The sequence below is a fragment of the Protomyctophum parallelum genome, assembly GCF_964188405.1.
Source record: "Protomyctophum parallelum genome assembly, chromosome: 5".
Lineage (NCBI taxonomy): Eukaryota > Metazoa > Chordata > Actinopteri > Myctophiformes > Myctophidae > Protomyctophum > Protomyctophum parallelum.
This window is the reverse complement of record NC_139702.1, coordinates 39,130,890-39,200,513: the sequence shown is the minus strand read 5'-3', so window position 1 is coordinate 39,200,513 and position 69,624 is coordinate 39,130,890. Positions and strand designations below refer to the sequence as shown.

General features: G+C 39.9%; 6 protein-coding genes across 7 annotated transcripts; 2 read left to right on the top strand and 4 right to left on the bottom strand.

The window, feature by feature from the left end:
• Nucleotides 1-17,609: 17,609 nt before the first annotated feature.
• On the bottom strand, nucleotides 17,610-29,480 carry rfc1 (replication factor C (activator 1) 1). Its single transcript, XM_083765448.1, has 23 exons — nucleotides 29,366-29,480; nucleotides 28,366-28,518; nucleotides 28,136-28,211; nucleotides 27,347-27,460; nucleotides 26,905-27,212; nucleotides 26,647-26,721; nucleotides 26,347-26,424; nucleotides 25,877-26,242; nucleotides 25,640-25,753; nucleotides 25,000-25,179; nucleotides 24,607-24,711; nucleotides 24,024-24,426; nucleotides 23,761-23,876; nucleotides 23,508-23,622; nucleotides 23,320-23,408; nucleotides 22,896-23,033; nucleotides 22,655-22,750; nucleotides 22,125-22,378; nucleotides 21,703-21,820; nucleotides 21,111-21,256; nucleotides 19,827-20,040; nucleotides 19,071-19,265; nucleotides 17,610-18,609 (listed from the first exon to the last, which is right to left on the bottom strand). Exons 1-23 carry the CDS (start codon nucleotides 29,366-29,368, stop codon nucleotides 18,505-18,507), a joined length of 3,561 nt encoding a protein of 1,186 aa, XP_083621574.1. The 5' UTR covers nucleotides 29,369-29,480; the 3' UTR covers nucleotides 17,610-18,504.
• A 1,064-nt stretch (nucleotides 29,481-30,544) lies between these two features.
• Nucleotides 30,545-35,500, bottom strand: rpl9 (ribosomal protein L9). The gene is made up of 8 exons (XM_083765766.1): nucleotides 35,456-35,500; nucleotides 34,741-34,787; nucleotides 34,538-34,653; nucleotides 33,842-33,937; nucleotides 33,064-33,196; nucleotides 32,767-32,847; nucleotides 31,125-31,249; nucleotides 30,545-30,701 (listed from the first exon to the last, which is right to left on the bottom strand). Exons 2-7 carry the CDS (start codon nucleotides 34,784-34,786, stop codon nucleotides 31,143-31,145), a joined length of 579 nt encoding a protein of 192 aa, XP_083621892.1. The 5' UTR covers nucleotide 34,787; nucleotides 35,456-35,500; the 3' UTR covers nucleotides 30,545-30,701; nucleotides 31,125-31,142.
• Nucleotides 35,501-35,744: 244 nt separating this feature from the next.
• On the top strand, nucleotides 35,745-41,425 carry lias (lipoic acid synthetase). Its single transcript, XM_083765765.1, has 11 exons — nucleotides 35,745-35,863; nucleotides 36,467-36,642; nucleotides 36,941-37,034; nucleotides 37,317-37,397; nucleotides 38,419-38,575; nucleotides 38,696-38,753; nucleotides 39,645-39,773; nucleotides 40,174-40,319; nucleotides 40,423-40,493; nucleotides 40,611-40,722; nucleotides 40,913-41,425. The coding sequence occupies exons 1-11, from the start codon at nucleotides 35,780-35,782 to the stop codon at nucleotides 40,972-40,974; spliced, it is 1,170 nt and encodes a 389-aa protein (XP_083621891.1). The 5' UTR covers nucleotides 35,745-35,779; the 3' UTR covers nucleotides 40,975-41,425.
• A 1,630-nt stretch (nucleotides 41,426-43,055) lies between these two features.
• On the bottom strand, nucleotides 43,056-50,965 carry ugdh (UDP-glucose 6-dehydrogenase). Its single transcript, XM_083765031.1, has 12 exons — nucleotides 50,782-50,965; nucleotides 48,265-48,426; nucleotides 47,459-47,560; nucleotides 47,071-47,271; nucleotides 46,726-46,923; nucleotides 46,101-46,248; nucleotides 45,697-45,791; nucleotides 45,410-45,540; nucleotides 44,747-44,886; nucleotides 44,071-44,162; nucleotides 43,823-43,933; nucleotides 43,056-43,662 (listed from the first exon to the last, which is right to left on the bottom strand). Exons 2-12 carry the CDS (start codon nucleotides 48,424-48,426, stop codon nucleotides 43,549-43,551), a joined length of 1,494 nt encoding a protein of 497 aa, XP_083621157.1. The 5' UTR covers nucleotides 50,782-50,965; the 3' UTR covers nucleotides 43,056-43,548.
• Nucleotides 50,966-54,063: 3,098 nt separating this feature from the next.
• Nucleotides 54,064-60,091, bottom strand: smim14 (small integral membrane protein 14). Its single transcript, XM_083764917.1, has 5 exons — nucleotides 59,815-60,091; nucleotides 59,164-59,258; nucleotides 57,540-57,588; nucleotides 56,423-56,583; nucleotides 54,064-54,854 (listed from the first exon to the last, which is right to left on the bottom strand). The coding sequence occupies exons 2-5, from the start codon at nucleotides 59,236-59,238 to the stop codon at nucleotides 54,816-54,818; spliced, it is 324 nt and encodes a 107-aa protein (XP_083621043.1). The 5' UTR covers nucleotides 59,239-59,258; nucleotides 59,815-60,091; the 3' UTR covers nucleotides 54,064-54,815.
• Nucleotides 60,092-62,201: 2,110 nt separating this feature from the next.
• On the top strand, nucleotides 62,202-68,270 carry ube2kb (ubiquitin-conjugating enzyme E2Kb). 2 transcript variants are annotated; one of them, XR_014569226.1, is made up of 8 exons: nucleotides 62,202-62,616; nucleotides 63,795-63,888; nucleotides 64,030-64,088; nucleotides 64,225-64,307; nucleotides 64,511-64,610; nucleotides 66,558-66,686; nucleotides 66,900-66,968; nucleotides 67,072-68,270. XR_014569226.1 is itself a non-coding variant. In XM_083765022.1 (7 exons), exons 1-7 carry the CDS (start codon nucleotides 62,554-62,556, stop codon nucleotides 67,144-67,146), a joined length of 603 nt encoding a protein of 200 aa, XP_083621148.1. In that variant the 5' UTR covers nucleotides 62,203-62,553; the 3' UTR covers nucleotides 67,147-68,270. The 2 variants fall into 2 exon arrangements, 1 of the variants encoding a protein (XP_083621148.1); XM_083765022.1 differs by lacking the exon at nucleotides 66,900-66,968 and having other exon boundaries at nucleotides 62,203-62,616.
• Nucleotides 68,271-69,624: the final 1,354 nt, after the last annotated feature.

The following is a 69,624-nucleotide window of genomic DNA, read 5'->3' as shown; positions in this document are numbered from 1 at the left end:
TAAAAAGTGTGAATGGAGTTTCTAGGTGAAAGTGTCTTTTGACGTGCCTATAGAGCTGCCATTGAGCCCCATGTTAAATGTCTCAAATTTGAAAGCTCTATATTTCTAAAACTATGAAACATTTCAAAGATTCCTTTTCAGGCAAACATGTCCACCATAAGATGAACCTAAGTAGGCTAGAATGGGGTTTGTATAGGTTTAAGTATGTATAAGGACTAGTAGCATGCCAAAGTTTGTGCTATTGCCATAGAGAATGCATTGGGCGTTTAAGTTAAATAACTCAGAAACTACAAAATATTTCAAAGTAAAACGTTCCAGCATGTGTCTCCACAGTAAGCTGAATAATAAAAAGTGTGAATGGAGTTTCTAGGTGAAAGTGATTTTTTGACGTGCCAAAATCTGCCATTGAGCCCCATGTTAAAAGTCTCAAATTTGAAAGCACTATATTTCTAAAACTATGAAACATTTCAAAGATTCCTTTTCAGGCAAACATGTCCACCGTAAGATGAACCTAAGTAGGCTAGAATGGGGTTGCTAGGTGTAAGTATGTAGGACTAGTAGCATGCAAAAGTTTGTGCTATTGCCATAGAGAATGCATTGGGCGTTTAAGTTGAATAACTCATAAACTACAAAACATAAAAATAAAAATAAATTCCAGCATGTGTCTCCACAGTAAGCTGAATAATAAAAAGTGTGAATGGAGTTTCTAGGTGAAAGTGACTTTTGACGTGCCTATAGAGCTGCCATTGAGCCCCATGTTAAATGTCTCAAATTTGAAAGCACTATATTTCTAAAACTATGAAACATTTCAAAGATTCCTTTTCAGGCAAACATGTCCACCGTAAGATGAACCTAAGTAGGCTAGAATGGGGTTGCTAGGTGTAAGTATGTAGGACTAGTAGCATGCCAAAGTTTGTGCTATTGCCATAGAGAATGCATTGGGCGTTTAAGTTGAATAACTCATAAACTACAAAACATAAAAATAAAAAAAAGTTCCAGCATGTGTCTCCACAGTAAGCTGAATAATAAAAAGTGTGAATGGAGTTTCTAGGTGAAAGTGACTTTTGACGTGCCTATAGAGCTGCCATTGAGCCCCATGTTAAATGTCTCAAATTTGAAAGCACTATATTTCTAAAACTATGAAACATTTCAAAGATTCCTTTTCAGGCAAACATGTCCACCGTAAGATGAACCTAAGTAGGCTAGAATGGGGTTGCTAGGTGTAAGTATGTAGGACTAGTAGCATGCAAAAGTTTGTGCTATTGCCATAGAGAATGCATTGGGCGTTTAAGTTGAATAACTCATAAACTACAAAACATAAAAATAAAAAAAAGTTCCAGCATGTGTCTCCACAGTAAGCTGAATAATAAAAAGTGTGAATGGAGTTTCTAGGTGAAAGTGACTTTTGACGTGCCTATAGAGCTGCCATTGAGCCCCATGTTAAATGTCTCAAATTTGAAAGCACTATATTTCTAAAACTATGAAACATTTCAAAGATTCCTTTTCAGGCAAACATGTCCACCGTAAGATGAACCTAAGTAGGCTAGAATGGGGTTGCTAGGTGTAAGTATGTAGGACTAGTAGCATGCCAAAGTTTGTGCTATTGCCATAGAGAATGCATTGGGCGTTTAAGTTGAATAACTCATAAACTACAAAACATAAAAATAAAAAAAAGTTCCAGCATGTGTCTCCACAGTAAGCTGAATAATAAAAAGTGTGAATGGAGTTTCTAGGTGAAAGTGACTTTTGACGTGCCTATAGAGCTGCCATTGAGCCCCATGTTAAATGTCTCAAATTTGAAAGCACTATATTTCTAAAACTATGAAACATTTCAAAGATTCCTTTTCAGGCAAACATGTCCACCGTAAGATGAACCTAAGTAGGCTAGAATGGGGTTGCTAGGTGTAAGTATGTAGGACTAGTAGCATGCCAAAGTTTGTGCTATTGCCATAGAGAATGCATTGGGCGTTTAAGTTGAATAACTCATAAACTACAAAACATAAAAATAAAAAAAAGTTCCAGCATGTGTCTCCACAGTAAGCTGAATAATAAAAAGTGTGAATGGAGTTTCTAGGTGAAAGTGACTTTTGACGTGCCTATAGAGCTGCCATTGAGCCCCATGTTAAATGTCTCAAATTTGAAAGCACTATATTTCTAAAACTATGAAACATTTCAAAGATTCCTTTTCAGGCAAACATGTCCACCGTAAGATGAACCTAAGTAGGCTAGAATGGGCTTGCTAGGTGTAAGTATGTAGGACTAGTAGCATGGCAAAGTTTGTGCTATTGCCATAGAGAATGCATTGGGCGTTTAAGTTAAATAACTCATAAACTACAAAACATTTTAAAAAAAAGTTCCAGCATGTGTCTCCACAGTAAGCTGAATAATAAAAAGTGTGAATGTAGTTTCTAGGTGAAAGTGACTTTTGACGTGCCTATAGAGCTGCCATTGAGCCCCATGTTAAATGTCTCAAATTTGAAAGCACTATATTTCTAAAACTATGAAACATTTCAAAGATTCCTTTTCAGGCAAACATGTCCACCGTAAGATGAACCTAAGTAGGCTAGAATGGGGTTGCTAGGTGTAAGTATGTAGGACTAGTAGCATGGCAAAGTTTGTGCTATTGCCATAGAGAATGCATTGGGCGTTTAAGTTAAATAACTCATAAACTACAAAACATTTAAAAAAAAAAGTTCCAGCATGTGTCTCCACAGTAAGCTGAATAATAAAAAGTGTGAATGGAGTTTCTAGGTGAAAGTGACTTTTGACGTGCCTATAGAGCTGCCATTGAGCCCCATGTTAAATGTCTCAAATTTGAAAGCACTATATTTCTAAAACTATGAAACATTTCAAAGATTCCTTTTCAGGCAAACATGTCCACCGTAAGATGAACCTAAGTAGGCTAGAATGGGGTTGCTAGGTGTAAGTATGTAGGACTAGTAGCATGCCAAAGTTTGTGCTATTGCCATAGAGAATGCATTGGGCGTTTAAGTTGAATAACTCATAAACTACAAAACATAAAAATAAAAAAAAGTTCCAGCATGTGTCTCCACAGTAAGCTGAATAATAAAAAGTGTGAATGGAGTTTCTAGGTGAAAGTGACTTTTGACGTGCCTATAGAGCTGCCATTGAGCCCCATGTTAAATGTCTCAAATTTGAAAGCACTATATTTCTAAAACTATTAAACATTTCAAAGATTCCTTTTCAGGCAAACATGTCCACCGTAAGATGAACCTAAGTAGGCTAGAATGGGGTTGCTAGGTGTAAGTATGTAGGACTAGTAGCATGCCAAAGTTTGTGCTATTGCCATAGAGAATGCATTGGGCGTTTAAGTTGAATAACTCATAAACTACAAAACATAAAAATAAAAAAAAGTTCCAGCATGTGTCTCCACAGTAAGCTGAATAATAAAAAGTGTGAATGGAGTTTCTAGGTGAAAGTGACTTTTGACGTGCCTATAGAGCTGCCATTGAGCCCCATGTTAAATGTTTCAAATTTGAAAGCACTATATTTCTAAAACTATGAAACATTTCAAAGATTCCTTTTCAGGCAAACATGTCCACCGTAAGATGAACCTAAGTAGGCTAGAATGGGGTTGCTAGGTGTAAGTATGTAGGACTAGTAGCATGCCAAAGTTTGTGCTATTGCCATAGAGAATGCATTGGGCGTTTAAGTTGAATAACTCATAAACTACAAAACATAAAAATAAAAAAAAGTTCCAGCATGTGTCTCCACAGTAAGCTGAATAATAAAAAGTGTGAATGGAGTTTCTAGGTGAAAGTGACTTTTGACGTGCCTATAGAGCTGCCATTGAGCCCCATGTTAAATGTCTCAAATTTGAAAGCACTATATTTCTAAAACTATGAAACATTTCAAAGATTCCTTTTCAGGCAAACATGTCCACCGTAAGATGAACCTAAGTAGGCTAGAATGGGGTTGCTAGGTGTAAGTATGTAGGACTAGTAGCATGCCGAAGTTTGTGCTATTGCCATAGAGAATGCATTGGGCGTTTAAGTTGAATAACTCATAAACTACAAAACATAAAAATAAAAAAAAGTTCCAGCATGTGTCTCCACAGTAAGCTGAATAATAAAAAGTGTGAATGGAGTTTCTAGGTGAAAGTGACTTTTGACGTGCCTATAGAGCTGCCATTGAGCCCCATGTTAAATGTCTCAAATTTGAAAGCACTATATTTCTAAAACTATGAAACATTTCAAAGATTCCTTTTCAGGCAAACATGTCCACCGTAAGATGAACCTAAGTAGGCTAGAATGGGGTTGCTAGGTGTAAGTATGTAGGACTAGTAGCATGCCAAAGTTTGTGCTATTGCCATAGAGAATGCATTGGGCGTTTAAGTTGAATAACTCATAAACTACAAAACATAAAAATAAAAAAAAGTTCCAGCATGTGTCTCCACAGTAAGCTGAATAATAAAAAGTGTGAATGGAGTTTCTAGGTGAAAGTGACTTTTGACGTGCCTATAGAGCTGCCATTGAGCCCCATGTTAAATGTCTCAAATTTGAAAGCACTATATTTCTAAAACTATGAAACATTTCAAAGATTCCTTTTCAGGCAAACATGTCCACCGTAAGATGAACCTAAGTAGGCTAGAATGGGGTTGCTAGGTGTAAGTATGTAGGACTAGTAGCATGCAAAAGTTTGTGCTATTGCCATAGAGAATGCATTGGGCGTTTAAGTTGAATAACTCATAAACTACAAAACATAAAAATAAAAAAAAGTTCCAGCATGTGTCTCCACAGTAAGCTGAATAATAAAAAGTGTGAATGGAGTTTCTAGGTGAAAGTGACTTTTGACGTGCCTATAGAGCTGCCATTGAGCCCCATGTTAAATGTCTCAAATTTGAAAGCACTATATTTCTAAAACTATGAAACATTTCAAAGATTCCTTTTCAGGCAAACATGTCCACCGTAAGATGAACCTAAGTAGGCTAGAATGGGGTTGCTAGGTGTAAGTATGTAGGACTAGTAGCATGCCAAAGTTTGTGCTATTGCCATAGAGAATGCATTGGGCGTTTAAGTTGAATAACTCATAAACTACAAAACATAAAAATAAAAAAAAGTTCCAGCATGTGTCTCCACAGTAAGCTGAATAATAAAAAGTGTGAATGGAGTTTCTAGGTGAAAGTGACTTTTGACGTGCCTATAGAGCTGCCATTGAGCCCCATGTTAAATGTCTCAAATTTGAAAGCACTATATTTCTAAAACTATGAAACATTTCAAAGATTCCTTTTCAGGCAAACATGTCCACCGTAAGATGAACCTAAGTAGGCTAGAATGGGGTTGCTAGGTGTAAGTATGTAGGACTAGTAGCATGCCAAAGTTTGTGCTATTGCCATAGAGAATGCATTGGGCGTTTAAGTTGAATAACTCATAAACTACAAAACATAAAAATAAAAAAAAGTTCCAGCATGTGTCTCCACAGTAAGCTGAATAATAAAAAGTGTGAATGGAGTTTCTAGGTGAAAGTGACTTTTGACGTGCCTATAGAGCTGCCATTGAGCCCCATGTTAAATGTCTCAAATTTGAAAGCACTATATTTCTAAAACTATGAAACATTTCAAAGATTCCTTTTCAGGCAAACATGTCCACCGTAAGATGAACCTAAGTAGGCTAGAATGGGCTTGCTAGGTGTAAGTATGTAGGACTAGTAGCATGGCAAAGTTTGTGCTATTGCCATAGAGAATGCATTGGGCGTTTAAGTTAAATAACTCATAAACTACAAAACATTTTAAAAAAAAGTTCCAGCATGTGTCTCCACAGTAAGCTGAATAATAAAAAGTGTGAATGTAGTTTCTAGGTGAAAGTGACTTTTGACGTGCCTATAGAGCTGCCATTGAGCCCCATGTTAAATGTCTCAAATTTGAAAGCACTATATTTCTAAAACTATGAAACATTTCAAAGATTCCTTTTCAGGCAAACATGTCCACCGTAAGATGAACCTAAGTAGGCTAGAATGGGGTTGCTAGGTGTAAGTATGTAGGACTAGTAGCATGGCAAAGTTTGTGCTATTGCCATAGAGAATGCATTGGGCGTTTAAGTTAAATAACTCATAAACTACAAAACATTTAAAAAAAAAAGTTCCAGCATGTGTCTCCACAGTAAGCTGAATAATAAAAAGTGTGAATGGAGTTTCTAGGTGAAAGTGACTTTTGACGTGCCTATAGAGCTGCCATTGAGCCCCATGTTAAATGTCTCAAATTTGAAAGCACTATATTTCTAAAACTATGAAACATTTCAAAGATTCCTTTTCAGGCAAACATGTCCACCGTAAGATGAACCTAAGTAGGCTAGAATGGGGTTGCTAGGTGTAAGTATGTAGGACTAGTAGCATGCCAAAGTTTGTGCTATTGCCATAGAGAATGCATTGGGCGTTTAAGTTGAATAACTCATAAACTACAAAACATAAAAATAAAAAAAAGTTCCAGCATGTGTCTCCACAGTAAGCTGAATAATAAAAAGTGTGAATGGAGTTTCTAGGTGAAAGTGACTTTTGACGTGCCTATAGAGCTGCCATTGAGCCCCATGTTAAATGTCTCAAATTTGAAAGCACTATATTTCTAAAACTATTAAACATTTCAAAGATTCCTTTTCAGGCAAACATGTCCACCGTAAGATGAACCTAAGTAGGCTAGAATGGGGTTGCTAGGTGTAAGTATGTAGGACTAGTAGCATGCCAAAGTTTGTGCTATTGCCATAGAGAATGCATTGGGCGTTTAAGTTGAATAACTCATAAACTACAAAACATAAAAATAAAAAAAAGTTCCAGCATGTGTCTCCACAGTAAGCTGAATAATAAAAAGTGTGAATGGAGTTTCTAGGTGAAAGTGACTTTTGACGTGCCTATAGAGCTGCCATTGAGCCCCATGTTAAATGTTTCAAATTTGAAAGCACTATATTTCTAAAACTATGAAACATTTCAAAGATTCCTTTTCAGGCAAACATGTCCACCGTAAGATGAACCTAAGTAGGCTAGAATGGGGTTGCTAGGTGTAAGTATGTAGGACTAGTAGCATGCCAAAGTTTGTGCTATTGCCATAGAGAATGCATTGGGCGTTTAAGTTGAATAACTCATAAACTACAAAACATAAAAATAAAAAAAAGTTCCAGCATGTGTCTCCACAGTAAGCTGAATAATAAAAAGTGTGAATGGAGTTTCTAGGTGAAAGTGACTTTTGACGTGCCTATAGAGCTGCCATTGAGCCCCATGTTAAATGTCTCAAATTTGAAAGCACTATATTTCTAAAACTATGAAACATTTCAAAGATTCCTTTTCAGGCAAACATGTCCACCGTAAGATGAACCTAAGTAGGCTAGAATGGGGTTGCTAGGTGTAAGTATGTAGGACTAGTAGCATGCCGAAGTTTGTGCTATTGCCATAGAGAATGCATTGGGCGTTTAAGTTGAATAACTCATAAACTACAAAACATAAAAATAAAAAAAAGTTCCAGCATGTGTCTCCACAGTAAGCTGAATAATAAAAAGTGTGAATGGAGTTTCTAGGTGAAAGTGACTTTTGACGTGCCTATAGAGCTGCCATTGAGCCCCATGTTAAATGTCTCAAATTTGAAAGCACTATATTTCTAAAACTATGAAACATTTCAAAGATTCCTTTTCAGGCAAACATGTCCACCGTAAGATGAACCTAAGTAGGCTAGAATGGGGTTGCTAGGTGTAAGTATGTAGGACTAGTAGCATGCCAAAGTTTGTGCTATTGCCATAGAGAATGCATTGGGCGTTTAAGTTGAATAACTCATAAACTACAAAACATAAAAATAAAAAAAAGTTCCAGCATGTGTCTCCACAGTAAGCTGAATAATAAAAAGTGTGAATGGAGTTTCTAGGTGAAAGTGACTTTTGACGTGCCTATAGAGCTGCCATTGAGCCCCATGTTAAATGTCTCAAATTTGAAAGCACTATATTTCTAAAACTATGAAACATTTCAAAGATTCCTTTTCAGGCAAACATGTCCACCGTAAGATGAACCTAAGTAGGCTAGAATGGGGTTGCTAGGTGTAAGTATGTAGGACTAGTAGCATGCCAAAGTTTGTGCTATTGCCATAGAGAATGCATTGGGCGTTTAAGTTGAATAACTCATAAACTACAAAACATAAAAATAAAAAAGAGTTCCAGCATGTGTCTCCACAGTAAGCTGAATAATAAAAAGTGTGAATGGAGTTTCTAGGTGAAAGTGACTTTTGACGTGCCTATAGAGCTGCCATTGAGCCCCATGTTAAATGTCTCAAATTTGAAAGCACTATATTTCTAAAACTATGAAACATTTCAAAGATTCCTTTTCAGGCAAACATGCCCACCGTAAGATGAACCTAAGTAGGCTAGAATGGGCTTGCTAGGTGTAAGTATGTAGGACTAGTAGCATGGCAAAGTTTGTGCTATTGCCATAGAGAATGCATTGGGCGTTTAAGTTAAATAACTCATAAACTACAAAACATAAAAATAAAAAAAAGTTCCAGCATGTGTCTCCACAGTAAGCTGAATAATAAAAAGTGTGAATGGAGTTTCTAGGTGAAAGTGACTTTTGACGTGCCTATAGAGCTGCCATTGAGCCCCATGTTAAATGTCTCAAATTTGAAAGCACTATATTTCTAAAACTATGAAACATTTCAAAGATTCCTTTTCAGGCAAACATGTCCACCGTAAGATGAACCTAAGTAGGCTAGAATGGGGTTGCTAGGTGTAAGTATGTAGGACTAGTAGCATGCCAAAGTTTGTGCTATTGCCATAGAGAATGCATTGGGCGTTTAAGTTGAATAACTCATAAACTACAAAACATAAAAATAAAAAAAAGTTCCAGCATGTGTCTCCACAGTAAGCTGAATAATAAAAAGTGTGAATGGAGTTTCTAGGTGAAAGTGACTTTTGACGTGCCTATAGAGCTGCCATTGAGCCCCATGTTAAATGTCTCAAATTTGAAAGCACTATATTTCTAAAACTATTAAACATTTCAAAGATTCCTTTTCAGGCAAACATGTCCACCGTAAGATGAACCTAAGTAGGCTAGAATGGGGTTGCTAGGTGTAAGTATGTAGGACTAGTAGCATGCCAAAGTTTGTGCTATTGCCATAGAGAATGCATTGGGCGTTTAAGTTGAATAACTCATAAACTACAAAACATAAAAATAAAAAAAAGTTCCAGCATGTGTCTCCACAGTAAGCTGAATAATAAAAAGTGTGAATGGAGTTTCTAGGTGAAAGTGACTTTTGACGTGCCTATAGAGCTGCCATTGAGCCCCATGTTAAATGTTTCAAATTTGAAAGCACTATATTTCTAAAACTATGAAACATTTCAAAGATTCCTTTTCAGGCAAACATGTCCACCGTAAGATGAACCTAAGTAGGCTAGAATGGGGTTGCTAGGTGTAAGTATGTAGGACTAGTAGCATGCCAAAGTTTGTGCTATTGCCATAGAGAATGCATTGGGCGTTTAAGTTGAATAACTCATAAACTACAAAACATAAAAATAAAAAAAAGTTCCAGCATGTGTCTCCACAGTAAGCTGAATAATAAAAAGTGTGAATGGAGTTTCTAGGTGAAAGTGACTTTTGACGTGCCTATAGAGCTGCCATTGAGCCCCATGTTAAATGTCTCAAATTTGAAAGCACTATATTTCTAAAACTATGAAACATTTCAAAGATTCCTTTTCAGGCAAACATGTCCACCGTAAGATGAACCTAAGTAGGCTAGAATGGGGTTGCTAGGTGTAAGTATGTAGGACTAGTAGCATGCCGAAGTTTGTGCTATTGCCATAGAGAATGCATTGGGCGTTTAAGTTGAATAACTCATAAACTACAAAACATAAAAATAAAAAAAAGTTCCAGCATGTGTCTCCACAGTAAGCTGAATAATAAAAAGTGTGAATGGAGTTTCTAGGTGAAAGTGACTTTTGACGTGCCTATAGAGCTGCCATTGAGCCCCATGTTAAATGTCTCAAATTTGAAAGCACTATATTTCTAAAACTATGAAACATTTCAAAGATTCCTTTTCAGGCAAACATGTCCACCGTAAGATGAACCTAAGTAGGCTAGAATGGGGTTGCTAGGTGTAAGTATGTAGGACTAGTAGCATGCCAAAGTTTGTGCTATTGCCATAGAGAATGCATTGGGCGTTTAAGTTGAATAACTCATAAACTACAAAACATAAAAATAAAAAAAAGTTCCAGCATGTGTCTCCACAGTAAGCTGAATAATAAAAAGTGTGAATGGAGTTTCTAGGTGAAAGTGACTTTTGACGTGCCTATAGAGCTGCCATTGAGCCCCATGTTAAATGTCTCAAATTTGAAAGCACTATATTTCTAAAACTATGAAACATTTCAAAGATTCCTTTTCAGGCAAACATGTCCACCGTAAGATGAACCTAAGTAGGCTAGAATGGGGTTGCTAGGTGTAAGTATGTAGGACTAGTAGCATGCCAAAGTTTGTGCTATTGCCATAGAGAATGCATTGGGCGTTTAAGTTGAATAACTCATAAACTACAAAACATAAAAATAAAAAAGAGTTCCAGCATGTGTCTCCACAGTAAGCTGAATAATAAAAAGTGTGAATGGAGTTTCTAGGTGAAAGTGACTTTTGACGTGCCTATAGAGCTGCCATTGAGCCCCATGTTAAATGTCTCAAATTTGAAAGCACTATATTTCTAAAACTATGAAACATTTCAAAGATTCCTTTTCAGGCAAACATGCCCACCGTAAGATGAACCTAAGTAGGCTAGAATGGGCTTGCTAGGTGTAAGTATGTAGGACTAGTAGCATGGCAAAGTTTGTGCTATTGCCATAGAGAATGCATTGGGCGTTTAAGTTAAATAACTCATAAACTACAAAACATAAAAATAAAAAAAAGTTCCAGCATGTGTCTCCACAGTAAGCTGAATAATAAAAAGTGTGAATGGAGTTTCTAGGTGAAAGTGACTTTTGACGTGCCTATAGAGCTGCCATTGAGCCCCATGTTAAATGTCTCAAATTTGAAAGCACTATATTTCTAAAACTATGAAACATTTCAAAGATTCCTTTTCAGGCAAACATGTCCACCGTAAGATGAACCTAAGTAGGCTAGAATGGGGTTGCTAGGTGTAAGTATGTAGGACTAGTAGCATGCCAAAGTTTGTGCTATTGCCATAGAGAATGCATTGGGCGTTTAAGTTGAATAACTCATAAACTACAAAACATAAAAATAGAAAAAAAGTTCCAGCATGTGTCTCCACAGTAAGCTGAATAATAAAAAGTGTGAATGGAGTTTCTAGGTGAAAGTGACTTTTGACGTGCCTATAGAGCTGCCATTGAGCCCCATGTTAAATGTCTCAAATTTGAAAGCACTATATTTCTAAAACTATGAAACATTTCAAAGATTCCTTTTCAGGCAAACATGTCCACCGTAAGATGAACCTAAGTAGGCTAGAATGGGGTTGCTAGGTGTAAGTATGTAGGACTAGTAGCATGCCAAAGTTTGTGCTATTGCCATAGAGAATGCATTGGGCGTTTAAGTTGAATAACTCATAAACTACAAAACATAAAAATAAAAAAAAGTTCCAGCATGTGTCTCCACAGTAAGCTGAATAATAAAAAGTGTGAATGGAGTTTCTAGGTGAAAGTGACTTTTGACGTGCCTATAGAGCTGCCATTGAGCCCCATGTTAAATGTCTCAAATTTGAAAGCACTATATTTCTAAAACTATGAAACATTTCAAAGATTCCTTTTCAGGCAAACATGTCCACCGTAAGATGAACCTAAGTAGGCTAGAATGGGGTTGCTAGGTGTAAGTATGTAGGACTAGTAGCATGCAAAAGTTTGTGCTATTGCCATAGAGAATGCATTGGGCGTTTAAGTTGAATAACTCATAAACTACAAAACATAAAAATAAAAATAAATTCCAGCATGTGTCTCCACAGTAAGCTGAATAATAAAAAGTGTGAATGGAGTTTCTAGGTGAAAGTGACTTTTGACGTGCCTATAGAGCTGCCATTGAGCCCCATGTTAAATGTCTCAAATTTGAAAGCACTATATTTCTAAAACTATGAAACATTTCAAAGATTCCTTTTCAGGCAAACATGTCCACCGTAAGATGAACCTAAGTAGGCTAGAATGGGGTTGCTAGGTGTAAGTATGTAGGACTAGTAGCATGCCAAAGTTTGTGCTATTGCCATAGAGAATGCATTGGGCGTTTAAGTTGAATAACTCATAAACTACAAAACATAAAAATAAAAAAAGTTCCAGCATGTGTCTCCACAGTAAGCTGAATAATAAAAAGTGTGAATGGAGTTTCTAGGTGAAAGTGACTTTTGACGTGCCTATAGAGCTGCCATTGAGCCCCATGTTAAATGTCTCAAATTTGAAAGCACTATATTTCTAAAACTATGAAACATTTCAAAGATTCCTTTTCAGGCAAACATGTCCACCGTAAGATGAACCTAAGTAGGCTAGAATGGGGTTGCTAGGTGTAAGTATGTAGGACTAGTAGCATGCCAAAGTTTGTGCTATTGCCATAGAGAATGCATTGGGCGTTTAAGTTGAATAACTCATAAACTACAAAACATAAAAATAAAAAAGAGTTCCAGCATGTGTCTCCACAGTAAGCTGAATAATAAAAAGTGTGAATGGAGTTTCTAGGTGAAAGTGACTTTTGACGTGCCTATAGAGCTGCCATTGAGCCCCATGTTAAATGTCTCAAATTTGAAAGCACTATATTTCTAAAACTATGAAACATTTCAAAGATTCCTTTTCAGGCAAACATGCCCACCGTAAGATGAACCTAAGTAGGCTAGAATGGGCTTGCTAGGTGTAAGTATGTAGGACTAGTAGCATGGCAAAGTTTGTGCTATTGCCATAGAGAATGCATTGGGCGTTTAAGTTAAATAACTCATAAACTACAAAACATAAAAATAAAAAAAAGTTCCAGCATGTGTCTCCACAGTAAGCTGAATAATAAAAAGTGTGAATGGAGTTTCTAGGTGAAAGTGACTTTTGACGTGCCTATAGAGCTGCCATTGAGCCCCATGTTAAATGTCTCAAATTTGAAAGCACTATATTTCTAAAACTATGAAACATTTCAAAGATTCCTTTTCAGGCAAACATGTCCACCGTAAGATGAACCTAAGTAGGCTAGAATGGGGTTGCTAGGTGTAAGTATGTAGGACTAGTAGCATGCCAAAGTTTGTGCTATTGCCATAGAGAATGCATTGGGCGTTTAAGTTGAATAACTCATAAACTACAAAACATAAAAATAGAAAAAAAGTTCCAGCATGTGTCTCCACAGTAAGCTGAATAATAAAAAGTGTGAATGGAGTTTCTAGGTGAAAGTGACTTTTGACGTGCCTATAGAGCTGCCATTGAGCCCCATGTTAAATGTCTCAAATTTGAAAGCACTATATTTCTAAAACTATGAAACATTTCAAAGATTCCTTTTCAGGCAAACATGTCCACCGTAAGATGAACCTAAGTAGGCTAGAATGGGCTTGCTAGGTGTAAGTATGTAGGACTAGTAGCATGGCAAAGTTTGTGCTATTGCCATAGAGAATGCATTGGGCGTTTAAGTTAAATAACTCATAAACTACAAAACATAAAAATAAAAAAAAGTTCCAGCATGTGTCTCCACAGTAAGCTGAATAATAAAAAGTGTGAATGGAGTTTCTAGGTGAAAGTGACTTTTGACGTGCCTATAGAGCTGCCATTGAGCCCCATGTTAAATGTCTCAAATTTGAAAGCACTATATTTCTAAAACTATGAAACATTTCAAAGATTCCTTTTCAGGCAAACATGTCCACCGTAAGATGAACCTAAGTAGGCTAGAATGGGGTTGCTAGGTGTAAGTATGTAGGACTAGTAGCATGCCAAAGTTTGTGCTATTGCCATAGAGAATGCATTGGGCGTTTAAGTTGAATAACTCATAAACTACAAAACATAAAAATAAAAAAAAGTTCCAGCATGTGTCTCCACAGTAAGCTGAATAATAAAAAGTGTGAATGGAGTTTCTAGGTGAAAGTGACTTTTGACGTGCCTATAGAGCTGCCATTGAGCCCCATGTTAAATGTCTCAAATTTGAAAGCACTATATTTCTAAAACTATGAAACATTTCAAAGATTCCTTTTCAGGCAAACATGTCCACCGTAAGATGAACCTAAGTAGGCTAGAATGGGGTTGCTAGGTGTAAGTATGTAGGACTAGTAGCATGCAAAAGTTTGTGCTATTGCCATAGAGAATGCATTGGGCGTTTAAGTTGAATAACTCATAAACTACAAAACATAAAAATAAAAATAAATTCCAGCATGTGTCTCCACAGTAAGCTGAATAATAAAAAGTGTGAATGGAGTTTCTAGGTGAAAGTGACTTTTGACGTGCCTATAGAGCTGCCATTGAGCCCCATGTTAAATGTCTCAAATTTGAAAGCACTATATTTCTAAAACTATGAAACATTTCAAAGATTCCTTTTCAGGCAAACATGTCCACCGTAAGATGAACCTAAGTAGGCTAGAATGGGGTTGCTAGGTGTAAGTATGTAGGACTAGTAGCATGCCAAAGTTTGTGCTATTGCCATAGAGAATGCATTGGGCGTTTAAGTTGAATAACTCATAAACTACAAAACATAAAAATAAAAAAAAGTTCCAGCATGTGTCTCCACAGTAAGCTGAATAATAAAAAGTGTGAATGGAGTTTCTAGGTGAAAGTGACTTTTGACGTGCCTATAGAGCTGCCATTGAGCCCCATGTTAAATGTCTCAAATTTGAAAGCACTATATTTCTAAAACTATGAAACATTTCAAAGATTCCTTTTCAGGCAAACATGTCCACCGTAAGATGAACCTAAGTAGGCTAGAATGGGGTTGCTAGGTGTAAGTATGTAGGACTAGTAGCATGCCAAAGTTTGTGCTATTGCCATAGAGAATGCATTGGGCGTTTAAGTTGAATAACTCATAAACTACAAAACATAAAAATAAAAAAAAGTTCCAGCATGTGTCTCCACAGTAAGCTGAATAATAAAAAGTGTGAATGGAGTTTCTAGGTGAAAGTGACTTTTGACGTGCCTATAGAGCTGCCATTGAGCCCCATGTTAAATGTCTCAAATTTGAAAGCACTATATTTCTAAAACTATGAAACATTTCAAAGATTCCTTTTCAGGCAAACATGTCCACCGTAAGATGAACCTAAGTAGGCTAGAATGGGGTTGCTAGGTGTAAGTATGTAGGACTAGTAGCATGCCAAAGTTTGTGCTATTGCCATAGAGAATGCATTGGGCGTTTAAGTTGAATAACTCATAAACTACAAAACATAAAAATAAAAAAAAGTTCCAGCATGTGTCTCCACAGTAAGCTGAATAATAAAAAGTGTGAATGGAGTTTCTAGGTGAAAGTGACTTTTGATGTGCCTATAGAGCTGCCATTGAGCCCCATGTTAAATGTCTCAAATTTGAAAGCACTATATTTCTAAAACTATGAAACATTTCAAAGATTCCTTTTCAGGCAAACATGTCCACCGTAAGATGAACCTAAGTAGGCTAGAATGGGGTTGCTAGGTGTAAGTATGTAGGACTAGTAGCATGCCAAAGTTTGTGCTATTGCCATAGAGAATGCATTGGGGATGGGTTTATGAAAACGGGTGTTGCGGAGGATGAGAGGAATGCCTCTCATCCTCCGCAACACGCATTCTCATACACCGCTATACACCGCGAGGATATGGGCTATAGCCCATATCGTACGGCATACTATAGCACGCCGTTTTTCATCATTTTGAGGATTTGAAAAAAATGAAGGAATGAAAAAAACGATGGGTTATAGCCCATCGTTTTTTGAATTTTTGAAAAAAAAAAAAGAAAACTCGTTTTTCATCATTTTGGACCATGGGATATAGCCCATATCGTACGGCATACTATAGCACGCCGTTTTTCATCATTTTTGAGGATTTGGAAAAAATGAAAAAAACGATGGGTTATAGCCCATCGTTTTTTGAATTTTTGAAAAAAAGAAATATCCTCGTTTTTCATCATTTTGGACCATGGGCTATAGCCCATATCGTACGGCATACTATAGCACGCCGTTTTTCATCATTTTTGAGGATTTGAAAAATAAATGAAAAAATGGTTATAGCCCATCGTTTTTTAAATTTTAGATTTTTTTTTATCCTTGTATTTCATCATTTTGGACCATGGGCTATAGCCCATATCGTACGGCATACTATAGCACACCGTTTTTCATCATTTTTGAGGATTTGGAAAAAACGAAAAAAACGATGGGTTATAGCCCATCGTTTTTTGAATTTTTGAAGAAAGAAAAATCCTCGTTTTTCATCATTTTGGACCATGGGCTATAGCCCATATCGTACGGCATACTATAGCACGCCGTTTTTTATCATTTTTGAGGATTTGAAAAAATAATAATAATAAAGAAAACGATGGGTTATAGCCCATCGTTTTTTTTTTTTTATCCTCGTTTTTCATCATTTTGTATGTAGGACTAGTAGCATGCCAAAGTTTGTGCTATTGCGACAGACTAGAATGCATTGTGCGTTTAAGTTAAATAACTCAGAAAGTATAAAACATTTCAAAGTAAAAAGTTCCAGCATGTGTCTCCACAGTAAGCTGAATAATAAAAAGTGTGAATGGAGTTTCTAGGTGAAAGTGATTTTTGACGTGCCAATGTCTGCCATTGAGCCCCATTGTGAATTTGAAAGCACTATATTTCTAAAACTATGAAACATTTCAAAGATTCCTTTTCAGCCAAACATGTCCACCGTAAGATGAACCTAAGTAGGCTAGAATGGGGTTGCTAGGTGTAAGTATGTAGGACTAGTAGCATTCCAAAGTTTGTGCTATTGCCATAGAGAATGCATTGGGCGTTTAAGTTAAATAACTCATAAACTACAAAACATTTCAAAATAAAAAAGTTACAGCATGTGTCTCCACAGTAAGCTGAATAATAAAAAGTGTGAATGGAGTTTCTAGGTGAAAGTGATTTTTTGACGCCAAAATCTGCCATTGAGCCCCATGTTAAAAGTCTCAAATTTGAAAGCGCTATATTTCTAAAAATATGACACCTTTCAAAGATTCCTTTTCATGTCCACCGTAAGATGAACCTAAGTAATATAATTTGTTTTGGGTCACAGGCTCAATAATTTGGGATCCACTGATCTGTATGGCAAACTGTAAGCTGCTGCAAAATGATCTGTCTCGTTGCCCACGTATTCACTTAATATAAAGTTGACAAGAGGTCCACACCAGGCTTGTTCCCACCTACTCTAGCTATGTAGCCAATGTTCTCTGCAGAGGCCTATGTGGTGTTAAGTAAGAGAAACATCATTATACCACTAAGTGCCTTTTTATTTTGTCTGTGTCTCTCACCCAAGTCCTAGCTGTGCTGTAAAACAAATTACAGCGTCGATACCTTGACAGCCAGGGATAGGTTCATTATATATCAGCCAATAAAATATCTGTATACATCATCCTCTCCTATTGTTCCTACTAACTTAAATTATCAATAGGTGAACATGTGTTTTGTGGATTTGTACTTCGTGGACATTTTATGTTCATTCATGGTTATTACATTCCTGAGGTTGTGAATTTCTAAGACTAAGAAGACTAAGACTAAGAAAAATGACAATAGACATGTCTTTATTGATTACTGTGATCTTTTTATATACAAAATTTCCATTTACAGGAAAACTTGGTGGTGTTGGTTAATTTTGGTCATCAAAGTGAGAAAAAAACAGTATTCTTGTACACAGACCTCCAATGTAGCAACAGTAGTTGTAGTAGTATCAAAGCAAGTCTTTTGACACTACAGTCACATATTTACAGCTGTAACACCTCAACCCAATAATGATTCTAGAGTAGCACACACACCTGCAGAGGCATACAGATGACCTCTGCAGTGTAAATGCCTCTTTGCTGACATGATATGACTCAAGTTGAATATCACTTCTAGACATTCGGATGCAGTGGTTAACATGGAAGAGAACTCCAACTCAGAATGACACAGATGATTCCTTGACTTTGTCGTCCTGGTTACAAGCCTTTCCAAAAAATCACACGGAATAACTCTTCCTACTTCCGTGCCGCTTCCCTACTTTCTTCACAGGTGTTACCGATAATACTAATAAAGGCTCTGTTCCCTTTAGTGTGCAGTGGTTTTCAAACCTTTTAATTTCAAGGACCCCCATAACTCTGAGAGTGTACAAATGGGGGTCCATTTGGTCCTATTTGTACACTCTCAGAGTTACACACCCATACAGGGCCATTTAGAACCCACTCAAGGACACTTCGAGACCCACTGTTGTAGCAGTGCGTTTCCAGTGGGAAACAGCAGCCTGACTCTGTTTGACCAGAATGGAACAGAGCCTTCATTTAGTATCATCGGTAACACCTGGAAGTAGGGAAGTGGCCCAAGTTCTTTCCAAAATGGCGTGTGTGCGCACATATATAGCCCATTATGAACAGTCTGTATGGGGCTTTCCAGGCCTAGAGGAGCGGTGGGCTCAGTTCTGGTCATGGCTCACTTCTTAGCCTTGGCCTTGGCTCTGCCCTTCCCCGAAACCTCCGCCCTCTTCTTGGGCTCTGCCTTCTTCCTGGGCTCCCTGGTGGCTTTGGCCTTTTTCTGCTGTGGGACGACACAGACAAGCAAGGCAGATTAAATAGTGTAGAAATGCAACAACCAAAATAAATGCATAAACACGCCTTCATCATAATCACAGGCAGCAGGGTGCAGTGAGCAGTCTGACAGCTCATCTACACAGGCAAGGAGCGAGCATTCCGACGGTGTCATCGTGTGGAAAAACTGTCCTGATATGGAGCGTTGGGCCATTGCGTTGTGACGTAGCTTGAACCAATCAAATAACCAATAAATAGTAGTGTGTAGATCTCAACTAATAAATGTGTTTTGGGCCGTGAAACCTTGCTCGAATAAGACTCTGCGAGCGAATATAGGATGTCGCTGCATGGGCACGTTGTCGCTCGTGGTACGTCAGCACAGTCTCATTGGAAAAACATGTCTTCTAACGAGATTTCATTGTTCGCTCGCATCGCTGGCAGTGCGGATGCGGTGTGAGTGAGGCGTCATACTTTGATCATGGCGTCAAGGTCGAGATCCTCTCCCTCCTCCCCCTCTGCATCCTGGGCTTCCTGCTCGGTCTCGCCGTCTCCTCCCAGCTCAGACTCGGTGCCTCCTGCACCGCGTCGGCCCTTCTTCACCGTCCCCAGGGAGTAGGGCGTCATGTGGACCTCGCGGTTGTACGCCCGAGTGAAGGCTGCTTTCACCTGTAGGGAATAATGATACATTTGATTTCACCTGAGCAGAATAGTGACCAAGAATTCTAATGTTGGCCTGTCGACATTCCACCATTCCCTGTTCGTTCGGGATCGGCTATTTTCAAACATCTTTAATGCCTTTGAAAACTTGAAACGAGACATTCTGCCCAATGAGTACTCTTACTTTTGGTACTTTAATAAGTACATTTTTGATGCCAATACGTTTGTAATACATTTTGAATTCTGGACTTTTACTTTTACTACAGTAGTAGTTCTACATTGAAGTATTGGCACTTTTTCTTAAGTAAAACAATGTGAGTACTTTATCCACCATTCCCTGTTCCTTGGGGTCAGTCTTACCTTGGGGTCTAGTTTAGAGTAGGGGTCAGTCTTACCTTGGGGTCTAGTTTAGAGTAGGGGTCAGTCTTACCTTGGGGTCTAGTTTAGAGTAGGGGTCAGTCTTACCTTGGGGTCTAGTTTAGAGTAGGGGTCAGTCTTACCTTGGGGTCTAGTTTAGAGTAGGGGTCAGTCTTACCTTGGGGTCTAGTTTAGAGTAGGGGTCAGTCTTACCTTGGGGTCTAGTTGAGAATAGGGGTCAGTCTTTCCACCCCAGACGCTGATGTCCATGATGTTGTCCACGTCTTCCTTGATGAGCTGGTAGTCATCCAGCAGCTGCACGGCCTGGCCCGCCCCCTCCGCCCCCAGCCTCTGGAGAGGACTCAACAGCGCCCCTCGCAGGTACGGCAGGTAGTCCTGGTTCACCGCCTGTCTGCTGCTCAGTGTCCTTGTATTGGGAGAGGAGGCAGCGGCCATAAGAGATGAGGAGGAGGAGGAATGGAGGCAGAGAAGGGAGAGAAAAGTGATGAAAACGACAAGCAGGCAGGAGAAAAATCATACGTTTTAATAATATGCAGAAGGGGCGAGCTCATCTTGTGACGCGTAGGTCATAGGTCGCAAGATGAGCTCACCGTCTCTCATAATATAAATACGTTTTAGAATGGAAAACACTATTATTAACAAGAGTTAGGGGAAATAAGGAAGTCTGATCGGGTCTGATAGTAACAAGGGCAGACAGGTCTGATATGGGATTGGGGGATGGAATGAGACATCTTTCAAGTATAAAAACTTAAAAACTAAAAACCTTGCACCCAGTGTCAATTATCTAATGTAATCCTGGGCACTACACTTCCTCTGCCGAACCTGGGGGGGCAGCGGACTGACCTCATGCTTCCTTCTATGCATGAGGAGTCCAAGCTGCTTCTTGTCACCTGACAGGGGAGAACTTCCCCGGCCGGACGTACAGTAGCACGTGGAAGGAACACGTTATTCAGACCAGTTCCTTTCCCCTCCATCGGGCGCCCCGGCTAGCCAGGGGGAGGTAGTTTAGAGACCAGGTTTTTTGTGAGGTTATCTACCCTAGGGGACACGGGGAGAACATGCAAACTCCACACAGAAGGGCCCTTTTGCCAACCCCGCCTTGGGTATGGGCACTGATGCCGCGGAGGAGGGAACACGCCCCCAGCGGGAATCGAACCCAGGACTACAGACTGTGCCACCGTGCCCCCCTGCACACACAAGTCGCACAAGTCTGATGTGATTTGTTATTGGTCAATAATTTTTTTAACGCATCTGAAAAAAAGCAGGAATCGAACTGGGTTCGATTTAAAAAGAAAAGGAACACCATCGCAGCCATTAATCAGACAGCAATGGAGTAGGTGTGCATGAGGTAATTGAAAAGCTTGTTTGTCCTCGTGTGCAGAAAATCACACATTGCAAGGGACTAAAATGTGTATTGATAAAACTGAAAAAGGATGATAAACATACAGTATAGCGGTACTATGTGCTGCAACTCACTTTAAGCACATGTGTGAAGCCAGCTCCTGGATAATACGGGAATGTTTGTTGGTGGAAGAGAATTTGCCCAGCCAGCTTGGGAAAGTAGGGAACTGGTTCATATAGCCTCGCATCAGCTCCCCTGGCAACACACTTGCATAGACGGCCTAGAAAACACACAATCAACACACACAAAATAGTTCACCTCTCTATCATGGCACAAGAGGATTCAGGTTTTCACCTGATAATTCTATCTGACAAAGTACGTTTTAGAATGGAAAACAGTCTCTCCAGCCACAAGCACTTGAAGGCATTCATAGGGATGTTAATAGTTAATTGCCGTTAATAAATTATTCAATTAAACTTAACAGTTAACAATTAATAGAAAATTGGGTATTGCATAGCCGGGTGGGGCATGGGTCTCCAACTTCCATCGTTTATCGAAACATAATATGCCTTTTGTATTCTTTCTGTATATCAGCAAAATGTAGATTTTTTAGTTGGATATTAATCGATCAATAAGATTATAAAAACGTATAAATTATCAATAAATTAATGGATAATTCCCATCCCTAGTTGTTAATTTTCATGTTAAAGTTGTGTGCGTGTGTACCTGGGTGGGCAGCAGTGACCAGGTCTGTCTAGAGCGGATCTGTCTGTCCACCAGGTCTCCATCACAGATGGAATCAGCCGTCTTACTGAGCAGCATCAGGTGAGACTTCAAATTACCACTGACAGACAGACAGACAGACAGGACAACATATTTACACAACATTTAAAAGTATGTTTGAAAGAACTGTCCCACTGAGCATTTGTCAGGGTATTGGACGTCTAATGTCATTTCAACAGATATATATAGACATTAGACATTTAAAAAAAACTGCTAATTAAGGTCTAAAGCTTAGACGGCAATTTTTAGACCAGTTATAGCCCATTTTTAGACGGACGTCTAATAGCCGACTATTGCTCAGTGGGGTGAAAATAATGACACAGATGTTTTACACTACAGGTTTGAGTACATCTTCCCTCTCTTACCCGGCGGCTGCTGGCCGTACGTGCACGTAGTTCTCCTGGACAAAAAGCGGCGCGAGTGAGTAGTCGTGGAAAAAGAGGTCGCTCTTGTCTATGAAGCTCATGCTTCTTGTCTCATCCCCTGAGGCAAAGACCTTCCTGCAGACATCAAAGGGTCCCATCTTCAGGTCCTTGCGGGCATTGTTGGCGTCAGCCTTGCACTGGTCAATTGTCATCACCTTGTCCGTAGAAGACCACATGCTGAGGTTGTGGAGCACCTGGTGAGAGCGGAGAAAGGTGACATGATGATGCACATGAGAGAGTTGAGCAAGGAGGGAGAAATGGTGATGCTGGCGATATAATTTGCACCTGTAATTTCAGTTTTGTGGATTTGTCAGATTTTCTAGCGACTGAGGGCACACTCTCACCTCAACACACAGCACAGATCGGTGTCCTCATCACAATAGAATGATAGGATTCGGGTTAAAGATGAGCAAAGTTGCCTTTTAGGTTTTGTCACTCTCTGTGGCAAATTCAACGACTGGGCTCTTTACCTGTCGGATGTCCTGATTAGAAGCTAGGATTATTTCGTTGAGTGCTGGCGGTGGAATCTTGATGCCCTCCTTGAATGCTATTGACATCATGGCTCCCTGAGGAGGAAAAGGAAAAGCAGGTGGATGAGCAACAAGGAAAAGGAAAGTGGCTTGGGTTCAATGGGTTGTGTGTGTAGAGAGAGAGAAGAGAATTTTGTAAAAACAATGATCTAACATCAGACAAGTAGCTGTCAGCAGGTACCTTGATCTGCTCCACTCGAGGTCTCTGGACGCGCAGGTCGAAGCAGTAGTTGGCCAAGGACCGAATCTTTTGGTGGTTGCGGTCGTTGCACATGAAAATGATTGGGATCTTGCTCTGTTTGACGAGGCTAATCATCTCCTGAAAAGGTCACACGTCAACATAGTGTGTGAGATACAGGTGAGTGGACAGAACAACAACCGATATCCTCCCAAGTGACAACATGAGGGAGAACATGGACTGATCTCCCTTGGACCACACAAAAGGGCCTCTGGAAACTCAAACCACGCTTGAATTTGTGATGAACGTATGTTCTGTAATAATCAACAGCGCTCAGATGGGTGAACCAATATTATCCAGCGCTTGCTCCATGCGCTACCCGCCCCTCTCTATACCAGAAAGCATGCTGGCTGGGCCAGGCCTGTACCTGTATTCCTCCCCGGTCCTCATTGCCAGCCATACCGTCCACCTCATCCATGATAAGGACATGCTTGCTGCTGACCGTCCGGGATGTGCCTGCGCAAACGCATGAAAATAGGAGTCATTTCAGAAAGCCGGATGTGATTGGTGTACAGGTGTGATTATTATGCAAATCAGTATTATGCAAATCAGTACCCGTATAGAAGTCTTTGATGCTAGTGTTGTTCAGTGACTCCGCTACCACATCTTTAAGGCTGTTCTTACTGCGAGTACAGCTGGCGTTCATCTCCACATAGCTATAGCCCACCTCCTACACACACACACACACACACACACACACACACACACGGAATGTGGACGGACATTGAAGCTGATTTCAAGAAAAGTCATTGCTTTTTTGTGCCTGAAAAGTCAAGGCAAAATGAGTGTGTGTGAGAAAGAGACTGACCTCACAGACAAGTGCTGCTGTGGTGGTCTTCCCCACGCCTGGGGGTCCAGACAGCAGAGCAGCTTTAAATGTTGATCCATCATCTTTACCGCCTCCAAACTTACCAAACTTTGCTGCTGCAGAGAGAGAAGTATATACAGTCTGTTAAGTGTTACCGCAATCCTTTTTAGGCCACAAAACAAAATGTCGCTGGCTCACTCAATGTGCGTGAAACCTTATGTGAAATCAGTATTTAAAAAAAAGCATCAGACAGGCACACCTACCCGCTGGTTTAGCAGCGCCGCCCCCTGCCTGGTGTTTGTGCCAGTTTTTCAGCCAGCGCAGCAGCTTATTGGCACAACTCAGGTCCCCCTGCTGGCCAATGATAGCCTTCAGAGACCGGGGCCGGTACTTGTCCACCCACAGCAGGCTAGCAGCGGCATCACCGGCCACAGCAGAGGAAGAAGAGGGGGAAAGGCCGAGTCCCCTGCGGACCTCGGACCCAGAGGAGCCTCTCCCGGGTGGGGTGGCACTGCCTCCTGCTGCGGGCCTGGAGCTCCGGCCCGTCTTGGAGGGGCTGGGAGTCTGAGGGGACCTGGAGTTGCCCTTGGAGGGTGAGATTTTCTGAGCAGGTGGGGTGCTCTTCGATGGCTGGCTGGAAGGAGTTCTGCTCTTAGAGGCCTTGCACTGTGCGGTATGAGAGTACACAGGAGACAATCACAAAATACATCAAAGTGTTACTTTAACTTCTATGTATCCGACTCAACTTACGGGACTTGAATAGAAATGACACCCAAAAATGAATCAATACAAATGAGTTTGAAGCATGGCAGTCACGTGGATGGAGGCAGATGTGCGCGCACTGACCTCAGCCTCAGCAGCAATCTCATACTTGGACTTCTTCCCTGGTTTGGTTCTGATCAGCTCTAACAGGCCGTCCTCATCGAGGATCTTAGTTCCCAGACTCTCTGCCTGGATACAGAAGGAGAGAACAACAAAGTGAGAAAACAATCTAGGGGAAATAATTCATCAATGCAAAGTGTATTTACTTTTAACTGAAGTTGAACATTGATGAAAGAGTGGAAACATGAATATCAAAGCAGTAGTAGAATAGTAGTAGAATCACACAGTCAATAGAATAACATGGTAGCAACTAAAGAAAGAATAAACACAAAAGCAAGATGTGCTAATTTGACCTTTAGCGATACACTATTAAAATGAGCCTGAACGGTGTGGTTTATGTGCTTCTCAGCTTGCTACCTTCACTGTCTTGGACACTCCACTATCTCTGCCCAGCACCACGTAAGAGGTCTTCTTGCTGATGTTGCCCATCACCTTGCCCCCATAGCGCTCGATGAGAGACTTGGCATCGTCCCTCTCCATGGACTCCAAGACTCCAGTCAGCACAAAAACACACCCCTCCAGACAGTTCTCTGCACCCTGGAATACACAATCACACCAATTATTAGAATTTGAGATTATCTATGAATCAAACGTAATGTTGTTTTGACTAGGGGTGGGCAAAACATTTTGATTCACTCACAAATTGTGATTCTTAATGCCACCATTTTAAAATTGAATCGTGAAGTTCGAATCGTGTGGGTTTTTTTTAGGTTCGTTTTTCCATTTTATTTTATTTTTATGTAATTTTCACGAGTGTTTGAAGCTGCATTGAAGTGTATGATTCAACTTTTCATGGTTTATAATTGTTTTAAAATGTTCCACTATAAAAATAAATAATCAAAGTAACTTGGGGGCAAAATCGCAATATCGAATCGAATCGCAAAATAATTAAGTATCGCAATATAAGTCAAATCTGCACCCTAGGTATGGAGATCGTATGGAATCGGGAGGTAAGTGAATCATCCCACCACTAGTTTGAAGCGGCTGTAGGTATTACCGTAGGTATTTCCTTGGAGCCCAGAGCACGTGGTCCATCTCTGTTTAGGTAGTTTCTGAAGGCTGTAGCGTTGCCTTTCTTTTTCTCGCCGTCATCAGGACTAGTGCTTGTGGACTAGGCAGTTGAGAACATTATGTCAACCACAAAAAGGACCCTTGCCTTATGTCTTTTAAAATATAATTTCAACTGAAAAGCATTTTTCCTCCCCTTGCAACTGGCATCAATGGTTTGGCTTACCTGTGTTTTTTTGGGGGACACTTTGATTGCAGTCTCTCCTTCATCAATGCTTCCTGTTTTCGGTGTGCGTTTCTTTTCTATGGTTAAATCAGTACAGGGCTCCTTTTTGGGAGAGATTTTCATTTTCTTGGGTGAAATTGTTATTTTTTCCTCTTTCACCTCATCTTTTTTCTTCATTAGGGCCAGTTTGGAGCTGGCCTTCACAGGAGCTGTGGTCTTTTTAGGGGATGGGCTGATAGCCTCGCTTATGGAGCAGTCAGTTTCATTGGCCTTTGACTGTCTGCTTGTGCTGCTGTTGGCCGAGAATGGACTCTCCTTCTTGGGCGATATAGTTGGCCCTGGCTTCTCAGCAGAGTCCTTACGAGCCTGGACGAACAGACACACACAAGGCATAATGTCACGACCAGTGGCTTTTATGGAAAGTGAGTATTGTTTAATGATCATGTGAAATGTCGGGTTATATTCAATGCCTTCTTGGCCTGTGGTGCCTCATCCAGCATGGCCAGAGTCCTGGCAAACTCCTCATCATTGTGGACCTGCTTCTCCAGCTGTGAGAGAGATAACACAAATTAATTAAATACAAGAATAGATCACACTGCCGTAGTCAATTCATTGAATATTGAATGATTTCAAAAACGTATTACGTTTCATCATTCACTCATTCATCTACAAGTAAAAAAAGAATCCATAACAGGAATGTAAAGAGATATCACTTTGCTGAATACATTAGCATATAAGTTCACTTTTAGCTATCGCAGATGTCAGCCTACCTCCATGTCCTCCTCCATCTGCAGCTGTTTGGCAATTAAGTCATCACTCATGCAATCATCTGGGTCCTGAGTTGGCTGAGGGTACAAATCATATTCAAATGTATACATCTAACTAAGTAGCACATTCAAGTGTAATACTCCCAGTCCATGTTGTTGTTGTATTTCTTGTTTTGGTGTAATGGGTGAGAGAAGAGAAAACAGAAACACAATACATTAAAAAAAGAAATAGGTAGAGAAAGAAAGGGCTCAGATACTCACAGCCTTCCTCTTGGTGCTGGCTACCAGCTTCTTATCCGAGCGCTGCACATGGCTCATGCCAAAAAAGTCCATCACTGAGGTTGGGGTTCGTTTGGTCTGGGGAATAGTAGTTGACTTGGGGGTTACAGCTATACGTGGGGATTTTGATGATGAATTCCCTTGAGTGGAGGAGGCTTTAGAAGGAGTCTTTGTCCCGTCTTTGATCACTGGACAAGCCTTTTCTTCCTCCATCTTTACTGGTTTAGAAAGGCCATTCTCCTTGGGTTTCGCAGTCTTCTTTAGGGACGGGAAGTTATCACTGTCCGAGTCTAAAACCAAAAATGCACAAAATAGATCTAGTATTGCAGGTTGGGTTACAATATCCAATATAATAACAATACTGGAAATTGCTGTGTGTACTTTTTTCTGTGCACTGCATGTAAATAACCTTACTCTTCCACACCTGTTTCAGAGACATACTGTACAGGATCATTTTTAGGAGGGGATTCTTCCTTGGTCTTCTTACTGGATTTTGAGGGTTTCTGTGGCTGTCTCTGTGGTGCCTCCTCCTCAGAGTCTGTATCAAATGTAAAGAGACGATTGTGAGGAGATCCTAAGAAAATGTAGACCTAGGAGAGGTGGTAATCCGCTTGACGGGACAACTGTCAATACAATTTGCAACATTAGATTTTTTTATAATGGATTGAATCTAGAGTTGCAATACCCTCCATTGACAGCCCATTGATCCAAATAGAAAATTACACCAACATTGCAGCTGTAGGGCAAGCTTGAATTATCCTCTTTCAATGTTTGTTTTATAAAAGGTGAATATTGTATTAAGTTATTTTTCAAAGTGTTGGAGTTTGGAAGCACTCATAAACGCATCGTGCTGCTGCCTCCTGCATTATGTGCAAATTCGAAACAGGTGGTATGTTCAGTGACTTCTAACGAGCGCTTCCAAACTCCAACACTTTGAAAAATAATCACCTGCACAGAATGTCTTGATAATTCAAGCTTGCCCTATACAGCTGCAATCGTGCAATGTTGTTGAGTTTAACATTGTTTAATACAAGCAGATCGACATTTTCTATGGAGGGTATTGCAACTCTAGATCCAACCCATTAGGCCTATAAAGAAATCTAGTGTTGCACATTTATATGAAATACAGTAGTAATGATGAGGACAATTGTTTTGATAATGATCTTGGCTACTGTAGTTGATGTGATCATGGCGAAGTCATCTCTATTGTTACCTGATTCTATGACAGCTCGCTTCTTACGTTTCTTCTCATTGTCCTTATGTTTCACCTCTGCTTTGGGACTTTTGATCTGAAGGAAAGATCAAGACATAGCCCACATAAATGAATGCCCCACAAACACCTTGACACAGGCAAAAGATGTGCTTCATATGAACATATGATCATGGTAATTATACAGACCAATATATGGCAGTAGGAAAAATCATACTACCGTATTCAAATACCTTTTTAGTCACTTTCTTTTTCTTTTTTGCATCCTCCTCTGAGGAAACAGATTTATGTTTCTTCTTACTATCTTCATCTCTACCATTTCCATTCTGGGCTGTTTTCTGCACTGTTGGTTTACTTGAAGTTGGTGCAAAGAATCTCCTGATGTCCTGTGTTTTCAGAGAGGAAGAGATTGATGCCAACTTTTTGAATCATCATGACACTAGAGCCCACAAGAAGAATTTGGCATGTAGGGTTCTTCACAGGAATTACAGCAGCAGACATAAACCCAGCATCTGAACATTCCAATCTAATTTAATTTAAAAATGGCGCGTTTGGTACTCAAGAAAGAGAAAGGAGAACAGCAGCTATATGCATGTAACACAACAGCTAGTGTTGCTACTACTTGTAACTAAACCGGTATACCGGTAGTCATGTTTTTTGCTGTTCTTACCAAACAATACAATACATACACAACATTGATCCAGGTTCAACAGAAAATAAACCAAGATGCTGCGACCCAATCGTCTATGAATTGAATACACAAGACTTGACCTCAAGGGCTTTGTGTCATGTGTAATCCAAGTTTATAGCACCATCGTATAATCGTACGACTATGCTTATACTATTTTGCTAAATGTTAACTATTCAATCAATGTTACCTAGCAAATCATTATTTTTACACTGCATTGTCTACATTGTGTTTAATGTTAATTTCACGATTCAAAGTGCAACGTTCGTTAATATCGAAAGTAAATCAACATGTCATTTTTATAACAGTTAAAGAGTAAAAGAAACATAACTAACCATGGCTATAAAACCACAATGTGACAGTTGAGTGGTATCATATAATCATTATCATATAATAATGCAACTTTATGCCAGCTAACATTAGCTCGTTGGCTAGTGTGCATGCTCCCAAAACATGGTAAACAAATTAACAACACAGATTATTTCATGCAATGCAACAAATTTACGCAGACTGCTGCACGTCAATGCTCAGATCGGTTGACATACCATGATAATCAACACAATAACGTTATCTTTCTTCTGGCTTGTCAGATCAGTTGTCACTGTGAGAAATAATCATAATCCAACGAATCTGGCGCGCGCGGCGTCCGTTGCTGTCGCCTGGAAGTGACGTAACTCGATTTGATACGTCGCCGTACGGTGGTGCCACGCACTGAGAAATAGCAGATCTACAAGCTCACACCGTGCCACCTCCACGAAGAGTTGTGAGCTTGTATATAGGTTATTTCCAGCGCGCCACTCAAATCAGTGTTGAGGCGCAGACTGACTGTACGTCACGTCCACCACTGTATTTTTTGTAATTATATATATATATAGCCTATATATATAAAACCCCTACAGCATCTCTGATGAATTTAAAAATGGACCCGTTGTAAACAAGTGTAATGCTTTACCATGGTGTGGTCCACATTACGTTTTGTAAATTGTATTGTTTGTTTGAAATGCACCCATTCTGCAGTGTGAAATAGAAATTTCAATTTCCCAAACAGTATGTAGCCTACCGGTATTTACTTGATTCCATGTATCACAATAAATTATTAAAGAATAGGTTTGTTTATGTTTCTGGGCAATTACAAACAAATCCGAAATCCCCAAATGAAATCTCTAGAAATGTACCTAAATTCAAGATTAGCCATTTCCACAAGGACATTGAAAAATATCTATCCACATTGATTTTATGCATTTATTTAACTCCAGAGGTAAAGGTTAGGATACCTGGTAGAATAAGAAAAACGGCTGTTAAATTAACAGATATTAACAAAAGCAAGGGCTCGCAACAATCAGACTGTAGAAAATAGCTCACAACTCACTTTGTAATGTAATGCTTCAGGTAGGTTTATTCACAATCACCCGCATTTGTCTCTCAAGTATACTTGAGAAAGACCAATTTGGGTTGAAACGTATGTCCTGCCTGCTGTGATTGTGAATAAACTTACCTGGAGCATTACAAATTGAGTTGCAAGCCCTTGCTTTTGTTTAGGATACTTGGTAGCACATAGAAATTATCTGGATTCATATCCAAGAATTCCAGAATAAATGCTCAAATTGAGGTTTCAACACTAATGCAGCCACAGCATACTTTTGGAAAATGCATGAAAATAAAATGGCATCATTCATAACAAAAACCAATCCATCTAACTACTAAGAAAATGACAAACTAGTAAGTTTCAAAAAAGTGTAGTAGATGGAACTTTATTTGTCAAAACAGAACATTATTGGTCATCTTGTTCAATAACAGTGGTCTTCTCGCTGACATAGATGCCATCCAGGAACTTCCTGATGTCCTTCTTTTTTACTGTGGTGGCCTGTTGGAGCAATGCCGCTGGAGGGGGAAACAAGGATGAATACAGGGATTGAGTGAGTCGCATGCATAGTCAAGGTTGTCATTGGAGAGTTATTATACGAGGCATACAAGTTCTAACCTACAAAATACAGTATGTCAATCTACTGAATGAGTCTTGCCTTACAGTGATTCAGTTATTTTTACTAGACAAACTTATGTTATGATCAGAAGCATGCTGTGGTTAGTCAATAGTCACACATATTGACAATCAAAATGAAACATGCAAACATCCTGAACACCATTTGTTACCATGAAATGACTAAAACATGTCTAGCATATAAATGCACCTGGCAATGCATGAACTGGACACACAAGGAAAAGAAAAGGTGTTAAATGGTTAAGATGAAACAAAATGCACACCCCCTGTAGTCCACAGGGGAAGATTTGGCAATATTCTCTAACCTCTACAGTTGCAGCCGTTTAATTTTTCGTAGTCTCAACTGTTCCCTTCTCAGACACGTAAATACCGTCCAAGAACTTTCTGATATCCTTATTTTTGACTGTGGTGGCCTGCTGGATCAGGGCAGCTGGAACACAGAGAAGCTAGGGGTGATGAGCAGCATGCACAGGTCACAGGGTCAAGGACAACACACATTCTACACTAGGTAATAGGGCTTAACAATGAGTCTAATTTTATTTATTGCACAAAATAAAGCATCTAAAATTTCTAAATGGCCTCATAACAAGGTATTCTAATGTTTTAGGTAATATTTGGTCCAATTAATGAAGTACAATATTGCAAACTTAAATGTATACCAACAGGACCATTTTGCATGTTTAGCTCACTGTCTAGAACGTCACTGCAAAATTAATTGTTCAGTTTTAATGTGGCATGGATTGATTTTTAAAAGGCTTGCAGAAAATAGTCAATCAAGACGTATGACATTCAGATGTCTAGTACATCTTTAAGCAGATTATTTTAAAGATAGACTTGATTTGAGCAACATTAGGCAACCTTGGCAATAATTATACAAAAAGAAATAACACAATTATCGTTGGTAGTAATGAAAAATATTCATGACTTGTAGTCAATGGGCTAAACATGGAATAACATTGGTATGGTCCTTATATATTTTGGAACCCAGTAAACAGAATTGAAGCTCAACCAAATAAACCTTGGTCTGCAAATGTGCAATTGGACATTCTTTTACAAATTGCTCAGCCCTACTAAGGATAGACCAGGGTGATTATGGATTTGTAGAAAGATGGGAAGAGGGAGGAGGGCTGAAGAAAGATGGGGGAATTGGAGGGGTAAAATGTTGTTGCCCACAACATTTTCTATATCAGAAAAGGAATACGGAAAAGGCTGGGAAGAGTATTATCAGAATTCACAAGACTTGATTTCAAGATGGAGCTGGCAAAACTTAGCATTATGGTTGGTTAAGAAATATGTAAATTGTGGCGCATTACACTTGGGAAAGCACCAGTCAATAAGATCTATTCAAATCTGATTAGGTGAACTTTAGAAGCCATGTCTTCAAGTACACTGAACATGTCAAAGTGTGCTTCCATTATCACAGCCAGTGTAAATGCTCCGTCTTGTCAATGGGCACGAAAGGGGCGAGCCACAGTACGCCGTTTACAAAATGTAGATGGGCGGGGAGAATGATCAAATTTCTAATATAGGGATTCTGACAATGATTTACTTGGGATGTTCTACATGTCAAGGGGATGGTTTGGATAGTTTAAGGACAAAACAAATATCATGGCACTACAGGTAGGTAAACTATGGTGTCTACTTCCAGTAAATGACAGTTCCATGGACAAGGATATGACGGGTAACTGAATCACCCATCGGCAAACCTTATGCTCACAGAAGCAGCAAAAGGATCCCATCTTTGCAGTGGTCCCTAGCTTTGACATGTACACCTAAATGAAATACTGAGCTTTGATTTGACAAAGAAACCATTCATGGCGACCAGCTTACGGTGACTAGAATGACCTCGACACTAGATTGATATTATTTTGTACAGTGGAAAACTAGCAGTTACCCCAGAGGAGGGTGGATCATCACTGAGCTACATGGAAAAGTTGTTAAACCCACCTGAGTTTGACACCAGCTCAATGTCATTACCCTCCAGGACCAGCTCATCCTTCTGGGCTTGTGAGAGTGCACATGACACACCTGGGAAGGGGACAGATTGGGGTAGGGAAACAGAGAAGACAATAGCTTAGTTTGCAGCCACAGAATGATCCTGCACAAACAAAATCTTTGAACCAAACGAGGATTAATATCACAGCTCTTTTGAGGAAACCCGATCGTTACGGCACATTATACCACATGGGCAAACTAGTCACAAAAGCACCAATTATTTTTGTCACTAGGTGCAGTCTCACTTACCAGCCCTCATACGAACACGGCGGATGTACTTCTCTCCCAAGAAGTTCCTGATCTCCACCAAATTCCCACTCTCCTGAATGACTACGTTGATGGGGAAATGGGCATACACAGATCGCATCTTGTACCGGAAACCCTATCGAAGGAAGAAACATGGCAGTCAGCATTGACAGTGACTTATCTTCCAACAATGAAAACCATGACTGGAGCACTGTACAGCTGAATAGAACACTCTCTCCAAATAAGCCCCATCTTTAAATAAAGGCAATGTCATGACAAAATAAACAAATCAGTATCAAACAGGCAAGAATATATGTATACATACATGGATTAAAGCTAAATAAAATCTCAAGACTGAAAATGTTTATATTGTCAAGTCCTAAATAATGTGCCATTTGTGAAACAGTGTGAAAAGCCCCACACACTAAACAATTAAAAAAGAATTAGTAGTATTGATCCTGCTGTTCTACATACTGATAACCGGTGAAGAGATCACCGATTGAGGCTTTAACCATTGCTTTTATATGAAATATCCCAGACGATTAAGATTTAATGAGAGATCTTTTTTAACACAAGCTACTTCAAATGCTCTAATCTTAAAATAACCAAAAACAGCCTATCCACGACGCATTGAGAGGTTGTAGATTGGCTATTTTCACTGTTCAACATGCTTCCATAGAAGACTGTCTTCTATGGAATCCAAATGACTGAAATCAGTCGTGGTGACAGAACTTTAATCCATGTGTATAATGTACAAAATGCCAATACAAAGCAGTCTCACCATTGTGACTCCCTTAATCATGTTCTGGACATGACTGCAGATGGTGCGGACTGTGGCCAGCTCCTTTCTGTTGCCCCACCATTTGTCCACACGCAGCTGAAAACAGATCAGGACATCAACTTCTGCACTTCCATTCGAAACCACACAATCCCTTGAGCAGTGAGACCCAAGTGAGCAAAAGTATCTTAGTCTTTTTTAAGGGGGCAGGCAGGCTTTTGGTTGTTTATTTTCTTTACATCTTCGAAGCAGAATTCAATAAAGCATGGTCGTTTGTGGCCTGATGAGAAAACGGCATGGCCAGAAGGTACAGAACATACGCCATTTGTACCATCACATTATGACACTGGCTGTCCTCTTTAAATAGCTGGAGCCTTGGAGGTTAGGAATGTACCCAACTTTCTAGGCTTGAAACATCAGTTCTCAAAAGCAACAAGCTCTGACCAAAAACAGAGATTGACCAGCTAGCACACATGTACATATAACTGTTTGCATATTTACACAAGACACTGCACACTTGGGACAATGCACACTTTACACACAAAATGCAACAATACATATCACTGTGAAACATGTCAGTTCCATGATTAAGCCTTCAGTCAGTCTAAAATGTGTCACACATAGTATAAAGAAGACAGTCCAAAAGTTGTCCCAAAGTTCCAGACATTTTAGATAAACTACAAGGTGCTAAATGATTACCTTCTTGTGTTTTGCGCCCAGAAGTCTGAGCTCAAGGTTGATGTGGGTAAACTCCCGGCGCAGCATGCCACGGGGACCCTTGACGATTACCGTCCTCCCCTTCAACTTGATATCCACTGCACAGACACATCAAAACACAGCAATGAGATGTACGATCTCAAAACAATCAATTAAGATTCATTACTCAACAATCATCCCCTTACCATTGTCGGGGATGTCGACAGTCTGGTTGCTGAGAATGGTCTTCATTCTGCAATAAGAAACAGATATTTAGGTTTCACAGCATGGTTTAGTTGTACAGCAAGTAAGCAACTTTCATCGAAACAGCAGTACATAATACCCTGACAACACTAGATGAACACAACCCCTTCCCACTATTCATAGTTGACAGCAAGTGGGCCCTTGGATGATTAGAAAATATACTTTAAAGTTAAAATCTACATGAAGCAGCTTGTGGAAGAGCACGTTTATTTTATTTAATCTTTGGACGTAGTGTATGAGTGACACAAATGACTGAACAGTACCATTTAGCTGCTCATGATGCTAATGTAACGCTAGCTCAACCAATACATATCGGTAAGCTATGTTCAATGGAACAGCATGACAGGGTGCTATAAACATTATTTAGCAGTAGCGGGGAATAAGATTCTAACATTAATTATATTAAACCAATCCACGGGGCCATATTGCAGGAAAACAAGACGCGTAGGCCTGGGCTAGGACGAGTCTGGGAAGTGACCATCGGAATAACTAATGTTGTGGAATGCCAATAAACGTAGCGTATGTGTTAAATACGATGTCTGTAATGTGTATTAGCAATACCCGGACAAATATTCCAACCGGGATGTAAAATGTGAGTTTATTGGCCACAGATGGAGTTAGATTTAACAAAGATAGATTATCCGCCTTCGTTCTCACCTCGCCGGTAGTAGAGGAAAGGAGGAAGGAAGGACGTCACGACGCAATTGTAGGGTGCCTACGTCATGACGTAACGGCTCCAGCAGGCATTATAAATTAAATGACGAACAGATTATTATTATCATTTTAATAACTGTAAGCACAAAACGCAATTAGGTTTAACGTAAGTGGGGTAAAATCTAACTCTATGGGTAAAATTCCCCGAACTGAAAAGCTCACACTGTACTTCTTTACAGGTTTTGGTGTCTGCTTTCAGACCAAAATAAACGCACACAGAGTGGTGTTTTCAATGACAGCTTAAGTAGCCACTGCGAGCTAGATGTCATGGCGTTGATCAAACAAACATGCATTATTGCTGGTCGTTTCTCCTGTCATAATTTATGGTTGAGTCCAACATACAGCAGATATGTAAGTATTTTACACTGCATTGTTGTCACTAACAATTTCTTACATGGTTTCTTCATTCTTATATAATACTTACCCCTGGTCAGTGTCGTAATTGGTTGTCGTTGGCCTTTACTTACAGTTAATGTGACCGTTTTGTAACCTATAGTACAACTAGCTAGTAACAACCTGCTTGTAACCTAGTAGTATTGATGTATACGTTATTATTGTATTTGTTTCCACAAATAAACAGCAGTCATTATTTAGAATGGTTGCTTAGGTCTAGGACAGTTGACATGGGGTCTACTTATATAGCCTAAGATTTAGACTCTCGTAGACGTATTTATCGATTCTGACGTCATCATTGACGATGAATATGACGTCAGAATCGATAAATACGTCTACGAGAGTTCAAATTTTGGGCTAGGGTATATGGACCAGAGGTATGGTCCAGACAGGGTTCCTTGAGCGGGTAGTCTCACTAGTCTGTGTGTGAACTAATGCATACCAAATAATTGGGGCTAAAAGGCGAGAATAACTGCTCCAAATAAGTGGGCAGGAACATAAAAATGCAATCAATGACAAATTGTTGCTGAATAATAAATAATAATGCTAACTGTTCCGCAGGTGTATGCCAGTGGCATGACCACAGTGGCCAAATCCTCCACGACAGGAAGAGACAGCAGGAAGGATGTATTGGCAGATGATGGCCCTGACCTGCAGGATTTCATTTCTGGGGATCTATCAGAAAAGAGCAAGTGGGATGAGTACAGAGGGAAGCTAAAGAGAGAGAAAGGAGAGAGGTACAAAGTAAACCTAAACATGTAGAATCACATTAATGACCACTTGTCATATGTATTTCATTTGTAACTGTAACTGGAAGTGGAAGTATAGGGAAGTATAGGGTTCAAAGATCAGACATTCCTTGTCCTTATGCAATAGACAGCGATGAACTATCAGCACTAGTACTACTACTGTGGCATATCATTCTTACATTTCTTGAAAGACAATCCAAACTTTTATCTTGTTTCAGCAGCTTTATGCAGGGATTACATATATGTGTATATTTATTTAGATAAACTTGTATTTGTGCTCTGACAGGCTTAGGCTTCCTCCTTGGTTGAAGACGGAAATTCCGATTGGGAAGAACTTCAACAAGTTAAAGAATACGCTGAGAGACCTTAACTTACATACCGTAAGTGGTGTGCTTGCATGTGCGTGGCTTTGTCTTTGTGTCTGTATGAGAGAGTGACATTTTCATTATATTCAGTGTGTTCGTATGGGCCGTAAAGTGGCACTACCTTTTTACCCCTTTGAAAAAAATGGCATAGAATATGGAAAAAATGAATCCAAATTTAGACTTGGTCACACTGAAATTACTTTTATAATTTTTCAAAATGCATCTAAAATTCACTCAACTTAACTATAGCACATACACTGTGTATTTGTGTGATGTCTTTAATATATGTACTTCCAGGTGTGTGAGGAGGCCAGATGTCCGAATATTGGGGAGTGCTGGGGAGGAGGAGAGTATGCTACAGCCACAGCTACCATAATGGTGAGTCCTCATCTGGATGATTTGTCTGGCAATAACATGAGCCCTGACCTAGGGTTGATATTATTATGGTAAGAATTTTAGTTAGACCCTGCTCCTCCGAAATGGCTTACTTCTTTTGCCCCGTCCTTGAGCAAGACACTGATCATTATAATACATTATAATAAATTGAGTTTATATTGCACTTCTTATCGAGACGAATCGTCTAGGTTAGTCTAACAGTATGGCTTCTCTTTGAATCTTGTCAGAATGATGTCATATTGATGTCCAAATATGGATGGATACATTTGGGGGACATACAGTACATACAGACAAACGCTCTTTTCTACACACCTTGCCCCTTAGGCGCAACACCGTAAAATAACACTAATAAAATGGGGGAAATCCAGTGGGTGGGTCACATAAAAAGATTAAAACATTGTAAAAGGCTTAGGGGAAGGCCTGCAGATAAAAGAGGTTTTTAAGGCCATTTTAAAAACCTCAATTAGTTCTGAGATAGTCCCATAAGAGTTCTAGTTTTATTGTATGCTTGACTGTAGTCAGTCTAGTGTCTAGCCAATTTGGTAGATGCAACTTGTTTTCTGATGTTCATTGCTGATTTCAGCCAGTATTGGAAAAAGCACTTTCTACATATAATTAAAAGTGGAGGTTATGCTTTCAAGTATTTATCAATCACATGGGTCAGAAACTAGTGAAGTAAAAACTTGGAAAATATATATATACTTCAGGATTGAAAAGCTACAGTACATTTCACAAGAAAGCAGTGATATATAAATAAACAATGCAAACTATTATCTGAAAAAATAACGGGATTAAAATAGGATGTAAGATGGAGCCATGGTATGGACTCTGAAAGAACAAAGTGAGAGACACAGACCTTCTTGTCTTTTTCGGTGACTATGATGGTGTGTATTTGGATTCTATCAAATTTAAGTTGTAAATAAAGCAGGTAGGTAGACTAATACATACAACCCCATAACCTCTCCCTGATCATTTTCTCTTTCCCTTTTCTGTCTTTCTCTAGCTGATGGGAGACACGTGCACCCGTGGGTGCCGGTTCTGTTCGGTGAAGACGGCCCGCCGGCCCCCTCCTCTAGATCCAAATGAGCCCTACAACACCGCTAAAGCCATCGCGGCCTGGGGGTTGGACTATGTGGTACTGACCTCTGTAGACAGAGATGGTAAGAAGACAGTGTTTTGTACCAAGATAAATACAGTATTCTACATGTGAGTGAATGTCAGCACTCGCATCAATAGGAACAGGTTATTTTAAAGATGCTCTCACATGACTCATTTGTCAGATATCGCTGATGGAGGGGCGGAGCATATTGCCAACACTGTCACTCAACTGAAGGAGAGGTAAGACAAACGCACCAAGTTCTAGAACAGAACTGAATAATGTAATCAAGTCTTCTCATTATTCTGGGACAGTCATTTCCACAATGAAAGGCTGGTTTATCTCTGTTGTTCATCTGGTTGACATAACTCAGTCAGCACTATTGTGTTAATAAGTTTCGAACTAATTGGTTTAATCGATTATAACAGTGGTTTTCAACTCATTTTGTATCAAGGCCCATTATTTATTCTGCATTTATTTATTCTGCACGGACCACCATTTGAGGAGATTTAGCCTCTCGCCCAAAACGTTGAATATTTTCTTGTCGTTGGGTAAGATTTTGTCCACAATTCCATGCTGTATTGATGTTGGTACCATTAGGAGAGATTAAGTAATGCAGATGATTAACAATAATGTAACTCTTTAGACCGTAACATTAAACCAAATGGACCTGTACCTGCTCTCAAGAGTTAAAGATCTATAAGGGTATATTTGGTTACCAACTCTCCATCATTTAGCTGGGTACCACCTGGAATCCTCCCCTCAAGGACCACTGGTGGTCCCCGGACCACTGGTTGAAAACCACTGGATTATAACAAATTATCTATTTTAATAAAATACGTTCTTGAAAGTAGCTGAAATAGAAGATCTACAAGGAGCTGCAAGGTTCTATGAGCTTGTAGATAAGCCAGCCCATTTCAGATATTGTTGTACAACAACATTAACTAAAGTTTTAAATATGGCTTAAGTGGTTAATCATACTAATCGATTTAGTATAAAACAAGAATTACTAATGTTTTAAAACCGCATTTCTCGATTATTCAATGAATCCATTCCAAACAGTAATCGATAGAATAATCACTAAGAAAGGAATGAATAGTTGCAGACCTTCACCCTGGTTATTCTCCATCTAGGACTTCTCGGATCCTGGTGGAATGCCTCACTCCTGATTTCCGTGGTGACCTGGCAGCGGTGGAGAAGATCGCCCTGTCAGGGTTGGATGTTTACGCCCACAATGTGGAGACAGTCCGTGAACTGCAAAGGTACTAGCTGGTGCACAGCAGCTGATAATAATATACTGGAACTCAGGTTATGGTACACATCACATTAACGTTTTCTCTAGGTGTATCTGTAAATGTTTCTGCGGAGTACAAACGGAGATTAAGATTTTAATTTAGATGACAAAATGGGGAGGGATGGTTATACACATTGACCAGCAGGTGGCACAATGAAGCCAATTCTCAGTACACTGATAAACGCAGACAAAAAAATAATTGATTTGTATTGACATTAAGCAAAATAATGCATTAAGTACAAATATTGTAGCGTATGTATGTATCACGCCGAGTTACTCTTACTTTTGTAGACACATTTCTATGTTTACATCTGCTTTTAATGTGCACTGCTTTGTAATTGCTCATGATCTGTCACCTCTAATCCCAGGCATGTTCGCGATCCAAGAGCGAACTTCAACCAGTCACTAAGCGTGCTGAAACATGCAAAAAAGGTCAAGCCCAACTTGCTTACCAAGACCTCGATTATGCTGGGACTGGGCGAGACCGACGAACAAATACTCAATACCCTGACAGGTGTGTGTTTCTGACTCAAATCCACAGAAATACGGTGGCTCTACGATGGCTGGATTAGCCCTGTTCAAATTTATTTTAAATGGGTCTTGTGATGTTGTTACAGAGCTGCGGGAGGCAGGGGTGGACTGTCTGACACTGGGCCAGTATATGCAGCCCACCAAACGCCACCTCAAGGTACAATCAGAACATAACACTCCATCTTCCTTTCACCTTTTGCTACAGTGATTCTGAATCCATAATCTTTTGGCATTTTTATATCTGTTGGATTCAACTGTGATGATCTGTGTCTAGGTGGAAGAGTACGTGACCCCTGAGAGGTTTGCCCACTGGGAGAAGGTTGGGAATGAAATGGGCTTTGCCTACACGGCCAGTGGCCCCCTGGTGCGATCGTCTTATAAAGCAGGTGAGGTGCTGTGATGCTTTTAAGGTTTATAGACCGTGTATGGCGTCACCGGTTTACATGTTTTAATTGTTTTATATTGTTTTTATTCTGCTATTGGAAAGCACTTTGTAACTTTGTTTTGAAGAGTGCTTTATAAATAAAGTGTATTATTATTTTGGGCTACCTTGACATATCTGCCTTCCCTCTACAGGAGAGTTCTTCCTGAAGAACCTACTCGAGAAGAGAAAATCAGAAGTCACTATTGCAGAGTGAAAACCTGCTGCCTCCTGTTTTAGCTTTCCCTTCCTTCATTTGACCTCAAGTCAATGCCAGCATCAAAGTTAAGCGTAAATTACGCCACTGCATAATCATATACAATATCAGGAAAGTGAGATGCAGTATATAAGTGGGGGACAGGAAATGTGTTGGTTACATCAAGATATGGCGTTTGAATTCCACCTATATAATCCCTTCTTTCACACCCTGTACACTATTTATCTGAGACGCACAAGTCTGGAAAACGCAAGTCTCCTCAGGGCTTCCTGAACCCCCACCCCCACTCACTGTCCCTCTGGGTTGGAAAGCACTGATTTATTACTGCATCAGAGAGTGTGCTTAGAAAAGGAGCAACACATGGTGGAGCAGACATGATAGGCGTAAAAGCTGTTATTATTAATTTAGTAAATTAGTAATTTTGTTGTCTTATTAAAGATTTTCTATATGAGCGACACTGTAGACTGTGGTCTGTTCAGTTATTCATAGTTGTGTGTTTGACAACTCTGAAGGTGTGGCATAACTGCATACTGAATAGAATTGTGTGTAATCAAACAAACGGGTGCAAATAGAAAAGCTTGTGTAATCAATGTGTGCACTTTGCAGGCCACATCCTTGATAATACACATTAACATGAATCCAAGGTATTAGCAAAGATGATTTGTAACCAAGTAAGTAAGTAGCCTTGCCGAGCCATGATCTCCTGTAGCGTGAGGCAGCTTGATGTACAAGTACACCCCCTGGACATGACGCTAGTATGTAGCAGGGACTTACCCCCAATCCAACCCTTGATGCTGAGCGTCAAGCAGGGAGGCACTGGGTCCCATTTTTAGAGGCTTTGGTATGACCCAGCCAGGGATTGAACCCCGACCTCCCAGTCTCAGGGTGGACACTCTAACCACGAGGCCACTGAGCTGGTGATTTGTAACCAAGCAAAACATTTAATCTATTAAGCATCAAAAGCTTGCAACATCACTTGGACTTGGAGACAACTCATCATAGGCATTTTTGCTATTTTTAAAGTGTGAGAACTACCGATTTAGAAGGCATTTGTAGAATCGGCCTCAGGTCTTAATGTGCTAAAGCAGTGGTTCTCAAATGGTGGTATGCATACAGGCGGAACCTGAGAGAAAATATAAAATGTAAAAACTGGACACAAGTAAATGTGCTCAGGATGCTCTAATTACAAGTCTTGACTCCTTTTATTTGTAATGTTATATTCTTCAAAATATCATTCATAGAATTGGGTGGATATCTCATGTACAAAATAGCTACTTTTCAGGATTCAAATTCAAATGTGTCAAATTGCAGATCTACAAGCTTCAAAACGCAATGCATTTTGAGCTTGTGTCATTTTTGACACTAGTATGGCAAAGTAGGGCATTACTTCCAATACTCCCCAAAAAGGTTAAAATATAGAGATATGAGGTTTCTGCCCGACAGCAACGATATGCGAAATATAGTGTGCTCTTTGTAAGCAACATAGTTGGGTAAAGGGGGTACTTTGATCCAGAAATCAGGAAAAGAGGGTTTCACTCGTGTGAAGTGAGAGGCACCCACTATATAGTGGCACTGCATGATGATGCAGTGCGGATTCACTGCCGTATACATTATGAGACATGAATGCAGTGTTATTATTGTATAAAACAAAATCAGTCACAAGGTGTACTTATATTGGCAGTCTCACGATGTCAATGTTTGTTTAACTGCTCTGCTACCCTAAACGAACATTAAAATACATTCGATTTGCGTTAAAAGTGCAAGCTAGAACCCCTCAAAAACTGGAATACTTCCATGTCAGTCTCAAATCTCCAACTAATTATGGTGAGCTACCTTTGAAAGCCTCTTATCAAGTTGGAAGGGTTTCTGAAAAAAATACAAAAAATGCTTAAGCGTAGAAACGTTTATGCAATATATGTAGTGGGGGTCCCTGCTTTGTCTTTACCTCAGCTAAAGGGTCCTAGACCTGAACAACTTTGAAGACCCCTGTTGTATAACTCCTGTAGAACAAAACAACTATATATCACCAATTCTTCTTAAGTAAATTTTTTGTTGTAGGAAAATAATTAACAAGAATAGTCTCAGGTGATTTTATTTTTATTGCATTGGCCCATTTGGTAAACAGACTCATTTGATAACATCGCTCATCAACATACACTCAGTTGAATTATAAAAAATAGTTTTTAGAAAAACGTATAAAAACTTGTGCCATTGCTAAGGCAACATTGGATTACATTACAGTAAATACTTTATAAGACTACTCTGTTAACATTTGCATTTAAAATAACTGGCGACTGCCAGTTATTAGCAGGACATGTACAATAAGACAGTTTCGTGATTGGGTCTTTTTTTTGCACTGGATACCACTACATAATTCATTTCATTAATGATCTTCATTCAGAAACCCATTGTCGAGCAGAAGTTGGCCAACAGACCACTTTGTGTATATATAACCATTAAGCACGTTCCGACGAGAATGATTGATTGAAGGTAATTGAAATGTTGGACACCCGCTGCAGAAAGGGTTAAACTAAAGGCAGGAATGTAGTGCACATAGCCGGGGAGAAGCAGGGTTCAAATTTTGGCTTTTTTGGTGGGCGGTTCACTGACAGAGTGGCGGCTGGGGCATACAGCTGATTGGGTGTAGGGGATACGTGACGCTGTCACTTTCTTTCCAATGGTCTCAATCTGAAAAACAACATTGCTATTGTTAACCAAAGGCACTTCAAGGAAACGAAAAAGCTCGTAAAAACCCGTAAAGCTTGTAAGAAACTGAATATTTGCTTTGGAGGATAAGAACAAAATAAAAGTGTGTATGTATATTCTTTTCAGGCCCCTCTGTGATTACCTGGAAGCCTATGTTCTGTAGTTCAGGATGGAGATGGTCCAACACTCTCCGGCCATCAAATAAGAAGGCTGGCTTAAGCATCTTCTTGTAGATCTTTTCGTAGTCCAGCTCCTGTGGAGAAACATGAGGGGTTAGCTCTTGTCAATTCAAGAAGTTGACATTTCCTTAATGATTCCAGACTTACATTGTGTGTGTGTGTGTGTGTGCGTGTGCGTGTGTGTGTGTGTGTGTGTGTGTGTGTGTCTGACCTTAAACATGTCCCACTCGGTACAGATGACCAATGCGTGTGCACCGTGGCAAGCTTCATAGGGATCTGTTGTCACGGTCACCAACTCAGACACTTAATAAAGAGAAGTGAGAAAAAAGCAACTCACAGTAAGTAATCAGCAACGAGTCATCAGTCTCTTAATGCTTAGTAATACTTATGGTCAAGGTTCATTCACAGTGTGTTCACCCAAGGAAAATATGAGCAATAACCGTTTTTAAAAGGACACGCCCCTCCCCTTTCATAAAATAAAGAAATTGATAATTCAGAATATATCAAGATTCCTACCGGTTTTCCAATTAAAAAACCCATGATTCTACTTACTTTTGGTCAGTGTTTATACATTAATAATTTAATTGACTGGGCAGATAGACAGTCAATTTATACTGTAACCCTCAATTGCTATAGGTTTGTTAAGACTGAATTTCATTTAAAGGGATAGTTCACCCCCAAAATGACTTTTTTCTATTCACCCCATGGTAATTTGATGACCAGCAGTGGTTCCCTATGGAGACACAAAGGAGACTCTATGTCTCCATACGGGTAAACCTTTTTTTCCCTCCTTCTTTTGGGGGGCGGGGGTTGGGAGGGTGGTATTAATGAGTATTAAGGACTTTTCAAATTAATTCACGTCTTTATTTATTTTTTACACCGGTTACCTCTTTCTGGGTTGTCCTCTGAGATGTTGGGCTGGGAGAGGTCGTGAATGATTTGTTCCTTAAGGACTTTTGGATCATAGATGAACAGCTTGGCCCCCTCATCCATCAGATACTTGGAAATGTAGATACTCGATGACTCTCTGGGGTTCGAAACACAAACATGCAGCTCATAGAACCAGACACTCTAGGATTTTACCTCATAGAAGCCGGACAGACAGTCAGAATACAGCAAATGTTTGCTTGCATTAATCTTTTATCAATAGCTTTTGTCAATATATAGCCACACGCAAAAGTAGATAAATGTTCAGCATGCACCTTGACCTTGTATACACACCTACACCTACAGGCCCTGGCAAGTGATAACAATGTAATGATTAATTTAATAAACTGTGGAATTTAAATATCTGCAAGAGTGTGATAGGATCTTTTACAGAACAGAGCTGTTTATTGGCGTGACAAGAGGGAATGAGGTGTGTAAATAATAAGTTCACGAATTTAAACCTGGCACCAGTGTTTTTGGCATGGCATTGACTGCGAACATCTTTAAAACTTTGAAAATAACAGATCTACAAGCTCAGATATTTTTACTAGTCGCCATACAACAAAGCACCGTACCCAGCGTATATAGGACCTCAGAAGAAGCTGAAGTGATTTGAGACCTACCTCGTGTCACCCGTGTCTTTTTTAAACGAGAAACCTAGCAGGGCAATCTTCTTGCCAGTGACAGTGTTGAAGAGACAGTCTATGATCCTGCAAGCAAATCGTCTCCTCTGGTACTCATTCATGTCGATGACCTGAGATAAAGAATCAGAGAGATGATGAGGTAAAAGAATATTAAATGGTGCATTTATATAGCGCTTTTATCGAAGGCGCTTTGCATGGATGTTGAGACACAACATAATCCAAGATATATTGATATAGTGCTGTGAAATGTATAGTTTAGTTCCCACCTGCTGCCAGTAATTGGCCACCTCGGGGAGGTTGAGGGCCTCACAGAGATACACAAGATTCAATACATCCTTCTGGAAACAGCTGCCACCAAAACCTGGTCAGAGAGAGAGAGAGAGCAAGCACATTAAGCCAGATTTGAACAGAACAAACCACTGACAGTAAACCTTTCTTAGTTGACTGGGGCCCCTAGGGAGTTAATAATCCCCCCACCCCTCCTATTTTCCCTGTACACCACATCTACACCAAAATAGCCTATATAAGGTCACAACGAAACCTGATGCAACATGTTGTGGAACAGCGAATGTTAACCCCAGAATAGAGACGTTAGGCCGGGGTTCACGTGGTTATGCACTAACATTTCAGTGCAAACCTATATGCGCTGTGGCATAGGTCTCTCTCTTACCTATGCTGGCTTTGAGGAACTTGCTCCCTATCCTCTGGTCCATGCCGATAGCCTTAGCGACCTCCTCCACGTCAGCGCCGGTGGCTTCACACAGAGCACTGATACTGTTGATGCTGCTGATCCGCTGGGCCAGGAATGCATTGGCCGTCTACACATACAGTACATAGGTTTTGTTTATTGGAATAAAAAAAAGACACTTGTGGAATGTGGATATGCTTACGTTGCATTCACACTAGTGGTAACAGAACACAACAAGTCATTTTAAATTTTAAAGCCAGCAACATGAAGCTAAAAAATAAGCTAGAAATCCACCACTTGACGGGCACGTAACAAAAACAAGTTCTATTGACTTAAAACTTTTCAGCACTTCAATGACGCAGTGAAGCATCAATCAATCTTATCTTTTTGTTTCTCCACCTCCACTCCCCTTCTTTCTCAACCACAATTCCTGCTCCGTTCTGTGAACTGAAGAAGAACTACATTCTTGCCGTTAAACCAGTGCCCCGTGCCATCTAACCCAACCCTTTTTCATTTACGCAATGTGGCTGACCACGCTTGGATCATTTTCATTGTTTCCGCTCGTGTGAACGCAGCATTACAGACAAAAAGTAATTGCCTTGCATACCAGTTTGGAAAGCTCAGAGGACCATGTGTTTGTGGTGATGATGCGTTCCTTGGGTACCCAGTTCTCATACACTGCACACAGTGCTCTGATTGCCCTTTGACCTTCCACTGTCTCATCTCCACCAATCAAAACACGGTCGGGCACCTTCAGGTCACGCACAGCAGTTCCTTCCGCAAGGAACTCTGGGTTGGAAAGCACCTAGACAGATGTGGGGAACATTGTTTTTTTTTAGTAACTTGCATAATGACAGACCTGAGTGGTACGGCCCTGGTCTGTATGAATAAAGGGAAAGTTGGAATATAGGTAGGGTTAGCTCTAGAACAACACAGAGACACACAAACATACCTGCAGATTGAGACTAGGTTTAGTGTTCGCGTCAAATATACGCCTAATGCTCTCGGCCGCCCGGACAGGAACTGTACTCTTCTCCGTGACGAGCTTGTAGCCATCAGAAACCTCCACGATCCGCCTGGCACATGCCTCGATGTATTTCAGGTCAGCTGCACGGCCTTTCCCCATCCCGTAGGTCTTGGTGGGGGTATTCACCTGTAGTTGGAGAATAACTTTATATGGATTCCAATGCCACCAAGATACAGCCATTCAATCACTCATTCGTACTTGTGGTGTGTAATTTTGGTTGTATTTAGTTTTGCATTGTCAAACAGCAGCAAGCATAGTAAATCACATGTGAAAGTAGTGTGTTTGTAACAGGCATGGTAACTAGAGGACTCACAGAGATGAAGACTAGATCAGCATCCCTTATGGCAGAATCAATGTCTGTAGAGAAAAACAGATTCCGTCCTCTACATGACTCAACCACCTCGTTCAGGCCCGGCTGGAGAAAGGAAGAAAGAAAAAGGGAAATTGGGTGGACCCTCAAAATTATATGCATTTGGTTGCCGACCAATCTGGAGGTTCCAGCCTTCCAGGGACCATTGTTCCCTTATACATAATTATATTCAAAGATTTGCACACATTTTCAAGATTTTCCAAAAGTAGCAGTTCGACAAGCTCGTAGCGCTTTGGGCTTGTATATCTGCTATTTTTGAATATCCAAAGTATAAAATTATGATTAAAGTGGTTACAAAGATGCTTTCCCAGTTTTAACGTTACTTTCACAAGTGGTCATGATGACTGTGTCACCACCATCCCCCCTTTACACCAACATTGGTCAGTACTAGTCACCCTTGACGTCATTAGAGCTACAACTCAACGGCTGACAACTTGAGAAGTTGCAACATCGAGGAGTCTGGAACTCATTAAGGCTCTTTTTTCCCTTTTTTTTGTTCTCTGAGCATTAGTGAGCAATAGTCAAGAGATCTTGAAACTGGCCAAAACTGTTCCCTTTCTAGATGCCTGGATGTCTGTAGTGACTCTGAATGGGGTGGGGCCAAACATGAAGCACTAAGAAAGTTAAACACAGGTTACAGGCTAATTTATTGCCCATAATGACCAGGGGCCTCCAGCTGTGCTTTGATCTCTTACACAAGCTCCAGCCATGAATTTACTTTAGAGAGTGATGGTTTTATGGACAATTACCTCGTATATGGGCAGTGTCTCCGAGTTCCAAGCTTTGATTCTAGCCTCATTGATATCCACAACAGTCACTGTGATCCCCGGACACATTTGGGCAATCACACTGCATGTTGGCCCTCCGACATACCCTGCACCGATGCAACAGATCTTCTTTATCTGAAACATCTGGAGAAGAGAGTGTTGTTAGAGGTACTCGCTATTATGAAACATTTAAGATACAGTAGCAATAAGTGCGGGGGGTTCTAATAAAACACACCGGCAAAATACCATAAAAAGACCTACAGCATTGCTGGTTTAAGCAATAACTCGGAACAGGCTATGGCATATTGTCTCTGTTGCTGCAATTTCCCCACGGCGATGTATAATGATCTATTCATTAGACTGGGATCAAGTACTTTTTTGCTGATCCGGTCTGGGTCTAGAGTGGATACGGAAACAGACTAGTGCTTGCATGTGAGTGCACTGCAAAAATTACCGAATGCATTAGGCGGCTCTAGACTGGTTGATTCAGAATAGAAACCAGGCTTTACATGTACTGAGGAAAGCCTTATATATTGATATAACAATGTAATTACCACAAATACCGTACTTTCAACAAAAAAGAAACCCTGGATTGCCTACACACACACAAAGGTAGTTTGACTATAAATATGTATTTCTTCAAATTAGTTAGCACGGCTGCATGTCGTCCTTTACAGTTTTTGATACTTGCATAGAAATAGAACATACCACAAATAAATACCATAAATAGTACAACCACGCCTTTGACTGTTTGAATACCCTTTTCCTGACACCATTCATCAAAGATCAAAGCATTTGACGGCCCACCTGGCACCCCCCCTGGATGTTTCCCTGGAGACATTGATTGCTTTATCTGGTTCCATAGTTAGTAAAAATGTCTCCTGTCCACCTTGATAATCTGCAGATTAAGTGTTAATAGATAAGGGATTTCCATATCTGTGGCGTGGCATACTGTGCGTTCTTATCAATGGTAAATGGTTATCACACCTAGACATTAATCATACTGTGTGTTAATTTGATCAATCTTTTGTAACATTCGAATCAGAATACAAAACATTGTATCGTGATCCTTAAAATGATCCTTCCTAAATTTGCTAGATCGCTTTTGATTTATACGCAGTGGTGTAAAGTAACTAAGTACATTTAGTTAAGTACTGTACTGTACCAAGTACAATTTGGAGGTATTTGTACTTAACTTGAGTATTTCCAATTTCCAATACTTTTACTTCTACTCCACTACGAGGCGGTGGCTCAGGGGTAGAGTGGCTGGATGGTAACTGCAAGGTTGCCAGTTCGAACCCTGATGTGCTGGTTGGTCTATGTAAAGTGCCTTGGATAAAAGGCGCTATATAAATGCACCATTTACATCTCAGAGGCAAATATTGTACTTTTACTACACTACATTTATTTTAAAACTAAACTAGTTACTTTGTAGATTTGTATTATTATTACAAAACATACATTAACCAATTCAGTTCGATATACATTTCGACCATTTGAAAATAGCCGATCTACAAGCTCACAATGCATCGTGTGACGCATTGTGTCTGTCTGCATAGTGAGTAGCCTACTTTAAGTACATTTTAATGCCAATACTTTTGTACTTTTATGCAAGTACATTTTTAATTCCAGGCTTTTACTTGTAACGGTAGTTCTACACTCCATGTTCGATACTTTTACTCAAGAACATGAGTCTTAAAAAGGGGGTCCTCAGAGTTCATTACAGAGCATTTTTCTCTGATAGGAACGACAAAAGGAAGGAATCAAATACGAACACGAATAGAACATATTAGCAAACACAAAAACATTTCATTTACACAACATGTGTCAAATGAATTATATGAAGCCATCAACGCTGCAGCATTACTTGGAGGCAACCCATAGTAGTCCCTTAGATTCAATTTAGCCACTTCATAGTCAACGTCCTGTAGCTTAAAAAGACCCCCCCCCCCCCCCCCCCCCACAGTGGGGGTTCCTGACTCCCTGCCTCTCTCTCCCATGGCTTGTAAAACGTTGAAGAACCCTTCTCAAGTAGATGATCGATTTCCTAATCCTTCCCAGGTTGTGGTTCGTTCTATGCTGGAATAATGTTAACAGTAAAACCTTGTCAAGGGGGGATAAAGACCCATTCAGTTCAGCCAAGTAAGCCACGTATGATCCAAGCAGAACAGAAGGAGCCTTTTATTCCAGCTAACCTTAAATCCGTTAGGTAGGCAAGTTGTAATGATACGATTATTGAAGATCTTTGAAAATGCTCTCCTCTGACGACATGTCCAAATAGGGGACGCCGGTGTTTAAGTGGTTACGTTAGTCAGGACTCAGGAGAAGTTTCACTTTCTAACCAAACTGGACCTTTTTCTTGTAACTGTAACATCATGAATGAATGGAGGCATAGTTTCGTTAGCTAGCTAATGTTAGCATCCATGCTAGCTACATTACCTGTGGTGCCAACTCGACAATCTGATAAATCTGTACTAATGTGTAGAATTCAGCAAATACCTTCGTGAAGCAGCCGTCGATCGTGGAAGTTGTTGAATGGATCTTGGAATCTGTCTGTCCGAATGTCACGACAAATGACTGGAATTTACAGCATAGATTTCTCTCCCAACTTTCTAAACGACTGAACCTACTTAGAAGTAGAATGTAACTCTCACTCTCAGTGTCTCACACAACCCAACCCAGCCCTCTGCCTCTGGTACTTCTATTGCTGGACTCTGGTCTCTGTATTCACTCACACACACACACCTCTAGTTCATAGCGCCGTTATAAAGGCTCTAAGACCAGCCCTCTGAGCTGAGCTGGGGGGGGGGGGGGATTAGCCCGGCAGGGAAGCTACTTCCGACCGGGTCCTCTATTTTCAAAGTAAGTGTAAAAGTGTCAGTGTCAGTTGTCCGTTGTTCTATTGAATTTAATAATAATAATAATAATAATAATAAAGCGACCTATGAAAACGTGCATTTACCGTCAGTTATATAAAGTGTATAATACATTAATATAATACATTCACCTTTGCAGCCAAGTGGCCCTTTCTCTCCTGCAACTGTACTGATAAGAGCATAAGACCCATTTGAAATCCCAAACATGGAATATACTTGGAGTCTTGGACGGTCGGACCATGCATTATTATGCCACATATAATGCCTGTCCCAGGACCGCCACATGTAGGCTATACAGTATACAGTGAATAACTTCCCAGTCTTGCTGGGTAACTAGCTAACTAATTTAACCCTGACATCCCAATTTTGGGCATTAGACAAAAAAAAAAGAGAGAATTGCTGATCTACAAACTCACAACATACCATGATGCTTGTAGATCGGCTTTAAAAAAAATACGTTTTGATAAATGACTTGTTTTAAAACGTAGTGCAGTGGAACAGAGTAGACACTATGGCACATCAAGTCCATTAGGCTATACATGTGTTTCTGTGTAATATTATTGATCACTTGTTTTGCATGTCTGTGGCAAAAATAAAACTTAAATGGAAATGTCCATCACAGCTGGCATAGTGATGCCCCCTGGTGCAAATAGCTGCTGTACTATCATGGTTATTGGTGGTGGTGGTGGTAATACAGTAATACTAATAATTTTAGTCTGGATTTATCAAATCCTGTGTTGTGGATCACACAAGAATAGCATGCACTGTCACAATCACACACTCTCACGCACAGACACAAATCTATAAAACACACACACAAGCAAGTATGTATGAGTCTATGTTGGTGTGATTTTCTAATAGCGCTTAATAAACACACATACAACACAATACTGCATTCTTATTTATTTGTTATTTTGTAAGGAAAAGTGCATAGTTGAAGCCCTTTCTTTTCAAATAGAATTTACTGTGTAAACTGAGGCCTCATATGGCACCAGATACACTTGACAAGGGGCTGTCTTGATCTACAAAAAAAAAAAGATTCCCATATCTATACATTTTTGAAAAGGTCCAACAAAAAAAGAGAAACAAATAAGAAACACACTGCTACTTACATGGAGGGGCATAGTTGGCAGTAACACCCAAAACATGTAGTCCACGGCAGATAAAATACAGAACACCGTACCAACAGCCTCTGTAGATGATTACAATTACTTTACAGTATGGTCAAAGTGGCTACGAGTACGACAATCAAAGTTAATATCCTGTGTTTAACATTGAACTTCCAAACGACTTACCCATCTCATTTATAAGTTATAACTAATTTATAAGTTATAACTAATGTTAAATGCATCCCCAGTTTATTATGTATTTTTTACAGCCAAACTTCCACAAGGGCCAGGTAACCAATTCCACTGCATAACCTACTCGGAAGCGTGTGAGAGGAACATCTTTACACACACTATTTTAGTTACAAATGAGATGGTGATTCTTTTTTTCTAGCACCTTAACCGTTTGGCCAACAGGATTTATTAATAACTTCGATATAATTCACACCAGCATTTTCCCCCCTTCAACCCTTATTTTGACGCATATCACTTCTGGTCTCCCGCTGGACGATCAGAAAGGACTACCGCGGCGATCACAGCGTCGGCTATTGGCCATGGAATAAAGCTTGTTTTGACCAGAAATGCTATCTGGGAATTGGAGATAAAGTCAATTGAAAGAAACAGAACAGGCGTGGGTGTGTGCGCAATTCATGATGGTGTGCTCCAGTGTTAGACAACACCAGGTAGCAACTCAATGCTAACATGAGTAGCATTACTTGATCAATCAAAAGTACTATAAAAGACCAATATTGCCGAAGATCTCCAGCAATGGCGTTAAATGTGTTAACCAATGCCCATAAGTATATCATGCACAGCAATGAGCATACATCTGCTGCTATGCTTACACACCTTTCATATCCAATCTCAGGTACCATGTAGATACATATGTAAATATTTTGTATTTTTGATCTCCTTTGCCCTCCCCTTTCTTCTTCCATTTCTTACTTCTACGAAATAAAGATACGATGGGAACGATGCACAAAAACAAATTTCACCCACTTCTTTACATCTGTAAACCTAGTGACCATAATAAAGCAAAAAATGCTTATAACTTTTCTTTCAAATTTGTGTCTTGTGGTTATCAACTTTCTGAATAGGTGAGAGATGTTAGTATTAAGACCACAACACCTCACATTGGCACCGTTACAAAACAATTGTAGAATGTGCTTCTCACAACTGCGTCCTGTTTAGTACTCACTACTAGAGTGATAGGACAGACATTTTAAGAATAAACTTGGGACCTCGTCCTTCAATCTAATGCCACACCACAATGATGGTAGGGTATGTTACATCAACCCTGGTATTCTCACGGTCAGTATTTACATGAATGTATTGAAACAAAAGTGCTAATAAAATGTCTTAGCTACCTGTAAATCCCGGTAGATCTGAAGACTTTAATCTATAGAGTATATTGTTCCATGCTGTTCTGTTAGGTCGCGTCTGTGAGCAATGGCACCTTGGCCTGAAGGCCTGTCTTGATCCAATCAACCCTTTGATTAAGCTGCATGTAAAAGACCATGCCACACAGACAATATATTATTTGCATAACACTATACAAATATTACAGTTCTCTCTCATTTCCATAATTGGGACCCATTCCTAGATAACTACATACTCAAATAAATGAGATTCAGTTGTTTCAACTGAACTGACAGCAGTTAAATCTTAAGGTAAATCTTCTTCTATTCCTAACAACTTTCCAGTTGGATTGGATGGTTTAAAGTCATTGCAGCCTGCATGAGAACACATGTAAAAAAGTAAAAAACAGAATTCTCCGTTTGTGTGTGTGTTTGTCACACATACATATTTCTTCCAGTATTGAAGCTTGGTAACTTCTCTTTGGGAAATATAGATATTTTATTTTCATCAATGTGTTATCAAAACAAATATCATGGTGAAGAGAGTCCGAAGTCAAATACAGATGCACAGCTCACAGTCGCTACTAAACACGCCACAGCGAGGTGTGTGGGGAATGGGGAAGCAGGGATTACATCACCGGATCTTTTTAAGTATATACCTTCTGAACTATACCGTTTGTGAAGGCCTTGTTTAAGTATGCAATTAAATTAATCTGCCATTTGACAAAATTACTGGCACTATACAGAGTTGTTACATCTAAGTGGAATGTATGTGTTAAACATTTAAGAACCCTCCACCCAGTATTGCTCAGCAAGAACTAGAATAGCAATTTGACTGTCCAGAGAGGAATTCATGGCCACCCCTCACTTCTCCCCTAATCCTTGTAACACATTCCTTCATTTTGACCTTGTGTCTGATTTCGAATAGCAAAAGTCTGCACCGTAGTTGGGGGGGAAAGACATGGTTATAATTCCATCAAAATAAAATTAACTTGACAACCTCTGTTAAAACACACCTATCTCAGAAATAAATCTAATCGAAAAATGAACATAGAAAATGGTACCAGAAAAGGAAAAAGCAAAAGTCAAATGAAGGTTGACAAGGAGTTGGTGCAGTCCAGCTCACAGTAACTTGCCAACTGTGAAGGTCCAGTCACAACGGTTGGATGATCATGGGTTCCCTGGGTCCACTGCTAGTCAATAGGTGGTGCAGGGGGCCCGCGGTCATTGCTCTGCAAACCAATACAATGAAAAATATATAAACAAGATATTTTACATTTACGTTTAGGTCTGGATTTATTAACACAAGAACAATAAGAATGGTGATCTTTGTGGACTGTTACAGTGTCCAGTCAGGTACAGTTTTGAACACTCTCAGTCCCTGCTGCCTGCCGGTTAAACACAGATTAAGCACATGGATAACTTGATAGCCATGTCAGTGGGAAGACGGAGGAGGCTGTAAACTTTATCCAGGCCAATAATGGATTTAATAATGCCAAGTAGGCTCTCCATTCATTGATACGGTCGACATGTTGTGGTAATCTCGTCTCGCTGTCACTCGCTCAGCTACTGTTGGGCAGAGACAGAGTTGTGCCATTGAGGGGTCAGAAAACAGCGCTCGAGTGCTGTTCATGCAGTGAGTGTGACAAGCTGGAGTTTGAAATACATTGTTTTCAACGTGTGCGGCGCAAATAACAGCAATTTAGGCATGTGTGCAACATGACTGTTTTAAAGTATTGTACAGTGACAACTAAAGTATCTGTAATGTTTATGTTGTACTATTACTAAAAAACTATCGAAAATAAAGGGATTTGAGATCAGAACATGCATTTATAATTATGCAAATTAACCGCAATATATAATATATGCCGATAAGCATATTCAAATATTATATATATTAATATATATATTATATCTAACCGGCTATCCGGTTAACCGTTGACATCCCTAGTCTAATCCCTTCCTTCTCCTTGTTTTGAGCATGTTACTATTAACTAGCCTCGGTACCCAGGCATTTATTTTAGTTTACATTCGGCTCAAAAAGAAAAGCCTGGGCAAAGCCATTGAAATTTCAGAAATAGGAAGTGGGACTGTGGGAGTCAACCTTTCATTTCCAACCCAACCAGTGCAGGTAGGCTTTCCTCTGAGGTGGAAAGTCTGGTGACACGAGGTTAGCGGGCAAGGGGGGGGGGGGGGGGGGGGGATGGGCGTCGCTCCACAGGGTTCTGAGCTGTGTCTGGGGGGGGGGGGGGGGGGGGGGGGCGGGGGGGGGAACGCACAGATCGGTGAACCAATAGGAGCCCACGGATGTTTTCCGCTGAAATTTTAATCTGCCCCTCTAGACCAGAAATCACACTGGCTGGGGCAGGCTACTATTCAACTAGCAAGTGAGGCTTGGTTTTGTCAGAGAGGAAAAGGTGATAATATTACAATCTCTCCTATGTCACTCCTCCAAACATGGTGGCATGTCCAACATAACTATTGGTAAACATTCTCTGTCAGTTCACAGGCCAGATTGGACAAAATACAACTTTATGCGCATATTCCCACATTTGTTTTGTTCACCCTTCTGCCTCATTCCCTGCGATAGAAGATTACTTTTAGAATTGGCATTACAGTCACTAGGTACAAGAAATTTGTGATGAGAGATTTAAAAACTATTAGCGTACAAATGTAGAATACTCCCCGCTATAACTGCAAAAAATGTCACGCAACAAACGGTGTTTCTTTCTTTTCAAGAAGAAACTGACAAAGTATCAATTATTAGAGTAACAACACGTGCATGTTAATTGATACTAACATTGTGGGGTCCAGTGGGTTTGCCTGTGGGACGTGAACCTCTGAGGCTAGGTGGGCGGAGCACGAAGAGTATCAAGGCCAGCAGCATCCATCCCATAAAAATAATGGGAAAAGTCAGGTCGCCTTCGCCTCCAGCTCCCACTGACCCACCGGGGGCTGGCACTGTACATACAAGAAGAAATCTACACTCATGAACAGTGGTGTAAAGTAACTAAGTACTGTAAATTAAATTAAGTAAGGTTGAGTATATTTATTTTTGAGGGGCGCTAGCCCCTCCTATATACAGGTTTAATGTTTGTTTTTAGTTTAAATTTACATAATCTTGTCCGTAACAAACATTAAATCCCATTAACAATAAAGATAATTTATGTTTGTTTTGACATCATCATTACATCACCTAATCATAGCATGATAAGAGCGCCCCTCACTTCACACGGGTGTGATTTTAATTTTTTAAGTATTTCCAATTTTTAGTGTATACTTTCACTTCTACTCCACTACATCTCGGAGGCAAATATTGTACTTTTACTGCGATGTTAACTTTAGTTACTAGTTACTTTGGAGATTTTGATTATTATTACAAAACACACATTATCCACTTCAGCCCGATATACATTTAGCCATTTGAAAATAGCTGATCTATAGCGCACAATGCGTCGCAGCTTGTAGATCTGCTATTTAAAAAAGATTGTTTTATACATTTAAAACTTGCCTGAAGGTCAGTAGACTGAAAGCTTGCAATGAACCTATCGATTGTGCAGAGATTTGAGACAGTGTGCGGAGCCTCTTTATTTTTTCATTTCTATACTTTTATGACTCCAGCACCTCAACTAAATCCTTCAGCAGGCTTTTTTTTTTCCGACATTCTGCATAATGATCATTTCTACTTTTAGTTACATCAAAGCATATTTTTATACCAAAATGTACTTTTACTCAAGTACATTTTGAATTCAAGACTTTTATTTGTAACAGAGTATTTCTACATTGCAGAATTGATACTTTTACTTAAGTAAATCATGTGAGTACTTCTTTCATATTGTGAATGCTTCCTGATAAAACATCAAATATGAGAGAAACAATGCCCAATATAAAACCCACAAAGTAACGCTTATACATACACTCTTGAAGGCACTCCGTGTCTGTGCAGTAGGACTGGGATTGCCTGAGCTGGAAGAGAAAATAAGAATTCTCAAGCAGTGGTGGGAAAAGTACTCAAATGTTTTACTTAAGTAAAAGTATCAATACTGCAATATAGAAATACTCTGTTATGAGGACCCCCCTCTAAAACTAGATGATGCATCGCAAGGGGCTTATCCTTTAAATAAAAATATGCAATATATATGTTAAAAGTAAAAGTCAAAAAGTAAGTAAAAGTTTAAAAAGTGTTAAAGTGGTTAGTGTGTATTTTGCTATAGTAATCAAAATCTACAAGTAGTTTTCAAATAAATGTAGTGGAGTAAAAGTTAGTTACTTTACACCACTAAGACACCACATTGCTTGAAATGTCCAAAATTATAGAAATGTCCTAAAAAAAAGGAACTGAATCGGAATCATCTTTATTGTCACATCACAGTTTTACAAGAAAAACGATGGGTGAAATTAGTTTCTGTGCATAGTTCCCCATCACGATGATTCGACACATAGTACATGAGACATGCACACAGGGCTCAGTCTAACTGCACAAAGCCAAGTACAACAAAATCACCTACTTGATGATCACACATCAAACATTCAGACAATAGTTGTAGTTAATTGTTTTCCAGAATGCATCTACAGTTTTAAGACAAGTAATCCTACAGTTTTAAGTGATCCCCAGTGGTGTCATGCTCGTAGACCGCAGTACCACACCGTGGTACCAGTACATTTTTGACGTGCACACGCGGGGACGGAACGGTGCATGTGCGTGCACGCTAGAAGATGCACCAGACTTTCCAAGACGCACAAAGTACCCAGTGGTCTACGTTTACTGGCTTACTTTTGATTGGTCTTTTTCTTTTTTTGAAATGTCTTAAATGTCCTTAAATTATCAATTGGGGACCCCCCCAAAAACCATGAGGGGACCCCTGGCGGTTCCGACCCACATGTTGAGAACCCCTGGCTTAGAGAACTCAAATCCGTTCCACCTGTAGCCTATAGTCCTATACTGTATCAGGAAGCCCCCAGGGATGTCCTGGGCCAATTGCAGCTCGCCACGTAGGCCCTGTTACAACAGCATAATGACGCCAATGAGGTTGCCTGGTAATAAAACTAACCTTGCAGCTATTCATTTTGTTAAAGTAGATGTAGCATGTTTGTTTAGAGAGAGCGGGGAGAGTAACAAGAGAGACAGAGAGAAAGGTCTGGAGGAAAAAAAAGTTTCTTAAGAGTTAAGACTATTCCTTTCACTATTGGGTAAAAAATAAGTGACAGAAGCATAAATGCTCTCATCTACACGGTACACCTGATCGACAGACAGTCAAGACAAACAGGATCAGGAACCAGGATATCCTGGGTGAAATAGTCTTCTCTTGTATTGCTCCCTTTCTCCCCAAGAAAAGCCTTTCATTAACCTTGTAGCTAAACAAAGATAAAACTAAAAATACAAATAAAAACGTTTTGTGAGTTTCTTCTCTACATACACAATAAATTGAGCTTTACACCTCTTGCATGATAATTATTTTTGTATTACTTGATTAGGCCTTTCAACTGGATCCCAAGGAGCTAGCACAATAAATAACCCTTTATCTAGTGTATATCACTTACCAGGTTGATGAGCCGTCTCATGGCATACTCATGGGAGCAGATGCATTCACAGGGGTCGAAGCCACCCTCCGCCATGTCTTACCAGAAGGATTCACCTTAGACAAAAAAGTATGCAGTATAGTACTGTAAATACCCGAGGCAAGGTGAGAAATGCAATAGCCTACTAACTTTTGTCACTGTCAGCGCTGCTGGGCTATGAGTCTGACTGTATGTGTCTGATAAACACAGGTCAGTCAGGGGGTGGAGACATGCAGCCTGGGAATAAGCAAACAATTCCCCGTGTACAGGGATCTTCCTTTATGCATTCCAGGATTTGTTTACACAGCACGTTCTCTCATTCTGGCTACAGTTTTGGCAGAGTTGGGGCAGGACAACACAGGACACACATAGAAAAACACTGAAATACATGGAGTAGGACGATGGTTATTTTCAGCAACCTTTACCATAAGAAAATCTGTGATTCATTTGCAGGAATCTTTATTTTCAGGAAACCAAACAATCACACCACCATGTTCATGGGTGTGTGAGGCTACAACAATGTTAGTCCGAAAACCGGTTTTTCACCTAGCCATCTTGGGGCTGTTTCCGATCAATCGTGCATCTGAATTATTAAAACGGATAAGACAACAAAGACCAGAAATCTTGACTTACTTGAGTGTTGGGAATGTTCAATGCAAGCTTCCCCACTGGCTTCTTCCTACTCTCCGGACTAGCGTTGTAACGCGAGACGCCTTCCAGACAGAGCCCTAAACGGCTAACATGTCATCTGAACAGCAGCAAAATCTCGGGCAGTATCACCAGTATGTTTTGTTTTGTTACACGTGAACCTAACGGCAGCAGCAGGCAGATGAGAACGGTCTAAATCCCATAGCCCGCAAGGACGACGGGGTTTGTTGTCACGCGACGGTTAGCTCACACAAAATGTGTATTACTTATATCTGTAAAATGTTGTTTTAAAGATTAACAGATTTATGAGCTAAAGTGAGCTTTAAAGTATACATTGTATATTTTTTAATATAAAACAATATATATAATAGAGAACAGAAGGTGGATAATATATACCTTTTTGTCGAGGTATTTATTTTGGAATGATACCTGGCTGCAGTTCCTTCCCCAAAGCTGACCGTCCTTCGGGGCTATGGGGTCCAGGTTAGACTCTAGCACATATTGAACACGCGAGACATCCGGGAGCTTTACGTTTCCAAAAGCGCATCTTGATTGGTCTAATAAGGACTCGACCATATCTAAGAGCCTATCACAGGCAGCGGACGATTCAGTAAACAATCAACACAGCTGCCACTCAGCCACCTGTAACATCTGTACAGTTGTGTAACAAAGACATGGATGGGTGGATGGATGACTGGATGGATGGATGGATGGATGGATGGATGGATGGATGGATGGATGGATGGATGGATGGATGGATGGATGGATAGATAGATAGATAGATAGATAGATAGATAGATAGATAGATAGATAGATAGATAGATAGATAGATAGATAGATAGATAGATAGATAGATAGATAGATAGATAGATAGATAGATAGATAGATAGATAGATAGATAGATAGATAGATAGATAGAGCTTTTTATTATTATTAATGATTAATGTATCATCATCGTCATTATCATCATCAGAATCATACCAGTGGGACGCCTGAGGGAGAGAAGCGAGGTTGCAGCAGCCTGGGTGACAGCAGACTGCTGGGCGAGCGCTGGCGCTTTGGCAAGGGGGGTCAGATCAACATATGGAATGAATTCTGTACCTGCCATATATGGAGCGTGTCTTGAGTGTACAGGGTTTGATGAGGTCAGATCAACATATGGAATGTCAGAACGGGTCAGCTCCTCTAAGGGTGGCAGCAGGGGCAGTGTCTTGAGTGTACACAGGGTTTGATGAGGGCAGAGTTAGGGCTGGGCCTTAATTTTCGGGCCTGATGAGAACTCTAGTGTGGCAGCGGGGGCAGTGTCATATTCTATGCAGGTATTTGGCATACAAATTGAGGTATGACATTTATTATCACACTGTAACAAAGGCTTTCACCTAGAGCTGACTGGTTGTTGCCCTTGACGTTAGAGGCAAGCATAATTTGCTACGCTCCTTGCGAGAGACTCCATCGCCCTCAGTACGAGACAGGATATCTGGCCTTACAACCCTGATATCGTTGTGTCCGAGATTTCGGCCGAAACGTCCATCTATCTGTTTGTTGCCTGCTGGGGGGAAACGAAAAATAAAACAAGAGTCATAAAAGGACACAACGTGTGCTGGTATTTATTCTCACAGAAATTTCGGCATCCCAGGTTAAGTTAAGGACACCACTGCGGCGGTCCTCCTAACCCAGACAACCAGCTCTAGTTTGAGTACATATCCTTTAAAATAAATATGGTAAGTGTTAAATTGAACGGTAATTGTCATTTTATAATGGAGGATTTACTTTTTGGGCAAGTGGGCATGACTCTTGGGCAATGGGCAAGTAGAACATGACCTGCCTCCGAGTCTGAGACCTTTAGTGTCAACCCATGGGGAAGGATGTCAGAACAGGTCAGCTCCATATATGGAGATCTAAGGGTTTGAGGTCAGATGTAGAGTTGCTGGCCAAAAAGAGATCAAATAAGTCGTTGCATGTGGTTACGTTTTTATTTTTTCTGTCAGCATAAATATTAGGTCCAAGCCAACAGTAGGCAAATTGGACATCTGGGTTTTCTTTTGACAGATTTTCTTAAAAAAAAAAAAAAAAAACAGTCAAAAGAAAACCCTACTGTCTAGTAAACAGATACAAATGTATCGAAAGTAATCAAATTGGTGGCAACTCGCAGTTAAATTAACACAGTATTTATTATTAAATAATAATGCCTCAGATTTATATCGTTTGTTTAAGTAGTCAACAGTCAGTAAAGATAACATTATTTGTGTCTATTTGTGCCTCTCACCTGCTCACCTCTCACAGGAGAAAATGAGAAATATCCCGAAAAACACACAAATCATTTCAGTTCACATCATTGTCCACTATAATGAACATTCCAGCGTCTCCACGATTAGCTACCATTGAATCACTGACTGTTTGTGTGGAATGTGAATAATATTTCTAGAGACTGAGTGACGCGGGCCACATTCATATACACAACCCAATGCCGCCTCTTGCCGTCTAATTTAGTTTGTTGAAGGGGTGCCGTACGTGTTTTTAATCATTATTATTATCATTTAGCTGGAACGTGAAACGTAGGAAGAAGAAGATCGAGATCCTCCATCGTGGAGAAAAGCAGCAGCGAGCCACGACCAGGAGCCACAAACACACCGGGGGAGAAGCTGGTCTGATCTGGGCGCAGCTCCACACAGACAGACACAGACAGACAGGACAGCCTAGGACAGGAGAGGAACAGTCAGAACCATGGCTAACATCGCGGTCCAGAGGATCAAACGGGAGTTCAAGGAAGTTCTTAAAAGCGAAGAGGTGTGGACGCCACTTGGCGAAACGGTTTTTACACCCTGTAAACGAACGATGTGTTGTTGTGTTGAAGTGGGTTTTAATGTGGTCAAATGAAATAGTCCTGTCTCATGTCATTTTGTTGCGGCTCTCACTGCTATTTTACTTTGGGCTAACGTTAGCTTTAGCTTGTGTGTGTTGTGGATTGTGATGGGGAGGAAGGGAAGTGAGGCCCGGGATAAATTGGGAGTTGTTGAGCTTGTTTGTTAGTGATCTAAAACCGATACGGCGGTATTTATATACTTTAGTCGCACGACTACAAAAACACTTCGTTGTTTTCAAATGAGAAAGGTGTCGTATGTATACGACGAAGTATAAATTAATGACGATTAGTGTCATGATATTGAGGTTGGCTAGCGTTAACCTAGCTAGCTGACAACCACTTCATCATCATAACAAGATAACGATATGGCAAAACAAAACAATGATCATGCGCTGAAAACACCCTTTCAGTCGTAAACATGTTGTGTTTTTTCCGAGCGCTACGCTCGGAAAAAAAACATGACATGTTTACGACTGAAAGGTATTATGATCGGATGAATATCTGTCAGGTGGCAGCGGGTGTTCACGTAGGAAACCCCGAGGATTTACAGGCCTCTCGTTTCATTACTCCGTCCTAACAAACACCATTGCTTGCTGATGGCATCTGTGACACTCCTTATGAGTCATTAAGACATGTTTATAATGCTATGTTAGAAGACGTGATCAACGCCCAACAAGCTTGTTTTAGCAGCGTTTTGACAGCTATGTCTCGGCTAACATTAGCCGTGCAGTGACGGCTCTCTCTCTCTCAGGCTAACTTAACTAACAAACTTGTCCACATTAACTTGACATTAATTAGTGGTCGGTCACGTGTCTCAAGTTAAATGGATTTGTCCAAGCTAAGGCGAAGCTTTTATTATGTCACCTTGCAGACAGTTGTTACACATGAAATGGTCCGAAGTTAACAATTTGGTTTAGCTGTGTTGCTAACTAGCTTTAGACTGAAACTCTATGGTATTTCTATGACTTGTCATCGTTATTAACCTGTCAGTAACTAACAGTCTTATGTCCGAATCTGTGATTTTATATACGATAGATTGTGATCCATTACTGTGACCAAATGAAACCTATTCCCTAATCATTTTTTTTGTTCTCCCTGACAGACAAGTAAAAACCAAATTAAAGTAGATTTAGTGGATGAGAACTTCACGGAGCTGAGAGGGGAAATAGCAGGTCCACCAGACACACCATATGAAGGTAGTACCCATGTCTTTTTTGTGCAATTAGCAGTGCTGTGTGTACCCATTAAAATGTCATGCTAGTCAATCAAGTTTATTTGTTGGTTCCTCATTATCATCATGATCAGTGTGATTGTGTTTAATGTCTTTCCTTCCTAAGGTGGAAGGTATCAGCTTGAAATAAAAATCCCAGAAACGTATCCATTTAACCCACCAAAGGTATGTATTCCAGTATCACCCACCCACTTGCTCTGCAGAAATGATGTAAACTATCTATACATGAAGCTACACACACTCTCTCGCACACATACTATTCCTATTCTTTTTCTCAATCTCGCATCTTTCTCTCTCTTAGGTGCGATTCATAACTAAGATATGGCATCCAAACATCAGCTCTGTGACAGGAGCAATTTGTCTGGACATTTTAAAAGACCAGTGGTAGGTAAACAATGCCTGCATTTAGTGACCTACATCAAACATCGTTCCAGTGTGCTTTATATAATAGACTTGGCAGCACTTCAAATTAATACATTTTACACTCGCTGCCAGCATCTCTAACTTGCTTTCTGTTCTTTCCGCCAATCGTTTAATCATACCCACTCTATTTATGTCCACCCCTGTCCTCCTCCTGTTATGTCCAGGGCGGCTGCTATGACCCTGAGGACAGTGCTGTTATCTCTACAAGCTCTCCTTGCTGCTGCTGAGCCAGATGACCCACAGGATGCAGTAGTAGCAAACCAGGTAATGAACAATGTTTTGAACATACCTTCTCTCCCTGTTCAGAAGCAAACAGGTTTGGCAAGGTTGTTAAAGTTGCAAGCTAAAGCACATTTTGTTATGCAAGTTGATAGTTGACAGGTCATATAATAGTTAAGGATGAGGTACACTATGTCTTTTTATTGTGCCCTTGATTTTGTTGTATGCTTGAGAGAGATGCAATACAGGGGTCGAACCTGAGTCCTAACACTCACTAGGAGCATAATGATGGTAATAATAATAATAATGCATTTTATTTATAAAGCACTTTACATTCTCACTAATCTCAGAGTGGTACAGGGTTAAAAGCATGGCAACAATCAATATCATGGAACCCAGCTCGGCTAAACAAAAAAGGGTCAAGTTAAACTAGGTAAGAAAACAAATGGTTTGTCCACCAGGCATCTGCCCTTGATCTTTTTGACCCAAAAGTGAATGGGATGCACACGCAAATCCGACACCAAAGGTGCGACATGTGGAAATGACCCGTCGCTCCCAACAATGCGCTGGTCCGACATGCGTTGCGCCATGCTTGCGTAGGGTTTTGGGTACGGTGTCTGTCTAATGATAGTCGGACCAATAGTATGTCGGAACTAAAGCCTGTACCCCACACCAAGTGTCATTAAAATTAGGGATGCACCGAAAGGGAAATTCTTGGCCGAATACCGAATATAGGAAACAGTTGGCCGAAAACCGAATACCGAATATCCGAATATGATTAATATTATACATCTTTTTTCCTACCATTGCTGTCATGGCCGTACCTTAAAGCTACCTGATTTATGGCAAAATAAATGGTTATGGCCAAACTTAACTTAAATAATAATCACTATTATGGGTCCATAAAACATTTATCCAGCCCTTTTGAATGCATTAATTGCATACACTATTCAGTGATATATTTTAATATATTTATATATTTTCTGCGGCCGAATATTCGGTGCATCACTAGTTAAAATAGTATGTTTATACAGAGTAAGTACAGAATAAATAATCTCTCAATCACTTGGTAATGACTGTGACACAGTCCTGTATCTGAAAGGTCAGAAGGTCAGTCCTTGCAACCACAATGTTTCCAGCCATACAGGTCTAGTCCAGAATGCCACTTAAGCACTATATACTTTGTTGTACAACAAATAGAAAAAAATGTTGACCTACAAGCTTGTAGATGTTTGGAAAATTTGAAAGATTTAGAAAGCTTTTGCCTATAATGCCATGTTGAAAGTGGTTATCACTTAACATACCTACACCCGCACAGTATCATTGGTATGAAGTGTAACTGAATATCGCTGTTTTAGTATCCTCACTTAACCCATTAACCTGAGTTTGATTCTACAAATGTTATGTTAACTTAAATAATAATCACTATTATGGATCCAATAAACATTTATTCAGCTCTTTGAATGCCTTAATTGCATACACTATTCAGTGATATATTTTCTGCCTATTTGGGCCGAAACCGAATAGGCCGAAAATGCATTTTTATCCATTTTCTGCCCAATATTTTCTGCGGCCGAATATTCGGTGCATCACTAATTAAAATACACCCGCCTGTTCTGTATTTTGAGCATGACCTTGATTGTGACCTTTACTTTTTAAACTGAAAACATAATCTCTCGGCCATCCGTTGTTATTGAGTTATTTTGGAAGCATATCAAATAAACATGCAGAACGGATTGTTGCACTGTAAGGGTAGATAAAAGTAATTATTTTTAGCTAAGATTTGCCCACAACAGGTTGAATGCAATCTTTGTCAATCTGGTTTGTGAATAAAATAAACTAATATTTGTTGGTACTTTGAGTCCCATAGAGTAAATCAAATTTATAATACAGGCTGTACACTTCTAATACCAATAAGTTATGTATGCTATTTATACACCAACATGGAGATATGCCTTCTTTAGAATGTAATTGTTCTCTCTGCTCCCACAGTATAAGCAGAACCCAGAGATGTTCAAACAGACGGCACGACTGTGGTCCCACGTGTACGCAGGCGCTCCTGTTTCCAGTCCCGACTACACGCGTAAAATAGACAAACTCTGTGCTATGGGCTTTGATAAGGTCAGTATCACTTTGTTTCTCAGGCTAAATTAATATCGAATGAAGCATGGTATGGGACAGCATAGCTTAATGGGTTTAGTTGCAAGGCAACCTTGTTGAAGGACTTGTTGAGTCTTATTTCAAAATACTATATGCCAATACACCTGATTTTGAAAGGGGCATGGTGTGAATATAAACCATCTCTTTCTCTGATGTTTCAATGAAAATATACAGGTATAGAGAATGGGTGCATTACATATTTTATGTTAACAAGAGGAATGCCATCCCTTCTCCCTCCTTCAGGTCATTACCTCAAGTTAAAACAACTTTGTATGTAGTAGTGGGGAAGGTCACTGTTTGACATAGCGTTTGATCACACGCAAGTAATTTCTTTCCTTCCTTCCAGAATGCAGTAATAGCAGCCTTGTCTTCAAAATCTTGGGATGTGGAAACGGCAACAGAGCTGCTCCTCAGCAACTGAGTCTCAGCCAGGCTTGATGATCCCCAACACCCACTTCTCCCGGTTGCCATTTCACCATTGCCTTCCATTACATTGAAACTCCCGCCAACCACATCCATCAAACTGAGCCTTTTTCTTTTTTTTTCTCTTTTTTTGAGAGGGGAGGGGGGGGGGGGAGGAGTGTTGTTACAAGTTTGTATGCTATAAACTTGTCACAATCGCCAATATGCACACCACCTTGCTGCCTACTGTCTCTCGCCATTCATTACTCTTCTCCATTTGAATTATGTGTTTTCTTCCACTTTGAATTTCCACTAACTTAATCATGTCCCGCCCAAAAAGAAATCAGACAAACCTAAACATGACGCCTTTTATGACCCGCTTTTTTTTGGGGTGGGGGGGCAACTTGGCACAAGATTGATTCTGAAGTTTAATTCTAAAACTTTTGACAAGATTTCCTGTTACTTCAAGGAATAACTGCCACCACCTGGTTAAATTTTAATCTGTAGAATCATCCTAAAACAAAAGGGAAACCCCTCAAACTGCACTTCCTGTACATTGTCAGTTATTCTGTTATTTCATCCCAGTTGGACGTTTGTCAGAGTATTCTTTTGATGGACATTTAATACCCTGACTAAAGCCTTGATTGGGCTAAATAGATGCTGTTGTGGTGCAAGAGTGGTGTGTGGGATTTCCTTAATGTTAGAGTCCAACACCTGCAGAGTTTTGGATATGGATTTTAGGGTCTAGAAGCAGACAAACATACATGCATTCTCTTAACACCTGCACAGCAGGAAGAAAGTTATCTGTAAATAGATATATAAGTGTGTAAATTTGAAAATAAATTGGGATATACTTTTCTTTCTTACATGACATTGTAAAACAAATTATTTTAAATATAAACTATACCTAGTTCAAATACATGGAAATATCTTTTTATCCTTTTGTGGTCCATAAGTCCTACCTTGCTATACCTAATGTCTACCTTGTTTTCTAAAATGATTTCCATTTTATTCCAAGTACATTTGAGTGGCCGAGACTGTGTTATAGTGAGTGGCACAGCCAATATACTGGTCCTGATTGTATTGCAAGGGGGTTACAGAACAACCTGCTCAGGCTGCTAAAAGTAAAGACATACCACCTTCTCCGCTGTACCCCTAACCCTTTATTGTGTCTGTGCTTCTTTGCACGTTATAGTATGTTGCCTTCTAATAGGCTTTCCTGGCCAAGTTACATAGTTATCTAACTACTGGCATCCTCCTTTGGAGTGAACTATAATAGTGCTAAAAACTTATCCAGTTCTACTGTATAGCAGCCACCTTGATGGCTACAAAACTAACCACTAGGCACATCCAGTGTGGTATAGTTTTGTGAAATTTCAAGCTTCGCTGTTTATTTTACCTCTGTTTCTGAGAAATCCCATCATGAATAGATTTACCTAGAATCAGTAATTGATCAAAAACATGCTGGATGTTGCATTAGAAGAGCTGAGTAGGTTTTGTTTTGTACAGATCACTAACCATAGGCACAACTTGCTTTTTGCCACAGATTTCAAAGCATCTCACCATCTTAAAGATCCTAATATAAATTGAAGGAGATATATTAACCTTTCCAGAGATCAGTATGAGATCTCTTTTCTCTGCTCTGACTTGGTCACACAATCCAGCTGGAGGCAATCAAAACTTGGACCATGTCCATGGTGTACAGTCGGCAATGCCCTCATTTGTAACCGCGTGAGATGGTCAAGCTTGTGCTAAACTCAAGTCTTATGGATGGTATATGGAGGCTGGAATTCCTCTGTTATTTAATATCAGATGGCAGGCCTGCAAAATATTTGCAAGACTTTTTCTTTTACTGAGGTACCGTGAGCAAAGTTCACAAGAAATGGACTGCTTAGCATAGATTAGTGGGGTATCCATGCATCCTCACTGCCTCCTTCGAAGACACACATACCCCCCTTTTGCTTGCCCTCCTTGCACTACCCCTACCAACCCAGTAGCATGTAGTATGACTAGGAGATGGAGAGCAGAAGCTGACCACCCAACAGTGAAGTGCATCAGACTAGATCCAAATACGTGGTGTAGGCACATGTGCTTCTTTTGTAAATAGTGAAGGCTCTTTATCAATAAGAGCATTCTGATTATTACTAGAGTGCACCATTGAAGGCCGGATTTATATTTTGTAAGAAAACCAGACAGACACTTACCCTGTCTTACTGATGGATGTTATCACAATGTTCAATATTGCACGATGACGTGGGGAAAAAATGGGGTTGTTGCATCTGGGATTCTGTTAGGATTGGGAATTTATTTTCCATTTTTTTCCCCCTCTGGACGCAAGCATCAACAGTACAAAGCATGGTTATTTATTGTGACAGTGTCATGTTTCTTTGATTAAAAAAATCTAGAAAACCAACGATTTGCATTCCGTGTCTCTTGGTTGGGCCAAGTCAAGTCTTCTTTACAACATGCTGGGACAAAAACAAATGCACTGTACAAG

What these genes read in the sequence shown, in the direction of transcription:
- rfc1 (XM_083765448.1), bottom strand. An exon ending in AAAAGAAAGTGACTAAAAAG is followed by an intron (nt 28,212 to 28,365) that starts GTATTTGAATAC and finishes TCTTTCCTTCAG; the next exon opens with ATCAAAAGTCCCAAAGCAGA. An exon ending in CAGCAGCACTTGTCTGTGAG is followed by an intron (nt 23,623 to 23,760) that starts GTCAGTCTCTTT and finishes GTGTGTGTGTAG; the next exon opens with GAGGTGGGCTATAGCTATGT.
- rpl9 (XM_083765766.1), bottom strand. Translation starts at nt 34,786, where the DNA reads ATGAAGACCATTCTCAGCAACCAGACTGTCGACATCCCCGACAATG. An exon ending in TGTCGACATCCCCGACAATG is followed by an intron (nt 34,654 to 34,740) that starts GTAAGGGGATGA and finishes GTGTCTGTGCAG; the next exon opens with TGGATATCAAGTTGAAGGGG. An exon ending in TGAGCTGGTGTCAAACTCAG is followed by an intron (nt 31,250 to 32,766) that starts GTGGGTTTAACA and finishes TCTGTGTTCCAG; the next exon opens with CTGCCCTGATCCAGCAGGCC.
- lias (XM_083765765.1), top strand. Translation starts at nt 35,780, where the DNA reads ATGGCGTTGATCAAACAAACATGCATTATTGCTGGTCGTTTCTCCTGT. An exon ending in GTCCAACATACAGCAGATAT is followed by an intron (nt 35,864 to 36,466) that starts GTAAGTATTTTA and finishes ACTGTTCCGCAG; the next exon opens with GTGTATGCCAGTGGCATGAC. An exon ending in AAGAGAGAGAAAGGAGAGAG is followed by an intron (nt 36,643 to 36,940) that starts GTACAAAGTAAA and finishes GTGCTCTGACAG; the next exon opens with GCTTAGGCTTCCTCCTTGGT.
- ugdh (XM_083765031.1), bottom strand. Translation starts at nt 48,426, where the DNA reads ATGTTTCAGATAAAGAAGATCTGTTGCATCGGTGCAGGGTATGTCGGA. An exon ending in AACCTAGTCTCAATCTGCAG is followed by an intron (nt 46,924 to 47,070) that starts GTATGTTTGTGT and finishes ACATCTGTCTAG; the next exon opens with GTGCTTTCCAACCCAGAGTT. An exon ending in TGGCCAATTACTGGCAGCAG is followed by an intron (nt 45,541 to 45,696) that starts GTGGGAACTAAA and finishes TCTTTATCTCAG; the next exon opens with GTCATCGACATGAATGAGTA.
- smim14 (XM_083764917.1), bottom strand. Translation starts at nt 59,238, where the DNA reads ATGGCGGAGGGTGGCTTCGACCCCTGTGAATGCATCTGCTCCCATGAG. An exon ending in TGAGACGGCTCATCAACCTG is followed by an intron (nt 57,589 to 59,163) that starts GTAAGTGATATA and finishes TTTCTCTTCCAG; the next exon opens with CTCAGGCAATCCCAGTCCTA. An exon ending in CACGGAGTGCCTTCAAGAGT is followed by an intron (nt 56,584 to 57,539) that starts GTATGTATAAGC and finishes TTGTATGTACAG; the next exon opens with TGCCAGCCCCCGGTGGGTCA.
- ube2kb (XM_083765022.1), top strand. Translation starts at nt 62,554, where the DNA reads ATGGCTAACATCGCGGTCCAGAGGATCAAACGGGAGTTCAAGGAAGTT. An exon ending in ACCAGACACACCATATGAAG is followed by an intron (nt 63,889 to 64,029) that starts GTAGTACCCATG and finishes TTCCTTCCTAAG; the next exon opens with GTGGAAGGTATCAGCTTGAA. An exon ending in GACATTTTAAAAGACCAGTG is followed by an intron (nt 64,308 to 64,510) that starts GTAGGTAAACAA and finishes TGTTATGTCCAG; the next exon opens with GGCGGCTGCTATGACCCTGA.